The sequence below is a fragment of the Cryphonectria parasitica genome (genome assembly GCF_011745365.1).
Source record: "Cryphonectria parasitica EP155 unplaced genomic scaffold M406scaffold_10, whole genome shotgun sequence".
NCBI lineage: Eukaryota > Fungi > Ascomycota > Sordariomycetes > Diaporthales > Cryphonectriaceae > Cryphonectria > Cryphonectria parasitica.
In genome coordinates this window covers 1-51,954 of record NW_024468918.1, presented here as the reverse complement: position 1 = coordinate 51,954, position 51,954 = coordinate 1, and the positions used below count along the sequence as shown (strand labels likewise).

Below are 51,954 nucleotides of genomic sequence, written 5' to 3'. Positions count from 1 at the left end.
TATCTTATTAACTGTATATATGATGTTAGGCTTTATACTTATTAATAGCTAGTTGAGAGCATCAGTTTTCTTCTGATATATCTTCATTTCCTCATTCATAAGCTCCCAGTTCTTAGGAAGTTTAAAGCTAGCAAGCTAAGGAGTTTTTGCTAGTTTGGTGGATTTGAAGCTGTACAGCTTTACAATCTTTTTGGTATATTCCTTCTGCAAGATAAAGATAGTTGCATTCTCTTTATTCCTCTTAATATTAAAGCTCAGAAACTTTTCTGAATCTTCCAAATGCTTAAGATTAAATCGCTTGCTAATAGCAGCAGCAATCTTATTAATATCTGAGGATATAGAGCTAGCTATCAGCATGTTATCAATGTAGAGAATCAAAAGAACTTCAGTCTTCTCGTTTCTGAAGATATACAGCTTATTATTGAAAAGCTCGAAGCTAAGGTCTTTGAGAAAAGGTGTAATAGTCTCAAATCACTATAGGAGGGATCGTTGCATGCTGTACATTCCCTTAACCATAAGCCAGATCTTGCTATTACAGCATTCATAGCTAGAAGAAGGTTTAACAAAGATCCTATTGCTCTCAGAGATAAGAGAGTTCAGGAAGGCAACAACGAAGTCAAACTTCTTTCAAGCTAAGCTTTTGATAGCAATAAAAGCTATAAAGAGTTTAATGCTCATTGAAGATGCAATAGCTGAATATATATCCTTCATAGCTCAGCTCTTCATCTCATAATTGCTACATATAACAGGCTTTGTACAAGGAATCTTCTTATCTCCCAAGAGGTTCTCAGAGTTATTCTTGAGATCGAACACTTACTTAGCAGAAAGGATGTTTGCATCTGAGTTAGAGTTTGACTAATTGTAAATATAATTCTCCTCAAGTTTGGCAATGCTCTTATTATATGCAAGCTTTCAAGCTTTATTAAAGTTAGATGATTATATTGCTTATTTGTAGTTCTTAAGTATATCAAAGGTTTTGGTATTAACGAGGTGCTGAATCTTGAGTGCTAATAAGCTGATGGATTCGAGGATTAGTTTATAACTATTGTAAGAAACAGTAGCATTGATAGCGAGAGCATTCAGGCTCTTCAAGAAGTCTGGAAAGCTTATGCAGTTCTTGCTTTTAGCTGCTCGTTTTAGCTGTTCCCTCATAGAGATCTGAGGAGTATTTGAATGAGATTAACAGAATCTTGATATAAGCTTCTCCTCAACCAGAATATCTTCATCTTGTACGCTTTGGAAGATATTATCATAAGAAAGGCTTTCAATGGATAGGAAGATCCTAGATAATTCTTTCACCGATTCCTCCTCTTAGCTTATTATATTTCATTTCTCTATCATTATATTTCCAAGAAGCTCTTTCTAAGCTTTTATCTTGTTTATAAGGCCATACTGAGGATTATTCTCCTAGCTTTCCTCAGACCCTTCCCTGCCCTGCATCTTTATATATATTTCTAGCTCAGAGATACAATCTAAGCTTAGCAATTAGAAAGCTTCTGGAATCTTGATTGGAATCTTATTTAAACTTGCATCAGGAATATAATCTTGAGAGTCTAAGATCTCTTAGTTCTCAATAGATATATCTAGTTGGATAATAAGCTCTTAAAGAGTAGATAGGGTATTAGCTTTCTTGAGAATTATTATGATTTTCGTAAACTTGTTCTTGATGAAAGTATTGCTGAATTCAGCTATATGCTTGATCTCCGCTATCTCTAGATTATTCAGAAAAGGATCTTTACATTCTCGTATCTTGATAGCTACTGCTCAATAAATCTTGTTAGCTTTAGCATTATATACTTATACAATCTTTTCTAAAGATATATCTCAGGAGAGAAGCTTAGTCTTAATGCTTGTTTTGGCGTATTTGTTGCTCAACTAGCAATATGCCTTCTTCATATGAATTCAGACTTCACTGCTCATAACTCTGAAGAAGCTAGCATCAGGAATCGCCTCCTTATCAAGATTTAAGCATTCTCCTAACAACTGAATAGATGCTTTGTTGTTCTCATTTGCTGTGCATAGAAGAAAGTTGATTATACAGTAGGCTGCTTTCATCGTAAACAGCCACAGCTGTAAAGGAAGATTAGCTGCATTGTAAGCTATTTATGCTTTTTCAACTATATCTCAGCTAGCCTTTTCTGCCTTACTGTTCATTCATAGTAAATAAGGAATAATACGAAGGATAGTGTTGTGGTGGCCAGGGTGGTAGTCCGTGAGACATGGAGTACAGTGGGTCAAGGGTCCTCATACATATAAAGGATACCACCCACTTTTCAAATTCTTTAGCTATAAGCAACAATGAAGCATCCTTTCTCTTCCTTTCAATTTTGAACCCTTTGGACAGGTCTAAGACAGGTTTTTCACTCTGTTCTTGTGCCCGTATGGCCTTAGTTTGCTGTTCTCATCTGCACAGGCATGCTTGGGTTGCACGAGCTCTTGCTCATTGCTTTGGCAGCTGTTTGTTCCTTTTTCTTTCGAGGGCGATGGCGCCCTAGTTCTGGTTCAATGATGCAGTAAGTATAGACTTAGCTGTTCAGGCTAGTAGCTCAGGGCTATTTGCATTATAGTTTGTAAGAATTAGTAAGAGCAGCAAGTTTACTCTATGAACAGATGTACTCTTTTTCCCTATTAAGCTCTTTTATTTCCTTTATCTATCATGCTTATATGACAAGCTGTATATCATATCTGAACTCTGAATCATGCCTGAAACCTCTTGTGAAGAGGAGATGGATGGATAGAGGAGGAGTAGTATAAGTTCTAATCATAGGCTGATAAATAATGCATTAAGCCTGCAAGTCAATATTACGAAGAAACAAATTCCTTTTTCCAACATTTCTCACATTAATTAACAATCCTATACAGAAGCTGATATAGCTCAGATCTGTACAAGCTATAGCAGAAAGTTTAATCATGTTGAATATGAGTTCATGATTAAATTATAGAGTAGGATGCTTTTGATGAATAGTACTCTGCAGAGAAAAGTAGCATAATTAATAAGATCTGTATTCCTTGCAATAATCTGATCAGCATGCTCTATCTAAATACATCTAGCTACATTGATTCTTTGAATTAAAAGCTTGCTGATTACATTATCCTAAAAGCGAAGAATATAGAAAGGTGAAGATGAGAAACTATTAGTATATATAAGGAATAGAGATTGAGAATTATAATAATATCATCTAATATCGAACTTTAATTAATGCTTTACATCTAATCAAAAATGCTTCTATTGATTAGCAGAACTATTAATAAAGGAAATCCTAATGCAGCATAGAATAGCTAATTCAATCTCTTATTATTTATTACAAGATAAACTTTATGTATGCTTTACTTACAGACTAAATCTCTTTTAAGCATTTGAATTCTCTCGATCTTTACAGTATTGTCTTCTGCAGAATACAGAAAGCATTCCAGCTATAGCACTCTCAACTCAAGGATCTCGAACCAGGAAAGCAAAGAAATATCGGAGGAAGCAATAATCAAGAGGGAAGATAGCCTTCACATCTAAGAGCTCTTTCAATCAGATATCCAGTTCAGCTAACTATCTAGCTAACAATCACTATAGTTAGAACTTCAGATTTCCTTTTTACAGTAAGCTTGCTAATAGTAGATTAATGTTGTTTGCTTGTATAGAAGTCTTCTTGTAGCTGAAGCAATTCAACTGATAGCATTAGATTAAAGGAATTGATAATACTCAAGTATTTAACTTTATAAAAGGCTTCTATGCAAATACAATCATTGCTGGAGAAGTAAAGAGATTTACTACAAGCATCAAAACTTAGGATGAATAGAAGAAGCAACTATTAATTGCTTATTGCTCTTGGAATCATCTCTAGGCGTATATCTTCAAGCAGAAGCGCTTAAATATTATTAATAACTATTTCATTACCAATGCTGCTAGCTTCTGATCATTCATTGTAAACTATAACAATGCTCTTACTCATCTTAAGATTAGAAACAGTTAATCTGTAGCAGAAGCATAGATAAAGCTCTTTTTAATCTGAATCAAGCGCTTTCAAGCTAATTATAATATTACTGCTGAAAGCATTAGCAACAAGAAGTAGCCTTATCTTATGGAAAAGCTGTTGAAGGTTTATTGTAAAGCACTCCAGAAAGAGATTCAAGACTAACTTGCTTCTAGTGCTACTAATCTTCAACTTTATTAACAAGCTTAATTCCAAGATCCTTCTATACTTCTATCTCAGCTGATTCTTAACCAGATACAGCTCATTTCTATTCTACATTCAATGCATAGTGCTTCTAATCAACTAATGAATTCATTAAAACAAGTAATAGAGCTATTGTACTATCAACTGCCTTAATAGTTAACTCATAATTAGCAAGCTCAGCCTGAACTAACTAAGCAGATCTTAAAAGCTGAATCTGCTTAAAAGAGCAACTAAGAATATAACCAGTTAACTTCAATAATAAAGCAATTCCGCATTAATTAAATTACAATAGCAAAATCCTTAAAGCTGCAGACTAATGCTTTCAAACAGATATAGAATATCTTGTATAACCAAACTAAAGCTTTACAAGAGATCTTATAACTAATCAAGCATTCCCAAACTATTTCTACAAAAAATCCTTCCTAGAGAAATGCAAATTCCTTGCAGATAGATATTACTTATATAAGTTTGGAAAACGAGAGTAAGTAGTATTCTGAAGCATAGCAAGCAGAGATTAATGAAATCCTGAAGAAGAATGGAACTCTGCATAGGTGCTACAGCTATAGATCGAAATCCTATAAAGCTTATAAGTGCATAGAATTTCGTACTATTATGAACTATAGCATTTGCTATGCTTTAGCATTAGCAAAGCTAGAATAGCATCTTAGCAATTGCTTGAAGTTTCTGAACTCTAGATCAAAACCAGTATTATATAGCCAGATTATATCCGCTCAAGATAATTCCAAAAGCAATATAATCTATCTGATCCTCAGTCTCTGTGAGGATTAGCAGCTAAAGAGTATTAAGAATTCTTAAATCTCTCAATATATTAGCCTGATCCAAGAGAACGAGAAATAGCATGGAGATTCTGAGATAGCTAAGAATAAAATACTGTAGAAAGAAACTAATTCTATTTCCAAATGCAATAATCAGTATAGAACTAACAATATTGAGATTCTCAGCAATGCTGATGAGATTCAAGTAAGGAAGTTATATCTCACTCCAGCTTAAGCTGAACTATACCTACTAAAGCTTTTCAGCATCAATGCTGTAAGTATTGAGCCTGTTCAAGCTCAGATAAATGCAGATGAAGCAAAGAAGCTGTCAGGGCCGATTGTGCCAGCAAGGCTTAGGGCCAGCTAAGCCAGCTGGATTACGGATGACTAAGCAATATGCGGCTATAAAGCGGCTTTCTAGCCACGTTAGCACTGCTGAGCAGAACTTAGCTCCTTAGGCCTCAATGTTATTCTGGTTGTATGCTCCTGAAAGAGAGAAAGACCTCGCCACATTGCCTTTGCAACCTTTCCACCTGACAGTTTGAGGCCTGGCCCTTTTAAAGGAGGCAATCCGGCGAGGCTTTCTATCTTTTTTTTTCTTCCCTAGGAGCAGCGCTAATACTGAGCAGGAGCAGAGCAAACGATCAGACTACTATTCTTTTCGAACCTTCGAGCCTTTGACCTTCGAGCCTTTAACCTTCGAGCCTTTGACCTTCGAGCCTTTAACCTTCGAGCCTTTGACCTTCGAGCCTTTGACCTTCGAGCCTTTGACCTTCGAGCCTTCGATTTTCGAGCTTTCGAGCCTTGAATACAGCGAGCAAGCAGTGCCGAGCAAGCAGTATGCAAGCAGCGTGCGAGAAGCGTTCAGAAGAGATTCAGAGCATTCGAGTCGCTAAGCTAGAGCATACAGCGAGCAAGCAGTGTTGAGCAAGCAGTATGCAAGCAGCGTGCGAGAAGCGTTCAGAAGAGATTCAGAGCATTCGAGTTGCTAAGCTAGAGCAAACAGCGAGCAAGCAGTATGCAAGCAGCATGCAAGAAGCGTTCAGAAGAGATTCAGAGCATTCGAGTTGCTAAGCTAGAGCAAACAGCGAGCAAGCAGTATACAAGCAGCGTGCGAGAAGCGTTCAGAAGAGATTCAGAGCATTCGAGTTGCTAAGCTAGAGCAAATAGCGAGCAAGCAGTATGCAAGCAGCGTGCGAGAAGCGTTTAGAAGAGATTCAGAGCATTCGAGTTGCTAAGCTAGAGCAAATAGCGAGCAAGCAGTATGCAAGCAGCGTGCGAGAAGCGTTCAGAAGAGATTCAGAGCATTCGAGTTGCTAAGCTAGAGCAAATAGCGAGCAAGCAGTATGCAAGCAGCGTACGAGAAGCGTTCAGAAGAGATTTAGAGCATTTGAGTTGCTAAGCTAGAGCAAATAGCGAGCAAGCAGTATGCAAGCAGCGTGCGAGAAGCATTTAGAAGAGATTCAGAGCATTCGAGTTGCTAAGCTAGAACAAAGTGTGTTCTTCGCTATTCGAGCGAGAGAGCAGAGTGAGCAAGCAGTAGATCTGAGTATCTTCTGTTTTTGAGAGTATGTTCTTCGCTATTCGAGCGAGAGAGCAGAGTGAGCAAGCAGTAGATCTGAGTATCTTCTGTTTTCAAGAGTATATTCTTCGCTATTCGAGCGAGAGAGCAGAGTAAGCAAGCAGTAGATCTAAGTATCTTCTGTTTTCGAGAGTGTATTCTTCGCTATTCGAGCGAGAGAGCAGAGTAAGCAAGCAGTAGATCTGAGTATCTTCTGTTTTCGAGAGTGTGTTCTTCGCTATTCGAGCGAGAGAGCAGAGTGAGCAAGCAGTAGATCTGAGTATCTTCTGTTTTCGAGAGTGTGTTCTTCGCTATTCGAGCGAGAGAGCAGAGTGAGCAAGCAGTAGATCTGAATATCTTCTGTTTTTGAGAGTGTATTCTTCGCTATTCGAGCGAGAGAGCAGAGTGAGCAAGCAGTAGATCTGAGTATCTTCTGTTTTTGAGAGTGTGCTCTTCGCTATTTGAGCGAGAGCGCAGAGCTGAAGCGGAGTATCCGCTTAGCAACTGAAGTTGCTTGGGTATTAGATTGCAAACCAATTATCCTTCTGCGCTTAGCGGTGGAGCGAAGCGTGGCAACAGCTTCAGAGTTGCTAGAGAGCAACTCTCAAGACGGAAAGCTATAATTATCCGTTATAGCTGCAGAGATGCTGTTCTGGATGCTGGGCTCCTTGGCTGCAAACCAAGTCCCTGGTGGAAGGCTTGCAACCTACATCAAACAGCTTTAAGTTCTGAAGAGTGCCTGGATAAAGCGTTGAGGGAGCAGCGACTGAGCAGCGTATATGGCGCGGGTATTGCACTCGGAAGACTTACGTCTGGAATGTGATTAAAAAGAGATTTTTTTTTTTCACAGGCTTCGGGGACGAAGCCAGAAGAGAAGGAGGGAGATGGTGGAGAGGCCTGAGGCACTGAGAGGCCTTGAGGAACCTGAGGCACTGAGAGATCTTGAGAAGCCTTGAGAGGCCTGAGGCACTGAGAGACCTTGAGAGGCCTTGAGAAGCCTGAGGCACTGAGAGATCTTGAGAGGCTTTGAGAAACCTGAGGCACTGAGAGATCTTGAGAAGCCTTGAGAGGCCTGAGGCACTGAGAGACCTTGAGAGGCCTTGAGAAGCCTGAAGCACTGAGAGATCTTGAGAGGCCTTGAGGAACCTGAGGCACTGAGAGATCTTGAGAGGCCTTGAGAGGCCTGAGGCACTGAGAGATCTTGAGAGGCTTTGAGAAACCTGAGGCACTGAGGGATCTTGAGAAGCTTTGAGAAGCCTGAAGCACTGAGAGATCTTAAGAGCCTGAAGCATTGAGAAGGCGTAGGAGCAGCTAGGAAGCAGCGAAAGCCTGGAAGCAACGGAAGCTTGGGAGCAACGGAAGCTTGGGAGCAACGGAAGCCTGGAAGCAACGAAAGCTCGGAAGCCTCAAAGGCCTTGAGGACAAGGCCTGATAAGGGGGGACAATCTGTTAGGGCCGATTGTGCTAGCAAGGCTCAGGGCCAGCTAAGCCAGCTGGATTACGGATGACTAAGCAATATGCGGCTATAAAGCGGCTTTCTAGCCACGTCAGCACTGCTGAGCAGAACTTAGCTCCTTAGGCCTCAATGTTATTCTGGTTGTATGCCCCTGAAAGAGAGAAAGACCTCGCCACATTGCCTTTGCAACCTTTCCACCTAACAGAAGCGCTGTGTTGGGAAGGCTGGATATGATGATAATGAGGTTGAAGAAGATGCAAGTATGAGAACTGTTGAGATCTCTATATATTTCGGGAATATTGAATCAGAGAAATCTAACAAGCAATCCAATAGTTTGAATAGAAAGCTAACAGTTCAGGCTATTAGTAATAAGCTTCTGAATTAGTTTCTAAATCATTCGTTGAAGATTTCAAGCTGGAAGATAATAGTTATATTATCAGAATAAGAAGCTTATCTGATTTATAGTCTTCAAGGAGTTAGCTCTGAAGCTCGAAAAGTTGTTAATCTTAATAATCAAACCAGCTCGAACCTATACAAGATAGATACTGCTAGATTAGCTAATTCATTATAGCATAAACCCGGAATCTCGATACTTTCCCAGCTTAAAAAGCTTATTAATAGTTAGATTATCAATACTCGGAATATTACTGAGTATCTTTCGAAACTAGCTTAACTATCCGCAGTTCAAGCTTTATCTCTTATTACTGAATCTAGCTATATCAAGCTTACTATTAACATGATTCAAGCCTTTAACAAATCCTCATTTCCTTCTGTAATAGCTTTCATAACTGCTCTCAGCAGCATCTGAGATAGAAGCATCGCTCCAGTAGTATACATTTCTTTGCAGCTAGAAGATAAAGAGAATGAATCTATACAAGCAATGCTGAATACAGATGCTGAAATAAGCTTAATAGCTCTCTTTCTGTATTCGAGCATGCGCTTATCTTATATGCTAATATCGAATATTATCTTATATATATACAATGAATCAGATATAGCGCTTATTAGAATTCTTAAAACTAATATTTTCTATAGCAGCTTTTCTGAATAAGTAATATTCTATATTATTAATAATAGATTAATATTATTAAATCATTCTATATTGTTAGAAATGCTATTTATAATACAAACTAAGCTTTCCTTTAATCACTCCATTCCCGGATTTCTCCGTATAAGCTTCGTCTTTGGAGGAGTACAACTGATTACTACAATCAGCAATCAGAAACTCCTTGAAGAGGAGAATTTATACAGAATTACACCAAAAAACTGAGTGCTAACAGCTATCCTGAGAAACGCAGAGCTATCAGCAGAGAAGTTGTTCCAGAGTGAGTATTATTGGAGAAGAGAGATATAGCTATAATATCCATACCTGAATGAGATATTGCAGCTGTTGTAAATGAGTTAATAATAGAACTGATAGGAAGAAAGTTGAAGAAGGATTGCTTCATAATAAATAAGAAAGAAGCAATCCAAGAGTCTTGCTTGTATGAAATGCACAGCAGCTAGCGCTATTCATACTAGCTATATTGTATAGGAAAGGAAAGAAAAGATGTTTTAAGCTTAGTTAATACTCTTTACAAGCTCAAAAACAAGAAGATTAAGCTAATTAATGATTTCCAGCTTAATAGTTTAGTACTGGAAGGAACGATTGGATGAAAGCTTGCCAAGATTAAGGAGATGAAACAAGCTCAGCAATCCACAAAGCCTACCAAGTATAATAAGTAGATTGAACCCAAGTTCAGCAATCTGAATCCTAATCAGCACCTAAAACCTAACTAATAAGCTGCTATGCAAGAGAAAAACTATAAAGGGTTTTCTAAAGCTGAAAAGAAAATATTCAAATATATATTAAGAAACAGAATCAAAGCTCTTACATAGAACTTTACTAAGATTGGAAAGATTATTGAGAAAGTAGCTCTCTTGCAAGAAATCAGAACTATATCCTACAAGATCTTTCAAGCAAAGCACATTCCAATCCCCAATGCTCTCAGGCTAAAGCTAATAAAGCTCCTAAAATAATATATCAGGCGGAAAATCATTAAGAAAAGCTATGCATTATACAGAAACAACTAGTTTCTTATTATTAAAAAGAATAATAGCTTATACTTGATTAATAATGCTTAAAAATATAATAAGCACAGCTTCAAGGATGCTTTTATGCTGCTTATCTCAGATAAATTCTTGAAGAAGTTCGCTATATGCAAGGTTCTTTCACTGCTCGATTTCTTTTCTGGATACAATCAAGTGCAACTGCATTCTAACAGCAGAAATATAACAATCTTCTCAATGCTCTTAAGCTTGTTCAGAATATATACTTTATTCCAGAGTACTACTAATTCTATTATTTAGTTTATGAGAATAATAGTTAGACTTCTATATAATCTTATTTCTTATATATGCTAGCTTTTTCTTAATAATATTTCTGTTTGTAATTCTATAATAATCTATGGGAATGAAGAGATTCTGAGCTTTTCTGAAATGCATAGATATATTGCTGAGCACATTAGAAATCTTAATAAGATTCTTATAAATGCAGAACTAGCTAGAGCTATAATCTCAGCATTCAAGTTAGAATAATGCTAAGTGAAAGTTAATATGATTAATTATATTATTAGTTCCAGCGAATAATAATCTCAGAATAGAAAGATAGAAAAGCTTCTAATCTGAATAGAATGTAAGAATATCAAAAACATTCGCTCTTTCATTAAACTAATTATCTATTATGCAGCTTGGATTTGGAATTTTGTAATCATTGCTTAACTACTCTACAATCTTTTCAAGAAAGATATTGCATGAAGATGAGAGAAGGAATAGAAAGAAGCTATTGCTATATTTATTCGAATACTCATATCTCATTCAATCATTATTTCAATTGATTACAGCACTAATGCTGGAAAGATTATTCTTATAGTAAATGCAAGCTTATTAAGCTGAAGTGCTGTATTAATGCAGATAGTAAAGAATAAATGAAAGCTAGCACATTTTATTAGCAGAATCTGAATAATTACAGTACAGAAATATAATGCTACTAAGAAGGAATATCGCGCTATTCTCTATGCTCTACAGTTTCTTCAGCAGCATCTCTATAGTTGCTATTTCATTCTGGAAATTAATGCTTGCATTCTAGTAGATTAACTCAATGGAGAAATAAACAATATACTCAATACTCTCCTGAATAGATGAATAGCAGTAATTAAGATATTTAACTTTACTATCAAATACATTCCCAGATTAAAGAATTTTATAGCTAATACTCTTTCTTAATCTTCATACTTAATGCTATCTAAGGAAAATAAAGATAGCAATATTGAGAACTAATATAATGCTTAGCTTAACAGCATGAATTCAGATAAAGCTAATCTAATACTATTGCTAAATCCAACTCTTTAGTGAATAGAATAATTGAAACAGTATATAGAGTTCTTATATTATAAGATTATTCTATTAAAACTCTTTAAGAGGGATTGCAAGAACTTTATAATAGAAGCATTAAAGCATCAAGTACTTAACCAAGCTCTATAGCGCTATGCTGATATAAAACTTCTATGCTAATAGATAGTAGATAATTCTGATCTTCATTGCTGAATTATTAGAGAATATTATACCAAGTTTGAATATCAAAATTAAGATTCTATAGTAGCTTATATTAAGCAACTTTACTACTGAAGAAGTTTCTGAATAAATATAGCTAATACTGTTTTGAGTTGTAAGAAGTATGCAAAATTCAATCTAAAGATGTAAAAGGAAGAAGTAATTCTAATCCTTTCAAGTTAACCCTTTACAAGAATTAGTATTAATATTTAATATATAGCTGAGAATAGCAATTACAAATACCTTGCAAAGGCTTGCTATAATCTGACTAGCTATATGCTTATAAGACTCCTTAAGAAAGCTATAGCTGCAGAAATAAGAAAGTTTATTTTGAAAGAAATCATTCTTGTATTCGGGTGCTCTCTCAAAATTACTGTTAACAGAGAATCAGAAAACAAAGCTGAGATAGCTAAGACTATCAGAGCTCTTGGGATCCTGCTTATTCAGATCTCTAGTTACAATCTCCATACTCAAGAATAAGTAAAAGCTGATTATCTTTCCTTAGCAAGTATTCTTGCTAAGCTAGCTAATGCTTAACTCTGAAAATGAAAGCAGTACTTGAAACTTGCACTCTTTGCTAAAAGAATTATAATTCGCTAGTTGCATAGATACAGCTCCTTCTATTTGATTTTCAGTTAGAAGCTGCTTATTCCAATTGAAACTGAAATCCTGATATAAAGAGTTCTTATATGAATTAAAGATCAATTCTCTTAGAAAGCATTTAAAATGCAGTTAAGAATAATTGCAGCTAAGGAAGATGATATACAGAAAGCAATTAAAGCTATTCAGATATACTATCAAAAGATTGCAGCTAAAAGTCAAATGCAGAATCTGATACGAAAATCTCAACTGAATGTTGAAGATCTTATACTTATTTATAATTACATTCGGAAAATAAGCTACTCATGCAATACCAAGATCTCTTATAAGTAGAAGGATTTATATCTGATTGCTTAGATTCTAAACAAATATACTTATAAGCTTAAGACTACAGATGGAGTTCTGCTAAAAAGCATATATTCAGCTACTAATCTCAAAAAGTTTATATGAAATATGAATAGCATTTGAGAACTCAAGATACTTATATCCTAGGAAGAAGATATTGAGCTTTAATCTAGCTAACTATTATATAATGAGCACTGCAGCAATCCGAAGATTCCTAAGTATACAAAGGGGTTTATGCTAATAAGAGCGGTGTTAAAGTATCAAGTCCTTGAATACGGAACTGTACAAGTGATAAGCGATGCAAGTATTCACTGCCTTTGGGACTACTCAGTATAGAAGACTGAATACTTAGATTAATAACTGAAGAGCTATATATGATGATCTGTCTAATAGTAATGAATGTATAGTTATATATCCAGCTCTTCAGTTTCTGCTCACTGGTAATTACTCCGGATTACTACTGATCACTGAGCACCGGTGATCACAAGTGATCATCCTGTGATCTGATTGGCTGAGCTCTATAACCCTAATTCTGGATTACCTAATCGTTGATAGCTATCCGATGTTGGGTTGTAACACCTGATTCCTTGTTGCTGGGATTTGTTTTGTGATCTGCATGTTGGATGGGTTATAACATCATCTTCCTTCTATCAGTTGTTGTTCTTAATGATCTTCTGTAAGTATTCTGGCAAGCTGTCTGTATGTATAGTTATGCTTTCCTAATCGAGATGTTGAATAGAATCCTTAATTCTTGTATTGCGAAGAAATCTTCTTCTGCTTCTTCTGGTTTGTTGCAATCGCATCTTCGTCGTCTCGAGCGTTTTTCATATATCGAATCTACCGGTTACAAGATTATGCTGTATTCTTTTTGTTTAGAGGAAGAGATGCAGTATAAGATGATGAATAGGGTAAAAAGCTGTTCTCAGTGTATGAAGCGAGGCTGTTCGTGTAATGCTGGTTGGATTCCTGTTTCTTCCTGTAAGTTTCCCCAACTGCTTTCTTTCCTTGCGCACTTTTCCTAATAGCACTTTCTCAGTATTCCGCATTACTGATAAGCTGGTTCGTTTGGATAGTAGGGAGGTGGAGGAAGAGGAGCGTCTGCTGGAGCGTCAACAGGAGTTAGCTGATGCTCAGGCCTGTTTGTTGGAATCTTTGGGTTGCTTGTTCCGCCTGAAGAAGCAACAATGCTTTCTTCAGGAAAAGGGGATAAAACTGGTAAACGAAGGTTTAGAAGAGGAGGAGCGCGAGCGTATGTCTGCTGAGGTTCGGGCTGTAATCTCTACGGAGCCTGTGGTAGTTGAGAAATCGGCTGTAGTGGCTGGGGATTCTTTCTTTGAAGGTTTTGATTGGAATTCCGTGGATGTGAGGAATGGTGTAGTGGATTGGTCTGGATTTTTGGATGAGATGGTGAGCTCTGGGCTTCTTTCCGGGCTGGAGCGGTTGTCTTAGGTGCTGGCTTTCCTTTTCCAATATTCAGCTACTTTTTTCTGAGCATTTTCGATGTTTTTTCGTGGTTTCCATGAATTTTCACTTGCTGAGTAATCTTTCCACTTGATGAGGTATTCCCTTGTGTTATCTGTGCTTCTGTGCTTGAGGATCTTCTCTATTTCATACTCTGGTTCATTGTTTTCTACTTTTGCTGTATTGTTTGTTAGTATTTCCTGTGCTGCTGATTCTAGCAGTGAAATATAGAAAACTGGGTATATTCTCATTTCATAAGGTAATGCTAACTTGTAATTGATTAGAGAAATCTGTTGCAAGATTTTGAATAGTTCTAACTTTTTGTAATTGAGTTTGTTGCTGGATCTGGTTGTTTTGATGTTTTTTCGAAGTAAGTAGATCTTATCTTTCTTCTGTAGGATTGATTTCTTAATTCTCTTGGAGTTTGTATATCATACTATTCGTTTCTGGATGAATTGTAGTTCTGATTGGAATTCCTTCTGAACTTTCTTAATCTTCTTGATCTTCTTATCTGCAGCTTCTGCATCTGCTTCTTGCAGTACCTTGTAATAAGCTGTTGGGTTGTATCTGTAGAGTATGAAGAATGGTGATTTCTTTATTATGCTTGTGTTTGTGCTATTATAAGCAAACTGTATAAGAAGCAACAAGTTAACTTAATTATTCTGTTTCTAATTGATATAGTATTGAAGATATTATTTAATAATCTGATTTATTCTTTCTATCTGTTTATCTATTTGCGGATGAAATGCTATGAATATTCTGTGATGTATTTCGAGCTATTTTATGAGTGAAATTCAAAACTTTGAGTTGAACTTTCTATTTCTGTTGGAGATTACTTCTTCTAGTGAACCAGAACTAGGGCGCTGTCGCCCTCGAAAGAAAAAGGGACAAACAGCTGCTGAAGCAATGGGCAAGAGCTCGTGCAACCCAAGCATGCCTGTGCAGATGAGAACAGCAAACTAAGGCTATACGGGCACAAGAACAGGATGAAAAACCTGTCTTAAACCTGTCTAAAGAGTTCAAAATTGAAAAGAAGAGAAAGAATGCTTGATTGTTATTCTCTGATTGCGAAAATCTAAAGTGGATAGTATTCTTATATGTACGAGAACTCATATCCTGCTTCACTTAATGTTCCAAGGATTACTATACTGGCTACTACAATAGTTCTTCTTTAGCAATTTTCTACTAAAGTTGCAATAAGCACTATAGTATACCAGATCTGGTTAGAAAGAAATTAATTGAACTAAAGAAATAATTCATTGTAATTAAGCAAAACAAAAGCACTGTAAGTTGATCAAGCTCATTATTCTGCTTTATTTTATATGAGATAGCTATTGTATGAAGTATCAATGCAGTACAGTTAAACGGATTCAATTCTTACTTTGTAATATAAGTATAATCTGCTTACTTCTTATTATAGCTTTCAATGCTATCCGCTGCATTAAGCTTTACATTATTCTCTCTTAGCTGCATATGCTTGCTATGCTGCTTCAGCTGCCTTAGCTCAATTCTTGTTCTGCTTAATCAATTGATGGATTCTCTTACATTTTAACTTCTATCTGTTCATCTTGAGAGCATACTCAAATTCTTTCCAGTTTCCAGTACTAATTGAAGAGCGGATCCTGTTAAGATTGTAAAGCTTATTGCATAGAAGCATATAAGGCTTCTGCAGTTTGTTGGGAAAGCTGGGGATTATAGCATTGCTGCTTCTTAGCTTTTCATGCAGAGACGAGATAGCAGCCTAATCAAGCTTAAGAGCAGGCTGCATTAACAAACTGATTATTCGATCCGAGCCTGCAGGCATAGCTCTAGCAGAATCGAGAAAGGGATTCGAAAGGATTGCAGATGAAAGTTGATTCAATTCCGATATGCTTGTAGAAGCACTGTGCTCTCAGAATTGCTTATGTAATAGGCTTATGCTGGATACTCTGCTTGCTCTGAAATCCTCTATGCGAAATAGAGATTCTTCTTAGCTAGATTATATAATGGAATTCTCTGAGGAGAGTTGAGTTAATGCTGTAACATTCCTCTTATAAAAGGAAATATTCGGTCTGTAGTTCACTAATATAATCACTCCAGCTTCAATCTGAATAGCTTTATATTGGTTGATTATACAAAAGTATGTAGTGGGTACTAGAGAGTATATTATATCTTCTGCATAACCAAGTTCGAAACAGAAGGCTATTTGATGATATTGAATCATTATTCCTTCGAAACCTTTCTTTTTAATAGTTTGGATAGCATCTTGGTAGATGAAATAGATAGCTTGTGCTCAGTCTGAACAGCTACTAACAGATCTGAAGAAGTTAGTAGATTCCAAGATTTGTAAGCGGAAAAGCTCCATTGCATACATAGAATACTCATCTATACAATCTACTTTCTTGATTGGTACTTTTTCCAGCAGTTAATTCTTATTAGCTTCAGCGCTTCTGAGCTGAATACTCCAGAATAACTCGGTCTTGCATTTCAGAATATTGTTGTAGTCTCCACACAGGTTGATATAGAAGCCCTTCTCATACTTCATATCAAGCCAGAATAACGCACAGTTTGTAATTATTATAGTCTTTGTATAGAGAAACTAGAAGCGCTACTTCCTTGCTTCCTAACTAGTTAGTTGCTGCTCTTTAATATAAATAGAAAGCTTTAATCTATTATCAGTATCAACTACAAAGCATTCCCTCAAGTGCATATCTACTTGGTTATACTGAGCGTAATAGCGAAAAGCAGCTATGATATATTTTGGCTTGATGTTATAGTAAGCGTTTTGCATTATCAGTTTATTCAGGTTATAGAGATCGAGGAGATGCAGATGCAGGCTAAAGCTGAAGAATGAGATTTGATATAATTAGCGAGGAGATAATTCAGGAAAGTACTTGTTGATGAAGCGTTTTGCATAAGAGCTTTCCTTGTAATTCAGATTGAAAAGAGTAGCCAGCTCTTAATCACTTCAACAGAGTAAGCTTCCTTACTGTAGATAGTACGGATGCAATAAGCCTTTGTTGCTCAGTTGGGATGATCGGATTGAAAAAGCGGAAATGATGAGTATTTGATTCCAGCTATTGCTGCTGAGTTGAAGATAGGAAGAAGATGTAAGGCAGTAGTTGAGCAGGTTTATATATCGAGAAACGGACAAAGTTTGCATTCTATGCATCTTAGGAAGGCTCTTCCGCTGTTAATGAAGAAGCTCTAGCGGATACTCTGAGTAGCATGAATCTATTCAGGCTCAAGAATACTCAGCATAATATGGATAATGATATTTACAGTGTATAAGGATGGGAGGGATGGTTCTCGAGAAGATGCTGCTACTTTAGTATTTTTTGTATTTTCGTACAATGCATTCCAACATCTTTATACTTCTGTAGCAGTTTTCTCTTAGCATTGCAATGATTTCAGAGCTAGCTAATTTGTTCTGTGCTGAGTTTTTGAAATTTTTGAGTAATTCATGTTATTTGTAATAAGTAATAGCAGATAATACTTCATCCCTTCTTCCTCAGCAAAATATACGAAAATGGAATAGAAGAATTGAAAGAAAATATATTTTGCAATAGAAAGGAAATCTGAATAGAAGAAAACTATTCTTCCTTACAAGCTAGGAATGCTGATTTAGTTAGAATTGATATAAACATTCTACTTCTATCTGCTTTTTTCTATTCTTGCTTCTTCTTCTCCGCTGCTTATATGAAATGTTTATTATTATCAACTCTATTTTCATTCTCAGCATTATCATCCGCTTCAGTTGCTAGATTAATAATTTCTGAATTAGGGCTGGTATAGCTAGATATGGGATTGTATTCAATGATATCTGGAATCCAGAATGTAGCGTTGTTGCTTGAGTAGCTATAATCTGGCTATATGATACAGATTTCAATCTCGAATTCAGAAACTCCAATTAATTACTAAGATGCTACTCTAGCTTTGCTAGCATTAGAGCATAGCAGATGCTATAGTTCATGAGCATACGGAGATTTATGCATTCATAAGCACTATGAGTCTTTGATCTATAGTTATAGTATCTGTGCAGAGTTCTGTTCTTCTTCAGAATATCGTTGATCTCTGCATGCTATACTTCAGAGCACTATTCACTATTATTCTCAGGGTTAGTATAAATAGCATTTATCTGCAGAGAATTCATTTCTTCTTGAGCTGCATTTCGAGCTGAAATAGCTTGTAAGCATCTGATTAGCTGTAAGATCTCTTGCAGAGCTTTAGTCTGATTGTATGAGATATTCCGGATTTGTTTGAGAGTTTCAGATTGCAGTCTCAAAGAGTAAGCTATTGCAATCTGATTAATGCGAAGTTGTTCTATCAGAGATGCTAAGTAATTCAATCCCTGCTCAGGCTTCTGAATAGATTCGAGCTTCAGAATCTGTTTAATTGCTTCAGACTAGCCTTGCTATTTGCTGGTTGAATGCTAAGGAGGTTAGTAGTACAATGGTTCCCTAGTTTATCCAATCTGAGCTAGCGAGTAATTGGAGAAATCATAAATTAGCTGAAAAATAAGTATAGATTGCATCTGGTTAGGAATCAGTTGAAATAATAGCACTAAAGGAGCTTGGAATTGCATCTGCTAATGGAGTTAAGAATTTGCAGTATTAGATGCAAGCTGGTCTTAAGTTTTTTTCTTCTCAGCAATAATATCGTAATTAGCTCGAAGATGCTTGATTCAAGTTGAGTAGAGTTTTATTCAAGCTTCAGCAATAGGCTGAGTATTTCTGATCTTGAGATGGGTAAGAGCATTATTATAATCAATAACGAATGATTATAAGCTTGCAGCATTAGTAATGAAACGGTTGTTAATGATATTCAGCTGCTTCTGCTCAGATATATATGCTTGGAGATAATCCCAGAGCTGATATGCAATCAATAGTTAGTTCTTCTATTTGCTTCATATTTTAGCACTTATGATATATCTTTCTACTTTTCTAGCAACAACTGCATCTGAACAGAAGCCTTTTATAAAGTTAAACGCCTGAATATTATCAATGCCTTTGATTTAACGCTACCAATCGAAATACTTCAGCTATAATAAGACTTCTATTCAAGAAAACAGTATCAAGCTGCTACCAGCGAGTTCGCTATGGAAAGGGAACTGGAAGTTAGATTCATACTATCTACTCGCAGAGGAACCAAATGAGCTCGGGGTTGGATCAGGAGACTTGTTAGATGAAGAAGCTATTCTTTTTCCTGATTATTGCTTCCCTTGATGTTTCTTTAGCTTTCTAACTCGAGATTTTTGAAGAGAAAATGCTACAGCTGAAATATCTTCCGTATATAACAGAAAACAACTCTAGCCAGATCGGAGATACTGAGATATCCGAGATATCTAAAGAAAGTCTGATGCTAGAGCAAGATATATATAAGGATGATTTCGGAGCGAGTAATAAGCAGGTATATTAACTGATCTACATCTCCAAGGAATTATTCTTATTATCTCCTTCATTCTTCAATAGCAATATTCCTGTCCAGGAATGCTGTACGCATAATAGTCTAACATCTGCTATTATTATTATAATTCCTCATCCTAATGCTTCGTATGCACTGATTTTATCCCATTCTCATTATCTTGTTTCTTTCTTTTTCGGGAAAATGTAGCTAATAAGCTTTTTGTTTACAGAAACAAGATAATCAGGCGAGGCCAAACAGAGCGTACTGATTAGTTTGCAGCAAGGATTACAAGCTTCACCGCTCTTCTTATTCCTTCCCGTAAAGTACCATCCGCTAAAAGCATTATATTCTGTAATCTAACCAGAGATCCACTCTCAGCATGATTAGACTGCTCCCAATCTGTACAGCTCTGAACTGTACCAGATTGCAAGTCTGAGTGTTGTTTGTTATAGGAAATGTTGTACAAAGGAATTTGTTTCTTCGTAATATTAGCTTGCTAGCTCAACGCTCTGCTCTTTAACCTTCAACCAGAACTTATATCATCCCTCCTTTGCTCACCCATCTCCTCTTTACAAGAGGTCTCAGGCATGACCCAAAGTCTGAATATAGCGTGCAGCCTGTCAGTTCAGTATAAAATAAAGAAATAAGAAGAATTCAGCAGGGAGAAAGAGTATGCTCATACATAAGATCAACTTGCTAGCTTTACTAATTCTCACGAACTGTAATAACAACAGCCCTGAGCTACCAGCCTGGACAGCCAAGTTCACACTTACCGCACTATTAAACCAGAACTAGAGCGCTATCACCCTCGAAAGAAAAAGGAACAAACAGCTGCTGAAGCAATGAGCAAGAGCTTGTACAACCCAAGCGTGCCTGTGCAGATGAGGATAGCAAACTAAGGCTATACAAGCACAAGAACAGAGTGAAAAATCTGTCTTAAACCTATTCAAAGAGTTCAAAATTGAAAAGAAGAGAAAGGATACTTGATTATTGTTCTCTGATCGCGAAAATCTAAAGTGGGTAGTATCCTTATATGCACGAAGACTTATACCCTGCTCCACTCAATGTCTCAAGGATCACTATACTAGCCACCACAATACTAGTATGCTGTAGTTAGCGATAATTGTTCTGAGGAATGCATATGCGAGTTCTTCTGCTGTACTGTTTTCCTTGTAAGGAAGAAAGTAAGCATACTTGCTCAGTTTGCAAACTATTACTAGAATGCTATTATATTGCATCTTAATTAAGAATTCTTGTAAGAGAAATAGCTTAATAATGAAGTTTAGACTAATGAATTGCTAAATAGTTATAAGTACTAGTAAGAAATGCAGTAGTCTGTAAGGCTTATATCTTTCTGCTTTATTCTTCTTGCAGCTATTGCATTGTTGTAGAATGCTTTCAATTCTTTTTCTAAGATCTGATAAGTTCCAGTATTTTCTAATGCATTTATAGATTATTCTAACTCTCTGATGCCTGTATGCTGATATACTGTGTATATTCTTGATGTAGTTGTTTTATTCGTTCGGAGTTATTGATTCTGAATCTCTTTCTGAGGATTCTATTCTGAGAGCAGCGTTCAGTTCTCTGTATGCATTAATAAGGTTTTCTAACTCGTTTTGAATAAAGATATTCTGTATATTCGAGGAATCTGCATTTCGATAATCTGATTTTCTGCTGAGAGCATCTGCTCGTTCATTCTCCGAGCTTTTGCAATGTATAATCTTGAAATTGAATTGTAAGAGGAATTCTGCTTATTTGATTTGTTGCTTATTCAAAATCTTAGTTGTTATAAATGTAATTAGATTCTTGTAATCTGAGTAAACTATGATTAAGTATTGTATGCTAATGAAGTAGTATTGCTACTTTTTAAAGGCTTTTACTATTGCTATGAGTTTCTGATTAGGGATTCTGTAGTTGATTTCTGAGCTGTTCAACTTCTTTGAGAAGTTGCTTATAATCCTTAGATGTTCTTGATTGTTTCGCTAATCAAGTTATTCTCCAAGTGCATATTCTAATGCATCAGTCTTAATTTTAAAGGGTTTGTAAAGATCTGCTTTATATAGAACTAGCTCTAAGATAATATGCTTAATAATCTTATCAAAAGCTTCTTATGCCTTAGGGATTCATTTGAAGAATTGCTTCTTTTTAGTAAGATTTGTAAGAGAATGTGCAATTCAGCTATAGTTCTTAATGAACTGCTTATAAAAGTTGATATATTTGAAGAAAGACTTAATATTCCTAATATTTCTAGGAATTAGCTAATTTCTAATAGCTTTCATTTTATTTTTCTATAGCTTAATGCATTCTAGCTTGATTGTAAATTCGAGATAATTAACTTTTTGTATATAAAAGTAGCTCTTTGCAGATTCTATAAGAAGCTTTGCATTCTGAAGTGTCAGGGCCGATTGTGCCAGCAAGGCTCAGGGCCAGCTAAGCCAGCTGGATTACGGATGACTAAGCAATATGCGGCTATAAAGCGGCTTTCTAGCCACGTCAGCACTGCTGAGCAGAACTTAGCTCCTTAGGCCTCAATGTTATTCTGGTTGTATGCCCCTGAAAGAGAGAAAGACCTCGCCACATTGCCTTTGCAACCTTTCCACCTGACAGTTTGAGGCCTGGCCCTTTTAAAGGAGGCAATCCGGCGAGGCTTTCTATCTTTTTTTTTTCTTCCCTAGGAGCAGCGCTAACACTGAGCAGGAGCAGAGCAAACGATCAGACCACTATTCTTTTCGAACCTTCGAGCCTTTGACCTTCGAGCCTTTAACCTTCGAGCCTTTGACCTTCGAGCCTTCGATTTTCGAGCTTTCGAGCCTTGAATACAGCGAGCAAGCAGTGCCGAGCAAGCAGTATGCAAGCAGCGTGCGAGAAGCGTTCAGAAGAGATTCAGAGCATTCGAGTTGCTAAGCTAGAGCATACAGCGAGCAAGCAGTGTCGAGCAAGCAGTATGCAAGCAGCGTGCGAGAAGCGTTCAGAAGAGATTCAGAGCATTCGAGTCGCTAAGCTAGAGCATACAGCGAGCAAGCAGTGTCGAGCAAGCAGTATGCAAGCAGCGTGCGAGAAGCGTTCAGAAGAGATTCAGAGCATTCGAGTCGCTAAGCTAGAGCATACAGCGAGCAAGCAGTGTCGAGCAAGCAGTATGCAAGCAGCGTGCGAGAAGCGTTCAGAAGAGATTCAGAGCATTCGAGTTGCTAAGCTAGAGCATACAGCGAGCAAGCAGTGTCGAGCAAGCAGTTTGCAAGCAGCGTGCGAGAAGCGTTCAGAAGAGATTCAGAGCATTCGAGTCGCTAAGCTAGAGCAAACAGCGAGCAAGCAGTATGCAAGCAGCGTGCAAGAAGCGTTCAGAAGAGATTCAGAGCATTCGAGTCGCTAAGCTAGAGCAAACAGCGAGCAAGCAGTATGCAAGCAGCGTGCGAGAAGCGTTCAGAAGAGATTCAGAGCATTCGAGTTGCTAAGCTAGAGCAAATAGCGAGCAAGCAGTGTGCAAGCAGCGTGCGAGAAGCGTTCAGAAGAGATTCAGAGCATTCGAGTTGCTAAGCTAGAACAAAGTGTGTTCTTCGCTATTCGAGCGAGAGAGCAGAGTGAGCAAGCAGTAGATCTGAGTATCTTCTGTTTTCGAGAGTGTATTCTTCGCTATTCGAGCGAGAGAGCAGAGTGAGCAAGCAGTAGATCTGAGTATCTTCTGTTTTCGAGAGTGTGTTCTTCGCTATTCGAGCGAGAGAGCAGAGTGAGCAAGCAGTAGATCTGAGTATCTTCTGTTTTTGAGAGTGTACTCTTCGCTATTTGAGCGAGAGCGCAGAGCTGAAGCGGAGTGTCCGCTTGGCAACTGAAGTTGCTTGGGTATTAGGTTGCAAACCAATTATCCTTCTGCGCCTAGCGGTGGAGCGAAGCGTGGCAACGGCTTCAGAGTTGCTAGAGAGCAACTCTCAAGACGGAAAGCTATAATTATCCGTTATAGCTGCAGGGACGCTGTCCTGGATGCTGGGCTCCTTGGCTGCAAACCAAGTCCCTGGTGGAAGGCTTGCAACCTACATCAAACAGCTTTAAGTTCTGAAGAGTGCCTGGATAAAGCGCTGAGGGAGCAGCGACTGAGCAGCGTATATGGCGCGGGTATTGCACTCGGAAGACTTACGTCTGGAATGTGATTAAAAAGAGATTTTTTTTTCACAGGCTTCGGGGACGAAGCCAGAAGAGAAGGAGGGAGATGGTGGAGAGGCCTTGAGAAGCCTGAGGCACTGAGAGATCTTGAGAGGCTTTGAGAAACCTGAGGCACTGAGAGATCTTGAGAAGCCTTGAGAGGCCTGAGGCACTGAGAGACCTTGAGAGGCCTTGAGAAGCCTGAAGCACTGAGAGATCTTGAGAGGCCTTGAGGAACCTGAGGCACTGAGAGATCTTGAGAGGCCTTGAGAGGCCTGAGGCACTGAGAGACCTTGAGAGGCCTTGAGAAGCCTGAGGCACTGAGAGATCTTGAGAGGCTTTGAGAAACCTGAGGCACTGAGGGATCTTGAGAAGCTTTGAGAAGCCTGAAGCACTGAGAGATCTTAAGAGCCTGAAGCATTGAGAAGGCGTAGGAGCAGCTAGGAAGCAGCGAAAGCCTGGAAGCAGCGAAAGCCTGGAAGCAACGGAAGCTTGGGAGCAACGGAAGCTTGGGAGCAACGGAAGCCTGGAAGCAACGAAAGCTCGGAAGCCTCAAAGGCCTTGAGGACAAGGCCTGATAAGGGGGGACAATCTGTCAGGGCCGATTGTGCCAGCAAGGCTCAGGGCCAGCTAAGCCAGCTGGATTACGGATGACTAAGCAATATGCGGCTATAAAGCGGCTTTCTAGCCACGTCAGCACTGCTGAGCAGAACTTAGCTCCTTAGGCCTCAATGTTATTCTGGTTGTATGCCCCTGAAAGAGAGAAAGACCTCGCCACATTGCCTTTGCAACCTTTCCACCTGACATGAAGCGTTTGCAATACTGTTTCCATGTATTTCTTGTATTCTTCCAATATTCGAGAGTAAATAAGGATATTGTTGAGATAAGCAATGATGAATTGATCTAGATGCTTATATAGAATGTAATTAATCATTTCCTGGAATGAAGCTGAAGCATTTGTTAAACTGAAGAGCATAATCAAATATTTGTAGTATTCATAGCATATTCTGAAAGCAGTTTTCCATTCTTTTTCTTTCTTTACTCTAATCAGATTATAAGCTTCTTTCAGATTTAGAACTGTAAATCACTATACTTCTTATAATCTATCTCATAGTTTCTTAATAAGTAGCAATAAGTATTAGTTCTTAATTATAATATTGTTGAGTTGCTTATAGTTAATATATAGCCTGAGCTTGCTATTTTTCTTAGATATAAATAGGATAGAATATTCTAATGATAATTGCAATAATTATATATATTCTTTCTTAAGATTCTTATTAAGATATTTCCTAAGTATTTTTAGCTATGCTTTATCTAGTCTGTAGATAGGAAAGAATTTAAGCTGTTTTCCTTCTTGTAGCGGGATCTTGTAATTGTATGAGCTGTATTCTAGCAATTCCATATCCAATTCTTCCTAGAATAGTTTCTTAAACTTATAATATTCTCATAGTATGTTCGCAAGTATTAGTTCTGGTTCTTATGCTGTTTCTGCTATCTGAAGGAATAGTAGGTACTGTTAAGCGTACTTCTTTTCTAATGGCGTTTTTGAGAGCTTTAAGCATTTGCTCCGGGCTGGATCGAGCGCTTAAGAGCCTAGTTTCGAGGTTTTTTCTGTATAGGTTCACAACTCACTTTCTGAAGCTTTTCCTTGTTGCTCCGGAGCGAACTGACTTGCTGAGGATCTTGCTTCCGTTGTTTTGCTAATCTGTTAGCGCTCTAACACTGTTTGGATTCGCCTGTTACTAGATCCTTCTCCTTGAACTGCTAGCTCTGCTGATTTGGAAGTATATATAAAGTTGTATGAAGCTTCTTTTCCTAAGTATTCTTCAATCACTAGCTTCGATTCTGCGCTATTAATTGTAACTATTTCTCTGGATACAGCTTGTTCTTATGAAAGCTAGCTAGTAGTTCAATCGATTTGAGGATTATGCTTCTTAAGCTATAAAAGCTCTATAATTAGCTCATGCTATGCTATATTTATAATATCAAAAGAAGCTCTAATTATATATTCTTAAATTAAGATAAGTAGATAATCAGTTTTCTTATTGATTACTTCTTGGTTATATGCAACAGATTGTTCTTTTATAGTACTAAAAGTATATAAGTATCTCTTCTATCTCTATTGTAATTATGCTTAATTAACAATATATAGGAATATGAAGTTTCCCTGAGCGCTACTATTCAATAATACGCTGTATTTGTATTCTTAAATATATATATCAAACTTGATATAAGCATAATCTGTTCTGAAAGCTTTATATAAGAACTGTTCTGATCTGATTGTCTGCAGTTCCTTTACAGGCGATTCTGTTCTTTTGGATTTATTAAGAACTGCTTATTCTTTTAAGCTTACTTCACTGCTTCTTAAGCAAGCTTTTTAGCTTGCTTTTGCTTATATTATCATTATTCCTGATTTTTCTTCTATTAATATCAGTTGTAAATCTTATTATTGATATAAATCATACAGAGTATTGTTTTGTACTGCTATCATTTTATTTCCTTATTTATACATTATATAAAGCAGTTGTCTGATAGTTCGATGTATGTATTGTAGTACTGTTTGTTAAGAATCTCCTTGAAGCGGAATTTCTGTTCTTCAACAGCCTAAAGGATTTATTCTGATTCTCTAATAGAAAACTATTCGTATTGCATCTTGTCTAAGAAATGTATTCTGCAGCTATGATAGATACAGGAGATCCAAGCTAATTCATAGTATAGGTTATAAAGTAAGCTAATCCGAGAATCCTCATCTTTCCATACCTCGATATTCTGCAAAGAGATGCAGATAAAGAGCTCTTTCAGCTCTATTCTATAGATAAGATATTCGATTCATGTTGTTTCCTTATTTCATTCAATACTAAAGGAAAACCTTTCTTTAGGTTTGTTGGACATATGATTTGCAGAGAGCTTCTGCAGCTTGCTAGATTGTTTGCTCTAGCTTAATTCTTCTATTGCTTAAGAAACATTCTCTATATTGCTTAGATGTTTATACTAGTGAACCAGAACTAGGGCGCCGTCGCCCTCGAAAGAAAGAGGGACAAACAGCTGCCGAAGCAATGGGCAAGGGCTCATGCAACCCAAGCGTGCCTGTACAGATGAGGACAGCAAACTAAGGCCACACGGGCGCAAGAACAGGGTGAAAAACCTGTCTTAGACCTGTCCAAAGGGTTCAAAATTGAAAAGAAGAGAAAGGATGCTTGATTGTTGCTTATAGCTAAAGAATTTGAAAAGTGGGTGGTATCCTTTATATGTATGAGGACCCTTGACCCACTGTACTCCACGTCCCACGGACTACCACCCTGGCCACCACAACAGTCCTCCCCCAGCAACTTTCTTCCAAAGTTGCGACAAGTCCAATGGTGTGCCAGGTCTGATCAGAGGGAGATGAAGTAAAGAAATAAAGAATTCATCGCAAACTGCCAAAGGAAACACTGCAAACCGAACCATCCCCCCAATTCAACCCTCATGCCTCTCCCTATCGCTTGAGCCATCATTCAAATCAACGCAGGAGTATCAGTATCCATCTTCAGTCCATTCGTAACACGGGCACGACCTGGACAGATCCTAACGCTGACCTCTTCTCTGTCCCCGTCTGCTCTCAAACTCTGCTCGAGCAGCAGCAGCAGCAGCAGTTCTCTCCTGATTCTGCATTCTCACTCGACGGATCCTTTCGCAGTCCGCTTCATACATATCCATCTTGATAGCATGATCGAACCCTGTCCAGTTCGGAGAACCCACTGAGGGCCTGATAGGGTTAAGGCTATGAAGCTCATTCCATAGAGGCACACGAGGCTCCTGAGGTCTATCAGGAAAACTGGGAGGCATGATGTTGCTGCTTCTCAGTCTCTGATGCAATGGGGCTTCAGTAGCACGTCCAGGCCTAGCTGTTTGCTGCATTGACAGGTTGATTGTCGGTCCTGGACCGACAGGCGTTCCTCGAGGTGAAGAGGAGTAAGGATCGGTAGGAGTTCCGGATGGGAGTCGACTTAACTCTGAGCTGATACTACGTCCTCTTGATGAACGCAAGATCGGGCCAGCTGGAGCTGTGCTCTCTCGGGACTGTTGTCTTGACGGAACTAGGCTGGGTGCCCTACTCGCTCTGAAATCCTCCAGGGCAAAGGCTGATATGTCCCTCCTCATCCTGTCGAGATCGCCTTCAATAGACAGTTCAGGCAAGTCTGCAACTCCTCCCACGAAGAAGGTAACATTCGGCTTGTAGGTTATGTTCAGTACCCTACCGGCTTCCACTTGTACAGCCTTGTATTCTTGAAGTGAGGCACTCCTTCTTAATGGCCGATCAGGATATCGCGTATAGTTGCTGTGTCCCAGCTCATAGGAGAAGGCCTGGCAGTGCAGGCTTGTCATAGCCATCTCCGCACCCCATTCTTCCACATTTTGTGCAGTTTCTCTATGGTTAAGATAGAGAGCTTGCCTCCAGTCTGGACAGCCACTAGGTGATTGGTAGAAATCAGTAGATTCCAGGATTCGAAGGCGAAACAGTTCGATTGCATAGAGCAGAGCTGCATTCGAATCGTTATCCAGCGGCGTAGTTGGAACATTCTCGAAATCCCAATCCCGATTGGCTCCAGCACTCCTGAGCTGACTGTTCAGATAGTGCTTGCTTGCATGAGCCAGTAGGGTATCGCCGGATTTGTGCACAGCGATGTAAAATCCTTTTTCAGTCTTCATATCGAGCCAAGACAGAGCACAAGCTGAAGTCGCTGTATTGACTGAGAGGAGAACCCATAGGCGCCTCTGTCTAGCCTCATGTCTGGGCAGATCCTGTTTATTGAGAATATCAGGAGAGCCAGGTGGATGGGCTATCGATGGAACACGAAGGCATCCCATCAAGAATACGTCTTGTTGATTGTACTGAGCGTAATGACGAAAGGCAGCCACAGCGTGCTGCGGACCAATATCTTGAGGGACTCCTGCATCTAAGAATCCGACCAGATCATAGATATCGAGAAGGTGTCTGGAAGGATTGGCGCCGAAGATCGTGGGCAAGTACGACTTGCGAGGGGGTAACCCTGGGAAGTACTTCTCGACGAGTCCTGCTGCCAGATGATTTTCTTCGTCCCTTAGACTGAAGTAGGGCGGACGACTCTTGATCACTTCAGTTGGGTACGGCGCTCTGGGAAAGACAGTCCGAAAGCAGTAGGCCTTGGTCATCCAGTCCCCTCGGCTATGCTGGACAGGTGGGAACAGAGAGTACTTGAATTCGGCCATTGCTGCTGAGTCGAAAGGAAAGTGAAAAGGGAAGAACGGCTTTGTCGGAAGGTGGGCAATTGCGAGAGGGGTTTGCGAAGGTGTAAAGTCAAGGGACCGAGAGGGTGTTGACTGAGGAAGAAAGGTAGAGAAGAATGCAGCTTCAGCCTGAGGATCTGTCGAGGAAGGTGATGTTATGTAAGCAGAGCAGTTGACAATTTGCTCTGATGTCGGTGTACAGGTCTGGGGCAGCGTTGACGAGGAAGAAAAAGGGTGTGTGTATGCTCGAGAAAGGTGGTTGTGAAGAGGTTGAAGGAGGAAGAAGAATAGCTGGCTGCGAGTGTGGATGGAATGGCCAATTTATCTTGTCTGGCAACTACCCAAGTGATTCACTGCTTTCCGTTTGTCACAAGGCAAACAGCTTCACCCTTGGCCAGGTAGGAGCTGTCCAGCAACAGACTGGATAGAAGGTGTGGTGACTCAGTTGGGTGTGTTTGTTACCCATTGCCATCTCATCAATCTTCAGCAAACTGTTCAACAATCTCTCCCTCAGTTCACCTTGCCTTTCAATTCATCCTTCGCACAACAACTTCTCCTTCTGTCAACCTTCCCTTGCCCAGCTCTGCAACACACTCAAGATGTCTCGAATCGTCACCGACGCTGTTTTCTCTTCGCGGGTAAACACCGCTCCTCAAGAGGTTGACAAGGTCTGGATCTGGTTTTCTTCTTCGGTTCCTCCTCCTCAGGGCAGCAACTACCACTGGCTCAAGGATGTCCATGTCGACTTCCTTGACGTTACAGACTTCAACACCATCAAGGGAGACCTTGGCTTGACATACGCTTCTTGGGATATCCAAGGCGATATCATGTTTTGGAACAACTCACTGCCAAGCCCTGGCTTTGCTGCTCATTTCGCAAGGCTGGACAATAAGGATTCTATCAAACTGAATCCTATTGTGGTGTGTAAAGCCGGTTGGAAGCCCTTTGGCGAGTACCTTACCCGCATCTTCTCCCGCCCTGAGCGAGTAAATTCCCTCCTCGTTCAGTCCTATGGTCGGCGTAACCTAGTCCCTTGCGATTGCTGCTCCCGTCGGTACGCCACTGCTTGCATGCCTGTACAGGGGCAGCAGGTCAACGTCAACTGGCCTTTCCTAGAATGCATCTCAATGGAGGGCTTCTTCAATGGGAAGTGCGGCAACTGCATTTATCATGCAGAGTCTGGGTGTGACTACACCAAAGACTTCCCTTGTGTCAAAGAGCGCAGTGCACGAGTAAGATTCCCATTCCGATGTCTTTGACCAGGTTTGAGCACACACTAATCATTGTCCTTCTCGCAGCGTCGGCACTCGTTTTACCAACTCGGCCCTCGACGTGTAATCGAGATAGATTCTCAAGTCAACTCCAATGCCGACGTCGAGCGTATTGTCAAAGCTCAATACAAGCTCATGCGGGATAAAGGTATTGCGCATAACCAGATCAAATGGGTTCCTCTTGTGCCAAGGAAGTGGTACCCACAGGATACTGTGAGTCTCATAATCAACTATGATTGCGATGCTCAAGAAGACCATTGCTAACTTTATCTGCACAGATCGGCAAGAAGAGTACTGCTCCTTCTGCTCCCAAGAAGGGAGTATCTGGGTCTGGGCAGGCAGCTCCACGACCTGTATCTCGTGGCAAGGATAAAGGCAAGGGCAAGGCTGTAGTAGGATCTCGTGTCGAGAAACGAGCCAAGTCCGTTCAATCTCAAGGTTCTTCCTCTGTTTTTGACGACGATTCTTCAGCGGATGATACGGATGACATGGATCTGGACAGGACGAGGAGAGAGCCATCGGATGACATTTACGGGTATTCCGGTGATGAGGATGATGTGTAAAAGTAAGGGGTTTCCATAGGTTGCAGTGTTTCTTCGGCGCTCTGCATTTTTCATGCGTTGCATTCCAATATACTGCAATTTTTGAACAACGAAAATGGCCTCAGAGCTGGTCAACATGCTCTGTGCCGGGTGCTTTGAAATTTTTAGGTGGGTTTACAGTGTTCTGTGGCGAGTGGTAGCAGACGACACTTCGTCCCTCCTCCCCCAGCAAAACACACGAGATGGAATAGGAAAGACGAAAAGAAAACGTGTTTTGCGAACAAAAAGAAATATGGACAGAAAGAAATCAACCTCCCCCACGAGCTAGGAACGCTGATTTAGTTGGGATTGGTATAAACATCCCACTTCTATCTGCTTTCTCCTGTTCTCGCCTCTCCTTCTCTGCTGCCCGTGTGAAATGTTCACCGTCACCAACTCCATTTCCATCCTCAGCATCATCATCCGCTTCAGTTGCTAGATTGACAGTCTCTGGATCAGGACTGGTCTGGCCAGGCGTGGGGTCGTGCTCGATGATGTCTGGAACCCAGAATGTGGCGTCGTCGCTTGAATCTGCTTCCTGAACTTCGAGGATATTGTTGTCTGGTTCCCCCCGCCAGGGAGCTCTCATCGAATCCAGCTTTTCTGCCAATGGTTGGCCAGGTTGAAGCTCGACATCTTCTTCCCAGGGCATAGGCACCTCGGGTTCCCAAATGCCATCCATATTCCGCATGAACTTTTTGAGATTGGTAGCTGAATATGTGCCTTTTAGCAGAACTCCGTCTGTGGTCTTGAGCTCATAAGCATGTTTGTCTAGGACCTGAGCAATCAGGTATGGACCCTTCCACTTATAAGAGATCTTGGCATTGCGCGAGTGGCTCATTTTCCGGACGTGGTCATAGACAAGCACGAGATCTCCGACACTCAGTCGAGATTTTCGTACCAGACCCTGCGTTTGACTTTTGGCTGCGATCTTTTGACGGTATGCCTGAACAGCTTCAATTGCCTTCTGCACATCATCTTCCTTGGCTGCGATCATCCTCAACCGCATTTCAAACGCTTCCTGAGGGGATTGGTCTTCGGTCCATGTAAGAACTCTCCACGTCGGGATTTCAGTTTCAATTGGGATAAGCGGCTCCCAACCGAAAATCAAATAGAAGGGGCTGTATCCATGCGACTGGCGGATCGTAGTCCTTTCAGCGAAGAGTGCGAGTCTCAAGTACTGCCTCCATCTCCAGGGTTGAGCATCAGCTAGCTTAGCAAGGGCACTTGCTAAGGAAAGATGACCAGCTTCTACTTGTCCTTGGGCATGGGGATTGTAACTGGAGACCTGGACAAGCAGGATCCCAAGAGCTCTGATGGTCTTGGCCATCTCAGCCTTGTTTTCTGGTCCTCCGTCAACAGTAATTTTGAGAGGGCACCCGAACACAAGAATGATCTCTTCCAAAATGAACTTCCTCATTTCCGCAGCTGTAGCTTTCTTGAGGGGTCTTGCAAGCACATAGCCGGTCAGGTCACAGCGAGCCTCCGCAAGGTATCTGTAACCGCCATCCTCGGCCATGTGTTGAATGTCGATGCTGATCCTCGTGAAGGGTTGACTTGGAAGGGTCGGGATCACTCCTTCCTTCCACATCTTTGGATCGAACTTTGCACACTTCTCGCAACCCGAGACAGCATTGGCCACATCTGTCCAGAGACCTCTCCAGTAGTAGAGTTGCTTGACACGAGCTACCGTAGAGTCTCGACCTCGATGTCCAAACTTGGCATGACATTCTCTGATGATTCGGCGACGAAGATCAGGATCATCTACTACCCGTCGGCGTGGGAGTTTCGCACCAGCGCGGCGCCACAGAGCCTGGTCAAGTACTTGATGCTTTAATGCCTCTACCATGAAGTTCTTGCGATCCCTCTTGGAGAGTTTTGGTGGAATGATCCCGTGGCATAAGAACTCTGCATACCGTTTCGACTGTTCCGTCCACTGAAGAGTTGGATTTAGCAGTGGTACTAGGTCAGCTCCATCTGAGTTCACGCTGTTAAGCTGAGCATCACACCAGTCCTCAACATTGCCATCTTCGTCTTCCTTAGGTGGCGTTGAGTATGGAGGTCGAGAAAGGGCATCAGCCACAGGATTCTTTGACCCGGGAATGTGTTTGACAGTGAAGTCAAACATCTTGATCACTGCCACCCATCTGTTCAGGAGAGCACCGGGTATGTCGTTCATTCCTCCATTGAGTTGGTCCACCAGAACGCGAGCATCGGTTTCCAGAATGAAATGGCAACCATAGAGATGCCGCCGAAGAGACCGTAGGGCACAGAGGACAGCGCGACACTCCCTCTTGGTAGCATCGTACTTCTGTGCTGCAACTGTCCAGGTTCCGCTAACGAAACGTGCTGGCTTTCGTTTATCCTCTACCACCTGCATCAGTGCGGCGCCCCAGCCCAACAGGCTTGCATCCACCATAAGAACGATCTCCCCAGCATCAGTGCTGTAATCAATTGAAATGATGACTGGACGAGACGTGAGCGTCCGGACAAGTGTGGCAACAGCTTCTTTCTGTTCCTTCTCCCACCTCCACGCAGCACCTTTCTTGAGAAGATCGTAGAGTGGTCGGGCAATGATTGCGAAGTTCCAAATCCAAGCTGCATAATAGACGACCAGTCCGATGAAAGAGCGGACGTCCTTGATGTCCTTGCATTCTGTCCAGGCCAGAAGCTTTTCCACCTTCCTGTCCTGAGGTTGTCGTCCGCTGGAACCGACGACATAACCAACCATATCGACTTTCACTCGGCACCATTCTGACTTGAATGCTGAGATTGTGGCTCCAGCCAGCTCTGCATTTACAAGAACCTTGTCGAGGTTTCCGATGTGCTCAGCAATGTACCTACGCACTCCGGGAAGGCTCGGAACCTCTTCATCCCCATAGGTTGTTGTGGGACCACGAACAGGAATGTCGTCGAGGAAAGGCTGGCATATATGAGGAATAAGATCATACAGAAGTCTGACCATTATCCTCATAAACTGAGCAACAGAGTTGGTAGCACCCTGGGGTAGAGTACACATCCTGAACAGGCCTAAGGGCGTTGAGAAGGTCGTCATATCCCTGCTGTTAGGATGCAGTCGCACTTGGTCGTACCCGGAAAAGAAGTCGAGCAGTGAAAGAACCTTGCACATGGCGAACTCCTCCGAGAATTCATCTGAGGCAGGCGGCATGAAGGCATCTTTGAGGCTGTGCTTGTTGTACTTTTGAGCGTCATTGATCAGGCGTAAGCCACCATCCTTTTTGACAACAAGAAACCAGTTGTTTCTGTATGATGCATGGCTTTCCTCAATGATCTCCCGCCTGATACGTTGTTTCAGGAGCTCCATCAGCTTTGGCCTGAGAGCATTGGGGATTGGAATGTGCCTCGCTTGAAAGACCTCGTGGGGTACGGTTCTGATTTCTTGCAAGGGAGCCACTTCCTCAATGATCTTTCCAATCTCAGTAAAGTCCCACGCAAGGGCTTTGATCCTGTTTCTCAACATGTGTTTGAACATTTCCTTCTCAGCCTCAGAAAACCCTTCACAGTTTTTCTCTTGCATGGCAGCCCACCGGTCAGGTCTCAGGCGCTGATCAGGATCCAGATCGCTGAACTTGGGTTCAATCCACTCATCATACTTGGTAGGCTTTGTGGATCGCTGAGCTCGTCTCATCTCCTCAACCTTGGCAGGCTTCCACCCGATCGTCCCTTCCGGTACTGAACCATCAGGCTGGGAATCATTAATTGGCTTGACCTTCTTGTCTTTGGGCTTGTAAAGAGTGTTGACCAGGCCTAAGACATCTTTTCTTTCCTTCCCCACACAACGTGGCTGGCGTGAATGGCGCTGGCTGCTGTGCATTCCACACAGGCAAGACCCTCGGGTCGCTCCTTCCTCATTCACCATGGAGCAACCCTCCTTCAACTTCCTCCCCATCAGTTCCACCGTTAACTCGTTCACAACAGCCGCAATGTCTCGTTCAGGTATGGACATCACAGCTGTATCTCCCTCCTCCAACAACACCCACTCTGGGACGACTTCTCCGCTGACAGCCCTGCGTCCCTCAGGGTGGCTGCCAGCACTCAGTTTTTTGGTGTGGTTCTGTGTGAACCCTCCCCTTCAAGGAGTTTCTGACCGCCGATTGTGGTGACCAGTTGTACTCCTCCAAAGGCGAAGCTCGCACGGAGAAATCCGGGGATGGAGTGATCAAAGGAAAGCTTGGTCTGCATCACAAACGGCATTCCTAACAGCACAGGATGATTTGGCGACATCAATCTGTCGTCGACGACATAGAATATCACCTGTTCAGAGAAGCCGCCACAGAAAACATCGGTTTCAAGAACTCCAACAAGCGCCATATCTGATCCATCGTACGTGCGTGAGATAACATTCGATGTTGGCACATAAGACAAGCGCATGCTCGAACACAGAGAGAGAGCTACCAAGCTCATTTCGGCACCTGTATCCAGCATTGCTCGTACAGGTTCATTCTCTTTACCTCCCAGCTGCAGAGGGATGTATGCCACCGGAGCGATGCTCCTATCTCGGATGCTGCTGAGAGCAGTCATGGAAGCCGTCACAGGAGGAAATGAGGATTTGTTGAAGGCTCGAATCATGTTAACAGTAGGCTTGACATAGCTAGGTTCAGCAACAAGAGACAAAGCTTGAACTGCGGGTGGTTGAGCCAGTCTCGAAAGGTACTCAGTAATGTCCCGAGTGTTGATAATCTGACCATCAATAAGCCCTTCAGGCTGGGAAAGCGTCGAGATTCCGGGTTTATGCTGCGATGAATTGGCTGATCCAGCAGTATCTACCTTGTGCAGGTCCGAGCCGGTTTGATTGTCGAGATCAACAACTTTTCGGGCTCCAGAGCTGACTCCTTGAAGACTGTGAATCAGACGGGCTCCCCATCCTGGTAACATGACTGTCATCTCCCGGCCTGAGACCTTCAACGGGTGGTCTAGGAACTGATTCAGGAGCTTGTCACTAATGGCCTGAACTGTTGGCTCTCTGTCCAGACTGTTGGATTGCTTGTTGGATTCCTCTGGTCCAATATTCCCGAAATGTGTAGGGACCTCAACAGTCCTCACACTTGCATCTCCTCCAACCTCACCATCATCATACCCAGCCTCCCCAACACGGCGCTTCTTTGCTTCACCCGCGTTTACCTGGGCTTGGACAGGCCCAACACCCACAGCATTGATGCTGGGAAGCTTTGGTAGGTACAGTTCGGCTTGGGCTGGAGTGAGATATGACTTCCCCACTTGAATCTCACCAGCATTGCTGAGGATCTCAATGTTGTTGGTCCTGTACTGATTGTTGCGTCTGGGAACGGGGTCGGTCTCTTCCCACAGTGTCTTATTCTTGGCCATCTCAGGGTCTCCACGCCATTTCTCGTCCTCTTGGACCAGGCTGACATATCGAGAGATCCAAGGATCCTCAACACCCTTCAGCCGCTGATCCTCACAGAGACCGAGGATCAGACGGATCATACCGCCTTTGGGGTTATCTCGAGCGGACATGACCTGGCCATATGACACTGGTTTTGACCTAGAGTCCAGAAACTCCGAGCGATTGCCAAGATGCCACTCTGGCTTCGCTAATGCTGGAGCATAGCAAATGCCACAGTCCATAACAGTACGGAGTTCCACGCACTCATGAGCTCCATGGGACTTCGACCCACAGCCGTAGCACCTGCGCAGAGTTCCGTCCTTCTTCAGGATTTCATTGATCTCCGCTCGCCATGCTTCAGAGTACTGCTCCCCCTCGTCCTCCGGACTTGTGTAGGTAACACCCATCTGCAAGGAATTTGCATTCCCCTGGGGAGGATTCCTCGCAGAAACAGTTTGGGGACGCCTGATCAGTTGTGAGATCTCCTGTAGAGCCTTGGTTTGGTCATACGAGACATCCCGCGTCTGTCTGAGAGCATCAGTCTGCAGCTTTAAGGATTTTGCCATTGCAATTTGGTCAATGCGGAGTTGCTCCATCATTGAAGCCAACTGGTTGTATCCTTGGTCGCTCTTCTGAGCAGGTTCAGCCTTCAAGATCTGCTTAGTCGGTTCAGGCTGAGCTTGCCAATCACGAGTTGACTGTTGAGGCGGTTGATAGTACGATGGCCCTACTGCTTGTCCCGACGGGTTCATCGGTTGACTGGGAGCACTATGCATCGGATGTGGAACAGGAACGGGCCGTGTCTGGTCAAGGACCGGCTGAGGTGGAGGCATAGGAGGACCTTGGAATTGAGCCTGTTGATGAAGTTGAAGGTTGGTAGCACCGGAGGCAAGTTGGTCTTGAGTCTCCTCCTGGAGTGCTTCACGATGAACCTCCAACAGCTTTTCCATAAGGTAAGGCCACTTCTTGTCGCTGACGCTTTCGGCAGTAACACCATGGTCAGCTCGGAGGCGCTTGATCCAGGTCGAAGGGAGCTTCATCCATGCTTCTGCCACAGGTTGACTGTCTCTGATCTTAAGACGAGTGAGAGCGTTGTCATAGTCCACAATGAACGACCAGAGGCTAGCGGCATCGGTAATGAAACGGTTGTTGATGATGTTCAGGCGCTCCTGCTCGGGGGTGTACGCCTGGAGATGGTCCCAAGGGCGATAAGCAACCAACAGTCGCTCCTTCTGTTCATCCCAAGTTTTGGCGCTTGTAGTGAATCTCTCCACTTCTCCGGCAACGATTGTGTCTGTACAGAAGCCTTTCATGAAGTTGAGTGCTTGAGTGTCATCAATCCCTTTGATCTGACGCCACCAGTCGAATCGCTTCAGCCACGAGGAGACTTCCACACGGGCAAACAACGTCAACCCACCACCAGCAAGCTCACTGTGGGAGGGGAACCTGAAGTTCTGACCATAGTGGTTGTTGGCCAGGTGGTCGGCCGAACTGGGTGTCTGATTGGAAGAGCCCTCAGACGTGGAGGCCATCTTCCCTCTTGGTTGTCGCTTCCTCCGATGTTTCTTTGCCTTCCTGGTTCGAGGTCCTTGAGTTGAGGGCGCCACAGCCGGAATGCCTTCCGTATCCTGCGGAAGACAATACTGTGGAGGTCGAGGGGGTTCAGGTGCTTGAGGGAGGTTCAGTCTGTGAGTGGAGCGTGCATGAGGTCTGTCTTGTGATGAACAACAAGGGATTGAGTTGGCTGTTCTGTGCTGCACTGGGATTTCCTTTATCAATAGTCCTGCCAACCAATGGAGGCATTTCTGACCAGGTGTAAGGCGTCGATTAAAGTTCGACATCGGATGATGTCGTCGTAATCCTCGACCTCTATTCCTCGTGTGCACTGACGGTTCCTCATCTTCACCTCCCTGTGTCCTTCGCTTTTGGGATAATGCAACCAGCAAGCTTTTGATCCAAAGGATCAATGTGGCCAGACGTGTCCAGGTAGAGCGTGCTGATCGGACCATCGCAAGGAGCACAGACCTTGTTAACCATGCCACTTTTCTCTGCAGAGTACCATCCACCAAAAGCATCCCACTCTGTAATTTAACCATGGACCCACATCCGACATGGTTAAACTTTCCGCTGCAGCCTGTACAGGTCTGAGCCGTATCAGCTTCTGTATAGGATCGTTGATTGATGTGGGAAATGTTGGAAAAAGGAATTCGTTTCTTCGTAATATTGGCCCGCGGGCTCAACGCATCGTTCACCGGCCCACGACCAGAACTCACACCACTCCTCCTCTGTCCACCCATCTCCCCTCTACGAGAGGTCTCAGGCATGACCCAGAGTCCAGACATGATGCACAGCCTGTCGTGTAAGCGTGATAGATAAAGGAAATAAAAGAGCTCAGCAGGGAAAAAGAGTGCGCCCGTCCATAGGGTAAACTTGCTGCTCTTACTGATCCTCACGAACTGTAACGCAAACAGCCCTGAGCTACCAGCCTGAACAGCTAAGTCCACACTCACCGCACCATTGAACCAGAACTAGGGCGCCGTCGCCCTCGAAAGAAAGAGGGACAAACAGCTGCCGAAGCAATGGGCAAGGGCTCATGCAACCCAAGCGTGCCTGTACAGATGAGGACAGCAAACTAAGGCCACACGGGCGCAAGAACAGGGTGAAAAACCTGTCTTAGACCTGTCCAAAGGGTTCAAAATTGAAAAGAAGAGAAAGGATGCTTGATTGTTGCTTATAGCTAAAGAATTTGAAAAGTGGGTGGTATCCTTTATATGTATGAGGACCCTTGACCCACTGTACTCCACGTCCCACGGACTACCACCCTGGCCACCACAACACTAGTAGCTAAGAGAGTATTATCCCTTATTCATATCCCTGATCATAATGCTTAATATAAGCAATGAAGAATAATAAAGAGTATTATTACTAAGCTCTTCTTCTAATGCTTGAATACTCTATTTCATAATATTAAAGCAGTTCGAGTTGCTACTCGTAGGGATGCTAAGCATATACTCTCATTCTGCTATTACTATTTGTTTGTAGCACCTAGGTTTCTAAGGAAACCATTCTGAGCCTTTCTTACTCGAGAAATATATTAAGCAGTTGTTATTATAGCAGAATGTTTAGCTAAGACTTTCGTAATTAGCAGAGTTCGATATTTGCTTTAAGAGAGTGTTTTTGCTCAGTTGATTGGATTCCTATTGTTAAGCAACATTTACTTAGCATTCTTCCTAAACTAATTGCTATTTATTCTTCTAGAATTGATAGCAGTTGCATGTAATATATTCTTATTTGTTACAATTATAGCAAGTAATGCTATTCCTCTTGCTATACTGCTTATTAGCAGCATTAAGTTCTATGAGACTAGCATATGTAATGCTGCTTTGAGCTATACTGCTATATTGATTACTATTCTTGTTTTAGAGTTTCTTGTTCGTATTAACTGGAAATCTCCAAGTCTAGCTTTCTCTCTTTTTGAATTTCTCTATTTATTGTTTATATAAACAATTATTAATGCAAATAGCTTAATTAGAAAACATTGCAAAGTTCTCTAGCTAATCCTATTTAGAAATTTCGTTTTTAACATCATTCTTGAATCCCTTATAATAGTATTTCATGAGATTCTTATTTTCCTACGAAAGTTATGCTAAGAGTTGCTTAAATCTAACTATATAAATAGAAGCTAATTTAGTCTGCTTGAGATTTATAAGCTGCTAAGCTATAATGCATTCTTTGTTAGAATTATTAAAAGTCTTTTTAAGAGCTTTCTTAAAGCTTTCAAAGAAATCAAATATATTCTTGGTATTCTGAATATATATATTGGAATTGTTCTAATGCTCCAAATAGTTGCATAGAAAAGGCTTGTATTAAATAAGAGCATCCTTTTTAAGGCAAGTTCCTGCAAGAATGATCTTCTTAGATTCCATAGTGAACTGGGTTGCATAATGCAAAAAGTATGCTCTGCAGTGAGTAAGGAATCCATATAGCGTTTTCTGATTGCTGTTATACATAGCGGGCTTGTTCATCTTGTATGCTTTTCTAGCACTACTGATAACTACAGAGGTGGATTATGCTTGCTGAGCTTATTGGGCTAGCTGGGCTTGCTGGTTAGCAATGATAGCGCTCTGAGCTTGCTGTTGTTTGCGCAGGTTCTGGATATGCTGGGTGAGCTGGTATATCTGGTTGATCAGTTCCTTCTGAGTGGGGGCGTATAAGAACGAAGAGATTCCTGGAGGAGCTATCGTGTTCCGTATTGCTCAAGGGGTAATACTAAACCGTTCTTGAACAAGAGTTGTTAAAATGTAATAAGCATTGCAGCAATCCAAAGATTCCTAAGTATACGAAGGGATTTATGCTAACAAGAGCAGTATCAAAATATCAAGTTCTTGAATACGGAATCGTATAAGTAATAAGCAATGCAAGTATTCACTGCTTTTGGAGCTACTCAGTATAGAAGACTGAATACTTAGATTGATAACTGAAGAGCTATGTATGATGATCTGTCTAATGATAATGAATGTATGATTATATATTCAGCTCTTCAGTTCCTGCTCACTAGTAATCACTCCGGATTACTACTAATCACTGAGCACTGGTGATTACAAGTGATCATTCTGTAATCTGATTGGCTGAGCTCTATGACCCTAATCCTGGATTACCTAATCGTTGATAGCTGTCCGACATTGGGTCGTAACACCTGGTCCCTTGTTGCTGAGGTTTGTTTCGTGATCTGCATGTTGGATGAGTCATAACATATTAGCAGAAAAGCTGGATTCGATAAAAGCTCCCTAGCAAGGAGAACTAGATAATAATATCCTCGAAGTTCAGAAAGCAGATTTAAGCAACAATGCTATATTCTGAATTCCAGATATCATTAAGCACAATTCCACGCCTAGCCAAACCAGTTCTAATCCAGAAACTATTAATCTAGCAACTAAAGCGGATAATGATGCTGAGAATGGAAATAGAGTTAGTAATAATAAATATTTCATACAAGCAGCAGAAAAGGAGAAGCAAGAATAGAAGAAAGCAAATAAAAGTGAGATATTTATATTAATTCTAACTAAATCAGCATTCCTAGCTCATAGAGAAGATTGATTTCTTTCTGTTTATATTTCCTTTTTATTTGCAAAATACATTTTCTTTTCATCTTTCCTATTCCATCTTATATATTTTGCTGGAAAAGGAAGAACGAAGTATTATCTGCTATTACTTGCTACAGAATACCATAAATCCACTTAAAAATTTCAAAGCATTCAGCACAGAGCATGTTGATCAGCTCTAAAGCTATTTTCATTATTCAAAAATTGCAGTATATTGGAATGCAATGTATGAAAAATGCAGAATGCTAAAGAAATACTGCAATTTATAAAAACCTCTTACTTTTATACATTATTCTCATTACCAGAATATCCATAAATATCATTTAATAGCTCTCTTCTTATTCTATTCAGATCTATATTATCTGTATTATCCGCTGAAGAATTATTATTAAAAATAGAGAAAGAATCTTGAAACTGAACGAACTTAGCTTGTTTCTCAATACAAGATTCTACTACAGCCTTGCTCTTATCTTTATTCTTGCTGCAAGATACAGATTGTAGAGCTGCCTGCTCAAACCTAGATATTCCCTTCTTAAAAGCAGAAGAAGTAGTACTCTTCTTACTAATCTATGCAGATAAAGTTAATAGTAATCTCTTTGAGTATTGCAATTATAATTAGTTATGAAACTTACAATATTCTATAGATATTATTTTCTTAGTATAAAAGAAACTTATTTAATCTGATTATATGCAATATCTTTATTCTATATAAGCTTATATTAAGCTTTAATAATATGCTTAATATTAGCATTAGAGTTAACTTGAGAATCTATCTTAATTATACATTGAAAGCTGAATTAGTAAAATGAATGCTAATGCTACAAGAAGAATAATAATTAGTATATACTCAAATCTGATTAAGAATATTAGAATGAGAATCTTACTTATATATTGCGCTCTTTAATACAAGAGAAGTTTTTAATATAATTATACTTAAACTCTGTATAATAAATACAGTTGCTATACTTCTCATTAAAGAAGCTTTCCATTGAGATGCATTCTAGGAAAGGCTAGTTAACATTAATCTGCTGCTTCTGAACAAGCATACAAGCAGTAATGTATTAATAGAAGCAGCAATTGCAAGGAACTAGATTATACTGATTATAGAACTAAATGAGAAGGGAATTTACTTGCTCAGATTAAGAGAAGATGCAGATAAGATACTCGCTAAAGAACTTCCAATCAGCTTTATATACTATAATAGGATTCAGTTTAATAGAATTCTTATTATTCAGTGTCAGGTGGAAAGGTTGCAAAGGCAATGTGGCGAGGTCTTTCTCTCTTTCAGGGGCATACAACCAGAATAACATTGAGGCCTAAGGAGCTAAGTTCTGCTCAGCAGTGCTGACGTGGCTAGAAAGCCGCTTTATAGCCGCATATTGCTTAGTCATCCGTAATCCAGCTGGCTTAGCTGGCCCTGAGCCTTGCTGGCACAATCGGCCCTGACAGATTGTCCCCCCTTATCAGGCCTTGTCCTCAAGGCCTTTGAGGCTTCCGAGCTTTCGTTGCTTCCAGGCTTCCGTTGCTCCCAAGCTTCCGTTGCTCCCAAGCTTCCGTTGCTTCCAGGCTTTCGCTGCTTCCTAGCTGCTCCTACGCCTTCTCAATGCTTCAGGCTCTTAAGATCTCTCAGTGCTTCAGGCTTCTCAAAGCTTCTCAAGATCCCTCAGTGCTTCAGGTTTCTCAAAGCCTCTCAAGATCTCTCAGTGCCTCAGGCTTCTCAAGGCCTCTCAAGGTCTCTCAGTGCCTCAGGCCTCTCAAGGCCTCTCAAGGTCTCTCAGTGCCTCAGGCCTCTCAAGGCCTCTCAAGATCTCTCAGTGCCTCAGGTTTCTCAAGGCTTCTCAAGATCTCTCAGTGCCTCAGGCCTCTCAAGGCCTCTCAAGATCTCTCAGTGCCTCAGGCTTCTAGGCCTCTCAAGGCCTCTCAAGGTCTCTCAGTGCCTCAAGCCTCTCAAGGTCTCTCAGTGCCTCAGGCTTCTCAAGGCCTCTCAAGATCTCTCAGTGCCTCAGGCTTCTAGGCCTCTCAAGGTCTCTCAGTGCCTCAGGCCTCTCAAGGCTTCTCAACCATCTCCCTCCTTCTCTTCTGGCTTCGTCCCCGAAGCTTGTGAAAAAAAAATCTCTTTTTAATCACATTCCAGACGTAAGTCTTCCGAGTGCAATACCCGCGCCATATACGCTGCTCAGTTGCTGCTCCCTCAGCGCTTTATCCAGGCACTCTTCAGAACTTAAAGCTGTTTGATGTAGGTTGCAAGCCTTCCACCAGGGACTTGGTTTGCAGCCAAGGAGCCCAGCATCCAGAACAGCGTCCCTGCAGCTATAACGGATAATTATAGCTTTCCGTCTTGAGAGTTGCTCTCTAGCAACTCTGAAGCCGTTGCCACGCTTCGCTCCACTGCTAGGCGCAGAAGGGTAATTGGTTTGCAACCTAATACCCAAGCAACTTCAGTTGCCAAGCGGACACTCCGCTTCAGCTCTGCGCTCTCGCTCAAATAGCAAAGAGCACACTCTCGAAAACAGAAGATACTCAGATCTACTGCTTGCTCACTCTGCTCTCTCGCTCGAATAGCGAAGAACACACTCTCGAAAACAGAAGATACTCAGATCTACTGCTTGCTCACTCTGCTCTCTCGCTCGAATAGCGAAGAACACACTCTCGAAAACAGAAGATACTCAGATCTACTGCTTGCTCACTCTGCTCTCTCGCTCGAATAGCGAAGAATATACTTTCGAAAACAGAAGATATTCAGATCTACTGCTTGCTCACTCTGCTCTCTCGCTCGAATAGCGAAGAACACACTTTGTTCTAGCTTAGCAACTCGAATGCTCTGAATCTCTTCTGAACGCTTCTCGCACGCTGCTTGCATACTGCTTGCTCGCTATTTGCTCTAGCTTAGCGACTCGAATGCTCTGAATCTCTTCTGAACGCTTCTTGCACGCTGCTTGCATACTGCTTGCTTGCTGTTTGCTCTAGCTTAGCGACTCGAATGCTCTGAATCTCTTCTGAACGCTTCTCGCACGCTGCTTGCATACTGCTTGCTCGACACTGCTTGCTCGCTGTATGCTCTAGCTTAGCGATTCGAATGCTCTGAATCTCTTCTGAACGCTTCTCGCATGCTGCTTGCATACTGCTTGCTCGACACTGCTTGCTCGCTGTATGCTCTAGCTTAGCGACTCGAATGCTCTGAATCTCTTCTGAACGCTTCTCGCATGCTGCTTGCATACTGCTTGCTCGATACTGCTTGCTCGCTGTATGCTCTAGCTTAGCGACTCGAATGCTCTGAATCTCTTCTGAACGCTTCTCGCACGCTGCTTGCATACTGCTTGCTCGATACTGCTTGCTCGCTGTATGCTCTAGCTTAGCGACTCGAATGCTCTGAATCTCTTCTGAACGCTTCTCGCACGCTGCTTGCATACTGCTTGCTCGCTGTTTGCTCTAGCTTAGCGACTCGAATGCTCTGAATCTCTTCTGAACGCTTCTCGCACGCTGCTTGCATACTGCTTGCTCGATACTGCTTGCTCGCTGTATGCTCTAGCTTAGCAACTCGAATGCTCTGAATCTCTTCTGAACGCTTCTCGCACGCTGCTTGCATACTGCTTGCTCGACACTGCTTGCTCGCTGTATGCTCTAGCTTAGCGACTCGAATGCTCTGAATCTCTTCTGAACGCTTCTCGCACGCTGCTTGCATACTGCTTGCTCGACACTGCTTGCTCGCTGTATGCTCTAGCTTAGCGACTCGAATGCTCTGAATCTCTTCTGAACGCTTCTCGCACGCTGCTTGCATACTGCTTGCTCGCTGTTTGCTCTAGCTTAGCGACTCGAATGCTCTGAATCTCTTCTGAACGCTTCTCGCACGCTGCTTGCATACTGCTTGCTCGCTGTTTGCTCTAGCTTAGCGACTCGAATGCTCTGAATCTCTTCTGAACGCTTCTTGCACGCTGCTTGCATACTGCTTGCTCAACACTGCTTGCTCGCTGTATTCAAGGCTCGAAAGCTCGAAAATCGAAGGCTCGAAGGTCAAAGGCTCGAAGGTTAAAGGCTCGAAGGTCAAAGGCTCGAAGGTCAAAGGCTCGAAGGTTCGAAAAGAATAGTGGTCTGATCGTTTGCTCTGCTCCTGCTCAGTGTTAGCGCTGCCCCTAGGGAAGAAAAAAAAGATAGAAAGCCTCGCCGGATTGCCTCCTTTAAAAGGGCCAGGCCTCAAACTGTCAGGTGGAAAGGTTGCAAAGGCAATGTGGCGAGGTCTTTCTCTCTTTCAGGGGCATACAACCAGAATAACATTGAGGCCTAAGGAGCTAAGTTCTGCTCAGCAGTGCTGACGTGGCTAGAAAGCCGCTTTATAGCCGCATATTGCTTAGTCATCCGTAATCCAGCTGGCTTAGCTGGCCCTGAGCCTTGCTGGCACAATCGGCCCTGACATTCAGTCTTACGAAATGAGCAGCAAAGCTAGAGCTTAGCAGTAAGTTGTTTCAAAACATAATATTGCCTTAGATATCCCAAGAAGCATATATTAAGCTAAGATCTCTCTTAATGATATTGAAATCTGTAATATTAAGAAAGTTAATATGAATATTCTTAAGCTAGTGATAATTGCTGCTCTGAGAAGAAGAAATCAAAGAAGAAAACTAGATTCAGATCTTATTAACTTCTTAAGAAGCAGTATTTATATGCAAAGAGAAAATAGCATTAGTAATAATTCGAAATATCTTGAGCATATTGCAGAGCTGAGCAAGGGAAGATTGATAGGAGGAGAAGTTGTTATGCAAAGAATGAATTGAAAGGCAAGGTGAACTGAGAGAGAGATTGTTGAATAGATTGCTAAAGATTAATGAAATAGCAATGAATAACAAATATATTCAACTGAGTTACTATGCTTTCTATCCAGTTTGTTGCTAAACAGCTCCTACCTAGCTAAGAGTAAAGCTGTTTATCTTATAATAAATAGAAAGCAGTGAATTACTTGAATAGTTGCTAGATAAGATAAATTAGCTATTCCATCTATACTTGCAGCTAGCTATTCTTCTTCCTCCTTCAATCTCTTTATAACTATCTTTCTCAAGTATATATACACTCTTTTTCTTTCTTATTAATACTATTTCAGATCTATATACTAATATCAGAGCAAATTATCAACTACTCTGCTTATATAATATCATCTTCCTTAACAGATCCTCAAGCTAAAGCTGCATTCTTCTCTATTTTTCTTTCTTAGTTAATACTCTCTCGGTTCCTTGATTTTATATCTTTGCAAACTCCTCTTGCAATTGCTTACCTTTCAACAAAGCTATTCTTCCCTTTTTACTTTTCTTTCAACTCAGCAGCAATAGCCGAATTCAAGTATTCTCTGTTTCCACTTATTCAGCATAGCTGAAGAAACTGGATAATCAAAGCCTACTGCTTTCAGACTATCTTTCCCAGAGCGCTATATCCAACTGAAATAATCAAGAATCATTCGCTCTATTTCAGTCTAAGGAATAAAGAAAATCATCTAGCAGCAGAACTTATTAAGAAATACTTCCCAGAGTTACTCTCTTGCAAGTTATACTTGCTTATAATCTTCAGCATTAATTCTTCCAGATACTTTTTTAATATCTATAATCTAATTGGATTCTTAGATACAGAAGTCTCTCAAGATATTAATTCGCAGCATGCTATAGCTGCCTTTCGTTATTATACTTAGTATAATTAATAAGATGTATTCTTGATAGAATGCCTTCGTATTCCATTAATAGCTTATTCATCTAGCTTTTCTAATATTCTCAATAAGCAGAATCTGCTCAGATATAAAGCTAGATAGAAGCGCTTATAGATTTTCCTCTCAGTTAATATAGCAATTTTAGCTTATACTCTATCTTAGCTTAATATAAAGATTGAAAAAGGATTTTATATTGCTATGTACAAATCCAGCAATATTCTACTAGCTTATGCAAGCAAGCACTATCTGAATAGTTAGCTCAGAAATGCTAGAGCTAATTAGGATTGGGATTTCGAGAATATTCCAACTATGCTGCTAGATAATAATTTGAATGCAGCTCTGCTTTATACAATCGAACTGTTTTGCCTTCGAATCCTGAAATCTACTGATTTCTATTAATTATCTAGTAGCTGTTCAAACTGAAGGCAAGCTCTCTATCTTAACTATAGAGAGACTGTATAAAATGTAAAAGAATGAAATGCAGAGATAGCTATAATAAGCTTGCATTGCTAAGCTTTCTTCTATAAGCTGAGATATAGCAACTATATGCAATATCCTAATCAGCTATTAAGAAGGAATGCTTTACTTTAAGAATACAAAGCTGTATAAGTAAAAGCTAGTAGGATATTGAATATAATCTATAAGCTGAATATTATCTTCTTCATAAAAGGAGTTGCAGACTTGCTTGAACTGTTTATTGAAAGCGATCTCGATAGGATGAGGAGAGATATATCAGCTTTTGCTCTGAAGGATTTCAGAGCGAGTAGAGCATTCAGCCTAGTTCTATTAAGACAACAGTTCCGAAAGAGCACAGCTCTAGCTAGCTTAATCTTGCATTTATTAAGAGAATGTAATATTAGCTCAGAGTTAAATCAACTCCCATCTGGAACTTCTATTGATTCTTACTTCTCTTCATCTTAAGGAATGCTTATTAGTTCAGAACTAATAATCAATCTATCAATGCAGCAAATAGCTAGGCCTGGATGTGCTACTGAAGCTTTATTGCATCAGAGACTGAGAAGCAGCAACATCATGCTTCTCAGTTTTCCTAATAAACTTCAGAAGCTTTATATGCTTTTATAGAATAAGCTTTATAGCCTTAACTCTATCAGGCTCTTAGTAAGTTCTCCGAACTGAATAGGATTTGATTATGCTATTAAGATAGATATGTATAAAGCGGACTGCGAAAGAATTCGTTGAGTAAGAATGCAGAATTAGGAGAGAACTGCTGCTGCTGCTGCTGCTTGAGCAGAGTTTGAAAGCAAACAGGAACAGAGAAGAGATTAGCATTAGAATCTATTCAGATTATACTCATATTACAAATGAACTGAAGATGAATACTAATACTTCTGCATTGATTTGAATAATAGCTTAAGCAATAGAAAGAAATATAAGAATTGAATTGGAGAGATAGTTTGGTTTATAGTATTTCCTTTAGCAGTTTGCAATGAATTCTTTATTTCTTTACTTCATCTCCCTCTAATCAGATCTAGCACACCATTGGACTTGTTGCAACTTTGGAAGAAAGTTGCTAGGAGAGGACTGTTGTGATGGCTAGGGTAGTAGTCCGTAGAACATGGAGTACAGTAGATCAAGGGTTCTCATACATATAAAGGATACTATCTACTTTTCAAATTCTTTAGCTATAAGCAACAATGAAGCATCCTTTCTCTTCCTTTCAATTTTGAACCCTTTGGACAGGTCTAAGACAGGTTTTTCACCCTGTTCTTGTGCTCGTGTGGCCTTAGTTTGCTGTCCTCATCTGTACAGGCACGCTTGGGTTGCACGAGCCCTTGCCCATTGCTTCGGCAGCTGTTTGTCCCTTTTTCTTTCGAGGGCGACGGCGCCCTAGTTCTGGTTCAATAGCAATGCTGTTCTCATTTGCTCATCTTATGAGCTTTGAGTTCTTGAATAGAGCTATAACAAAGCTAAACTCTGGTTCATTATTACATCCAAGAGCTTGAATCTTCCTGCTCGATTAATACTCGAAAAAGGCAATAAACTCTCTGATCTAGCCAAATATCTTGTGCTTTCTGTTTGCAAAGTAAACTCAGTAGAAGTTCGTATCCATATTAACGAAATGAAAGCAATAGCAACAGCTATTATATCCCTCCTGGAATTCAACGAGATCAAAGCGGATAAGCTGGCCAGAAGCATTATACTTGGATTCCTAGTATTTTCCATATACATTCATGAGGCAGTTCTCTAAGCATAATTTGCAGTGGAAATTCTTATTCTTAACAATCATAATGCTAGCTCTCTTTGCTGCACCTTGTATAGCTGCTAAGCTAGCATGCATAAAGCAATCATAAAGGCGTTTGTATGTAATCAACATAAGCATCGCTGGTTTAGCTAGAAAACTACCCTCTGAGGGTTCAGAGCAGTTAATAGCTTTCAGAACTAGCACCCTCTCTTTCCAGTTAATTTAGCATATCTCCTTCTTATTCGCAGTATTAATAATGTAGTTTATATAGCTATCAAAGCCATATCTACACGCTATCAGCTTACCTATGCTAATAAGATTGCAAAGCATATTTAGAGAGAATTTAGCATTCTCAAGCATAATAGTAGCAATCAATTCATTATTATATATTACATCAAACTATACCGTTCCAGCTATTTCTATCTTGAAGAATCCTGCTACTAACTCCATAGCTTCCTATTCGCATAATTAGATCAGATTCAGAAATCACTTGAGATTGTTGAAAAGCATCTCTGAAGCATCTATATCAGCAATAATGCTATTTCTCAAGAGTTTTCCGTTCTCAACGAGAGCAGAGATAGCAATCATAGCTGGTTTGCTAGCTACGCTCGATCTACCAAAAACTGTTGATCCCGCCATGATCAACAAACTCGTTGATGTTAGCTGGGCTGTTTAGCCTTGAGTATTATTCCTGCAGCTTCATTCAGACGTGCTATAGCACTTGCCACATTCCTTACAGTATTTCCAGCTAGAAACAAGGTATCTCTTGTATTAGTAACAATAGGAAATCTTCTTGATGATCAACTTAGGCAGCTTTACGCTGTTAACGATGCCTGTAGAGAGCAGGGAATTCTTGCAAGGCTATTGCTTTATATCCCCTTAAGCTCCTCCTGAAGCATTCAACGAGATCAACGTTTGAGCTATCTTCTTGAAGAATGAAAAAGCCTTATTACTTATGCTTATAACAATAGCCGAATTAATCTCTGCTATAAGAGTATCCCAGATAAGCATGCTCAGTTTGTAATCCCTTCTAGCAAACGCATGCATTTCTAGTAGCATATCCTCAATCTTTTTCAGAACGATAGCAAGGAAGAAGCTCTCTGAAGGCTCCAGTTTAAGCTCCTTCAGGCATTTCTTCATATACTGTAAGTTATCTCTGAAAGCTTGAAGAGTTGAGTAGTCTGCTATCTTGCAGTTTGCCAGTTGTATGGCTATTTGATTGATATGATCTTCTAAGTGCTTAGAAATCGTCTTGAGAACAGCATTGTATATCACATACAGGTTCTCTTCTCCCACAGAAAGGCCAGCATTCGTTAGCATGCTTCTCACCTTATACAATGTGCTTTGAAGAAGAATAACTACTGTTCTCTGCTCTTAGTTTCACTTGTTTCATCCCTTAGGATCCTTCTCTTCATCAGGCTCAGGAACAGAAGATTTGATGTATTTGCTTAAGCACATCTGCCTAAGAATTAATGCTACTATTACTAACCAATCCTCGAGATTCTTCTCGCTAAGAAGAATAGAGATAGCATAAGTGATCAGCTGCTATAGCTAACTTATAGGTTCCTCCATCTTCAACGGACTATCTTGCTGAAGGAGGAGGTTTTGTTGTTATTATTGCTGCAGTTGAAAAGCTTCTAGCGCCTCTGTTGCAGCTATTTATTGTTATTGCAAGAGTTCTTCGCCATTCTCAACATCCTCGCAGTGTAGTCGAGTGGAGGTTTTCAGGCCTCTTTCTCATGATTTTTGGTGATTTTGACCGTTGCGAGCGCGTACGAGATCAGAAATCAAAGGTGGGCTCGTAATTCAGGGTCAATTGACGAGGAATATCGTCAAATTGATGAAAGAAGAGTATGAGGGGTCATAACCTATGGGAAATGAACTGTATTGGACTGCGCTTAGGGAAGGAAAAGGAAGGAAAAGAAAGGAAAAACAGCTGGCTATCTGAGGCTATAGAGGTAGGCTGGCGATAGTGGGGCCAGTGACTCACCTGGCCTCGCACAAGAAACACTTGTTCGTATTGATTGTTGAAATGCTGAAGGCACATAACTGCTTACTTACTTGGATACTCACAGGAATAGTTGAGACTGGCAAGTTGGGCCTGCCATTCATCTCATGGCTATCAAGCATCCAGTTCCATTCTAGCCTTGCCAGTATATGTTCCACGACAAGTCCTTCTTCTTCTTCTTCTTCTTCTTCATCTTCATCTTCAACATCTTCTTCTTCTCTGACCACTGCAAATAGCAGGCCAAGACCCGGCAGGCTCCATACTGAGTTGTAATCGTACATCTGAACAATGGGAAATGTATGGTCTGCAGGTGTAATCTCTTCATGCCTCCAAGAAGGGCCAAGGCGGTCGGGAACAGGGTGAGGTGGCAGGAGGAGGTGTTGGCATCGCCATGTGCAGAGCTGTAGGGCTCGGAAGCAAAAGCATTGCAGCATCGTATCGTCGATTTGGACATGTCTGATCATGCGTGCGCTGGCCGTGTTGAGAGACAAGGTTGCTTGCCTGGAAACTGTCTCTCTGCTCGCTCTGCTCAGACCCGTCATGATCAGCAAATGCTTCTATGCCACTCAACATCTGAAAGAAGGGCAATGGCTTCAGGACTAAGGGATCCAGACACAAGTGCTGCACCAGCTTGTAGATTCCTTACTGGAACAAAACGAATGTTGAAAGGTGAAAAGGAAGAATCGATCAATTACCGGCTAATGTGCGCAAGGCATAATCATGTCAATGGTGAAACTAAATGGAAGAAAAGGAAGAAGGAAAAAGAACAGCTCCGGTTTCTCTGCGTTTGCGAATGGTACGAACGACCATGAGCCAACAGCAAGGACTCTCTGAGCAGGGCAGACATAACAAACCTGATGATAATCACCTCAAGTAACTGGATCCCTGGTCTTTGGCATCAGGACAAAGGAAAACTTGGTCAGACAGTTTCATTCTCCCCCCAGGTGTGCATGACACCATATTGATAACGATGATCATTCATCATGCATAACGATGCATACTTCAAAATTCTC

The 51,954-nt window shown here is 41.0% G+C and overlaps 7 protein-coding genes across 7 annotated transcripts; 2 read left to right on the top strand and 5 right to left on the bottom strand.

Annotated features, from left to right (window-relative positions):
• Positions 1-243: 243 nt before the first annotated feature.
• Positions 244-441, bottom strand: M406DRAFT_224910 (uncharacterized protein; the record flags this gene model as incomplete). The annotated part of the gene is made up of 1 exon (XM_040915707.1): positions 244-441. A coding segment is annotated over one exon (198 nt), but the record flags the coding sequence as incomplete, so codon positions are not given.
• Positions 442-5,881: 5,440 nt separating this feature from the next.
• On the top strand, positions 5,882-22,796 carry M406DRAFT_324686 (uncharacterized protein; the record flags this gene model as incomplete). The annotated part of the gene is made up of 2 exons (XM_040919903.1): positions 5,882-5,961; positions 22,640-22,796. The coding sequence occupies 2 exons, from the start codon at positions 5,882-5,884 to the stop codon at positions 22,794-22,796; spliced, it is 237 nt and encodes a 78-aa protein (XP_040771109.1).
• Positions 22,797-29,872: 7,076 nt separating this feature from the next.
• On the bottom strand, positions 29,873-30,830 carry M406DRAFT_358514 (uncharacterized protein). Its single transcript, XM_040923920.1, has one exon. The coding sequence runs from the start codon at positions 30,513-30,515 to the stop codon at positions 30,006-30,008; it is 510 nt and encodes a 169-aa protein (XP_040771108.1). The 5' UTR covers positions 30,516-30,830; the 3' UTR covers positions 29,873-30,005.
• Positions 30,831-35,715: 4,885 nt separating this feature from the next.
• Positions 35,716-37,474, bottom strand: M406DRAFT_334808 (uncharacterized protein; the record flags this gene model as incomplete). Its single annotated transcript, XM_040920974.1, has 3 exons — positions 35,716-35,756; positions 35,827-36,090; positions 36,235-37,474. 3 exons carry the CDS (start codon positions 37,472-37,474, stop codon positions 35,716-35,718), a joined length of 1,545 nt encoding a protein of 514 aa, XP_040771107.1.
• Positions 37,475-39,808: 2,334 nt separating this feature from the next.
• M406DRAFT_269389 (uncharacterized protein) lies at positions 39,809-39,982 on the bottom strand (the record flags this gene model as incomplete). The annotated part of the gene is made up of 1 exon (XM_040918003.1): positions 39,809-39,982. A coding segment is annotated over one exon (174 nt), but the record flags the coding sequence as incomplete, so codon positions are not given.
• A 2,665-nt stretch (positions 39,983-42,647) lies between these two features.
• On the top strand, positions 42,648-43,058 carry M406DRAFT_324681 (uncharacterized protein; the record flags this gene model as incomplete). The annotated part of the gene is made up of 1 exon (XM_040919902.1): positions 42,648-43,058. One exon carries the CDS (start codon positions 42,648-42,650, stop codon positions 43,056-43,058), a length of 411 nt encoding a protein of 136 aa, XP_040771105.1.
• Positions 43,059-44,052: 994 nt separating this feature from the next.
• On the bottom strand, positions 44,053-45,314 carry M406DRAFT_324677 (uncharacterized protein). Its single transcript, XM_040919901.1, is given in 6 exon segments — positions 44,053-44,078; positions 44,174-44,204; positions 44,396-44,442; positions 44,524-44,753; positions 45,014-45,026; positions 45,042-45,314. The coding sequence occupies 2 exon segments, from the start codon at positions 44,724-44,726 to the stop codon at positions 44,397-44,399; spliced, it is 249 nt and encodes an 82-aa protein (XP_040771104.1). The 5' UTR covers positions 44,727-44,753; positions 45,014-45,026; positions 45,042-45,314; the 3' UTR covers positions 44,053-44,078; positions 44,174-44,204; position 44,396.
• Between the last annotated feature and the right edge of the window lie 6,640 nt (positions 45,315-51,954).

Coding starts and splice junctions, on each gene's coding strand:
- M406DRAFT_358514 (XM_040923920.1), bottom strand. CDS start 30,515: ATGGCTCTCTCCTCGTCCTGTCCAGATCCATGTCATCCGTATCATCCG.
- M406DRAFT_324677 (XM_040919901.1), bottom strand. CDS start 44,726: ATGCAAGCAGCGTGCGAGAAGCGTTCAGAAGAGATTCAGAGCATTCGA. Junction 44,443..44,523: donor GCAAGCAGTATGCAAGCAGC/GTGCGAGAAGCG, acceptor GTATGCAAGCAG/CGTGCGAGAAGCGTTCAGAA.